This window comes from Urocampus carinirostris, chromosome 19 (assembly GCF_059441175.1).
Source record: "Urocampus carinirostris isolate Australia breed hairy pipefish chromosome 19, RoL_Ucar_1.0, whole genome shotgun sequence".
Classification (NCBI taxonomy): domain Eukaryota; kingdom Metazoa; phylum Chordata; class Actinopteri; order Syngnathiformes; family Syngnathidae; genus Urocampus; species Urocampus carinirostris.
Window position 1 is genome coordinate 22,345,341 of NC_142367.1, and position 64,486 is coordinate 22,409,826.

Consider the following 64,486-nt stretch of genomic DNA (forward strand, 5'->3'; position numbering starts at 1 on the left):
ACAAACTACGTACACTCACGATCAAAACGCACCATTTATCTTATTTTTAGAAACACATGGTGTCGGGTGAGACTACTATACTTTTTCTATTTATTTGAGCAGAAAATAAGCAGTTTTTATGACTACCGTATTACGGGATATTACATCCACACTTTGTTTTTGTTTTTTACTTTTAGCACCGCTGTTCCAGGACTCTCAACACATAAGAAAGAGGGGGGAGGGGGGAGAGTAATTTCATGCTCGTCCCCGCGGGTTTTTGTTAGTGTAGCCTGAAAATGGTAAAAGTAAGAAAATGCTTGTTTCGAAAACAGTCCAAAGGCCAACCCTAACCCCAAATAGATTAGTACTTGAGGAATGAGCTGACTGAGGATGCGATCATGATTAGAAACCAGGAGATGGCGGCAGAGTATAGCAAAATTTCCAGTTGCGGACACCATTTTTATTGTGTCACAAAAGCAAAGGATGTACTTTCAAGTCAAGTCATGTTTATTTGTGACGGCCTTAATCACAAGACTATTACAGACCATCCCCTGATCTTAAACCTACATGAGGGCAAGGAAAAACTCAAAAACCTCAAGTCAAGTCATGTTTATTTGTGATCATCTTAATCACAAGGAGTCTCAAAGGGCTGCACAGACCACAGATAATAGCAAACTACAGACTATTATTGCACCATTCCCTGATCTAAAACCTACATGAGGGCAAGGAAAAACTCAAAAACTTCAGTTGAAATGAAAAGTAGTCGTCCAGATCATTTCTCGAATAAAAGTTAAAAAGTACTAGGTGTAGAAAACTACTCAAGTACTGAGTAACTAAAACAATTTCTTATTTATTGATTTATTTAGTTTTTTAAACAACCATTCAATCAGATCATCAAATCGTGAAAGCTCAGAACAATAAACCAATAAATTATAACTATCTGTAATTTAAAGTCTGTGTACTCTGTGGCTTTTATCTATCCATCTATCTATCTATCGATCCATCTATCTCTCTTCTATCTATCTCTCTATCTCTCTATCTTTCTATCTCTCTATCTCCATCTCTATATCTATCTCTATATCTCTCTATCGATCGATCGATCGATCTTTCTCTATCTCTCTATCTCATCTCTCTATCTCATCTCTCTATCTCTATCTATCTATCTATCTATCCTAGCTCTATATCTATCGCTAGCTCTATCTCCATATCGATTTCTATCTCTATATCTATATCTATATCTCTCTAACTCTCTAATTGTCTTACTCTCTAACTCTCTTCTCTCTATCTCTTTATCTCTCTATCTTTCTATCTCTCTATCTCTCTATATTTCTATCTCTCTATCTCTATCTATCTATATCTCTATATCTATCTCTATATCTCTCTCTATCCCTCTATCTCTCTCTATTTCTCTCGATCGATCGATCTATCTTTCTCTATCTCTATCTATCTATCTATCTCTATATCTATCTGTCTATCTCTATCTATCTCTATCGATCTCTCTATCTATCTATCTATCTCTATCAATCTCTCTATCTATCTATCTCTATCTATCTCTATCTCTATATCTATATTTAGCTTTATATCTATCGCTATCTCTATCTCTAGCTCTATATCGATTTCTATCTCTGTATCTATATATCTATCTCTCTAACTCTCTAACTGTCTAACTCTCTGTCTTTGTCTCTCTCTGTCTCTGTCTGTCTCTCTCTCTCTATCTATCTATCTATTGTGTGTGTGTGTGTGTGAGGGGCTACAGCTATATGCACTGCACATACAGTACAGTAAAAAAAACGTTCCTAAACCGACTCATAAGTGCCACCTAGTGGTTGTTCGAGTCACCGATCAAATCGAAATCAAAGAAACGCTGTCTCTGACAAAATAAATGCGCCTTAGCAGAGACGCATACGTAATGTGTAGGGGATTTAAGTAACGGCTTCAACGTAGCCTAAGAGTACTATTCATCCTTCACAAATTCACCCAAGTAAAAGCGAATATAGTGATTTCAAAATACTCCTAGACATACATAATATCCTCAAACTTACTCTAGTAAACCTGACTGACTGATACGGCATGGGAATGATGAATTAGTCGCCGGTTTATCAATGGGGAGGGGAGAGGGAGGGCACGACATGATCAGATTTTATAAAGCCAGGCTGTAATCTTATTTTAAAGCTCTTAGCTCCATCCTGCTCGCAAAGCCCTTATCGGACGCCGGCTTCAATTTCGAGTGGGGGGTGCAGAGCAATATATACTAAATATATATATATATTGTGTCCAGTTCAAGGTTTAAATAATATGAAATTCTATAAAACGGTCATGGATGTGTTATGGCGTTGCGGTCAGCGCGCACGAAGGGCAGAATCCATTCCAATTGGCTGCACTTCTAATTAAAAGATTTTAAAAAAAACTGTGGTTTAATACTCACGTGAGTGGGGCTTTTCCACTCCTCGCCAGGATCCATCGCCTCTCGCTATTTTCCGCCGCCGTGGACGAAAGTTGCAGCGTGTTTTCCGCCACGGAGGTTCAAGGCTCGCCCGTTTAGTTTCCACGCAACCGAGGGAGGCGACATCCTTCCTGGCTGCAGGCGACTCTGCGCTCCGGCTGGGAGGCGCCCCCGGGGAGGGGGCCAAGTCCAATAGAGAAGGGGGGGGGGGGGCGTATTTTGATCGTGTGCTCCTCTCTCTGCAAAACCGAGATGCTTCTCGAGGGGGGGGGGACACTTTTGTCTCCGACTGGCTTGCATGCATCAGGTGGCTGCACAGTAAAAGCCGCGCCCCCCTGTGAAACAGGGGCGCTTTCAGTTTTCTTAAGGGGGTGGCCGGATGGGGCCACTCAAATTCTTGGGGTGACACACCAAAAATCAAGTCATCTTTATCTGTCTCGCCATTAATCACAAGGAGTCTCAAAGAGCTCTACAGACTATTATGACACCATCCCCTGATCTAAAACCTACATAAGGGCAAGGGAAAACCCAAAAACACCAAGTCATGTTTATTTATATAGCCCTTAATCACAAGGAGTGTCAAAGGGCTGCACAGACTATTATGACACCATCCCCTGATCTAAAACCTACATAAGGGCAAGGGAAAACTCAAAAACACCAAGTCAAGTCATCTTTATGCATATAGCCCTTAATCACAAGGCGTCTCAAAGGGCTGCAAAGACCACAGACTATTATGACACCATCCCCTGATCTAAAACCGACGTTATGGCAAGGGAAAACTCAAAAACACCAAGTCAAGTCATCTTTATGCATATAGCCCTTAATTACAAGGAGTCTCAAAGGGCTGCAAAGACCACAGACTATTATGACACCCTCCCCTGATCTAAAACCTACGTGAGGGCAAGGGAAAACTCAAAAACACCAAGTCATGTTTATTTTTATAGCCCTTAATCACAAGGAGTGTCAAAGGACTGCACAGACTACAGACTATTGCAAACTACAGACTATTATGACTCCATCCCCTCATCTAAAACCAACATGAGGGCAAGGAAAAACTCAAAAACCTCAACATGACGTAAATGAAAAAAACTATTACACCATCCCCTGATCTAAAACCAACATGAGGGCAAGAAAAAAATCCAAAACCTGAGCATGAGGAAAATGAAGAAACCTATTACACCATCCCCTGATCTAAAACCTACACGAGGGCAAGGAAAAACTCAAAAACCTCAACATGAGGTAAATGAAGAAACCTATAACACTATCCCCTGATCTAAAACCAACATGAGGGCAAGGAAAAACTCCAAAACCTGAGCATGAGGAAAATTATGAAACCTATCACACCATCCCCTGATCTAAAACCGACATGAGGGCAAGGAAAAACTCAAAAACCTCAACATGAGGTAAATGAAGAAACCTATTACACCACCCACTGATCTAAAACCAACATGAGGGCAATGAAAAACTCCAAAACCTGAGCATGAGGAAAATGAAGAAACCTATTACACCATCCCCTGATCTAAAACCTACATGAGGGCAAGGGAAAACTCAAAAACCTCAACATGTGGTAAATGAAGAAACCTATTACACCATCCCCTGATCTAAATCCAACATGAGGGCAAGGAAAAACTCCAAAACCTGAGCAGGAGAAAAATGAAGGAACCTATCACACCATCCCCTGATCTAAAACCTACATGAGGGCAAGGGAAAACTCAAAAACCTCAACATGAGGAAAATGAAGAATCCTTGAGAAGGGGCTGCACATGAGGTCCTCCCTCAGGATGACCAGGCCAAAATGGCGGTTGCACATGAACTATTATACCAATGTTAATTTTTATTCCTTTTATATATTGGAATCCCTACCTAGAGGTGGCTACACCTGGTAAGGTGCAATAAATATTACAAGGTTCTTTGGTAACTAATTACTTTTACTATAGAGTAATTCAGTTATTAACTCTGTTACTTTTTAGAAGGAGGAGTGAGTAACTTGTCAAGACCAGAACAGAAACAGGACCCAATCGTGTAACCTTTCTCACAAGTTTATTGAGATAGAGAGAGGAAGGGCAGCGCCCACGATCCGGTGTTTGCTGGGCGCGGGAAGCAACTCGCTCTCACACTCGGATTGTGATCCGAACAGGTAAGTGGATCTTTCGTAGCGAGCGTCAGGAACGATAAAACGGGTCGTAGCCAGTACAGGAGAGCAAATACTTGGTCAGAAGCGAGTCGTAAGCCAGGAACGGAGAGTAGACGTAGTCTGGATCAGAAATGGGTCGTAAGCCGGGACGGGAGAGCAGACGCAGTCAGGATCAAAACAGGTCGTAGCCAGTGACAAACGGGAGCAAAAACGGGACAGGCGGGAGTCAGGCTCGAAAAAGGCTTGCCTAGTGTTAACTGAGGTTTGCAGACGGACTGACAAAAGGGGACAGACAGGACTGGGTTGAAATAGTGACAGGGAGCCAATCAGAACCCGCGGCGGTTGGCGCCAAATGAGCGGGCACAGGTGATTCAAATTTGTAATCATGACATAACTCTAATTATTTACTTCATATTAAAGTTGATTAATCGTTGAAAGTGTTTGTGTTATGTTAACACAGAAACCATATTCCAAGAAAAACAATATTAAAAATTTGTCATAATTGCCCTATTTGGAACACCCGTGGCAGCTTGATTGGCGCCAACAGCCACAAAATGATTGGCGGCCACACCCTTCTTAAGCCCCCGACTTCAGTTCAAACTTTGTCAGATCGTTGCGAGCTGTTGTGTTTCACTCAGTGAGCGTTCCCGTCCGATTTCGTCCCTGTTAAAACCCATTTTCTGCCTGATTCACGTTTTTCGACCCGTTTCCGAACCTGACTACGCCTGTTTTGCCTGCCGCCAGCCTACTTTACATCTCCAGCCCTGGTCAAACGAATTGCCATTCCCGCCTGTCTTCTTCCGACACGGAAGTGTCACTCCCGCCTTGCTGCCTTGTCCTGTGTCCGTTCTGGTCTGTGACAAAATGTAACTATATTTGGAAAAGCACCAGGAGCCACGTGAGACTCCTGAGCCGCGGGTTGCCGACCCCTGGGCTAAACTAACAGCTTTATGTCTCTTCCAGCAGCCGACATTATGACGCCGCCCCTCCCGCCGTCTTCAGTTGGCGCCAAGGTAATAAAAGATGTCACCGTTAATATTTCGGTTGAATAACACTCCTCCTAAAACTATTGTTTCATTTCTTCATGAGTACAGTGGTACCTTACTTATGAATTGAATTGGTTTTGGGAGTAGCTTTGTAACCTGAAACATGTGTAAGTAGAGACGTCTTTTTTAATGTAAACGTGCTAATCCGTTCTATGTGTCTCGGTTGCCATGGCGCCCAATTGGCCCCGCCTGTGTGGCGCCAGCTGAAGCTCGTTGACGGATTGGCTTTCCTTCTATTTAAGTCAGGGTTGGGTAGGGTTACTTTTACTTGATTACTTTCAATTACTTTTGGATTACTCCAATACCAAATATGCTAATAAAAGACAAAACAAACTGAATATGAATAAAATGATGACTCACAACACGTGGTAAGCTTTCTCTCCTGGCTTTGATCTCTTTGATCTCCGGCAAAACGAACATAAAATGCGACAGAAACAAAATGAAAATCAATCCAAACAGCTTGCCAACATCATTTTTGCCGTTCCATGTATTCCGTTATTTCCCAAGCCTGCACAAAATTTAGTAATTTGATTCATATTTAGTTTCTTTTGTCTTTTATTAGCATATTTGGTATTGGAGTCATCCGAAAGTAATCCAGTTAAAGTAACTTTACTCAACCCTGGTTATAATTTCCCTCTTTCCTGTCATGAAACGGACCGGGAAGCAGGAAGTTGGAACTCATATGCGTAGACGCTCTGTCACTTTAATTAGGAAAGAAAAGTTGTCCAACACACAAACGGACCAAAAACAAAACAAAACAGGTTCAAAGGCAAAGCGTTTAAGTACTCCAAAAGCAATCAGTCCAATGCGTCTCAGCCGGTGTCAAGGGGCGGGGCCAGCTGGGCGCCATGACAACCGTGCAGGACATGACATTTCCGAATGAAAAATGTCTGGATGTTTTCTGGCACTATGTTCTTAAATAGCAGTTGTGCAGTGAAAATTTTTACTAAATCTAATTTCAGACATTTGTAAGTAGAGGTACCACGCTCGATGTTTATTTCAACTCATTTAATCCGATGACAAAAAAAAAAGTCCTCCTGTGAATAAATTACGAGCGTCCTAAACGTCTTGTTTCAAATAAATTTTCGAGGTTCTCGGGCCGGTTTTTGCACCTTTTACGAGGAAAAACCGGTCGAAGGCACTAAAACGGCTCTGCTGACCCAGGACTCTGACAAGTATCCTCTTATAAGGTCTTAATGGGATTAAAATCAATACCGTAGGTTCCTCCTGACTAACGTTTGATGAAGTGGGACTTCGGTGCACGGTGTACAATCATAAATGCCTATTTTTTGCAAGTTTTATCATCGGCTTAGGCATCAGTCCAACTATTGAAGATCGTTTGCGAGGAGTGCTGAGTAACAAAAACCTGAAAACAGGTTTTCGGGAGTTTTCACTTTTAATTGAGTCGCTCGTGGGTATTTCAATCAGGCTTAATTGTCACTACAAAAAAGGAAAACGATTAAGGATCGGGTCCATGAAGCGCTGAAAAAACAGACAGTGGAGTCGTTGCGGGGTCAAACTGCGCCAACCGAAACCCTTTTAGAAAAATACAATGAAGTAAATTGCTTGGAGTGAGAAACTATTGTTTCATTCCCTCATGAGTACAGTGGTGCCTTACTTATGAACTGAATCGGTTTTGGGTGTAGCTTTGCAACCTGAAACATTTGTAAGTAGAGACGCCTTTTTTTAAACGTAAACGTGCTAATCCTTTCTATATGTCACGGTTGCCATGGCGCCCAATTGGCCCCGCCCGCGTGGCGCCAGCTGCGGCTCGTTGACGGATTGGCTTTCCTTCTATTTAAATTCAGAGTTCACACTCTTCCTTTGTCAGTCCATCAACAAACCTCTGCCCCGCAAGACGTGGGTTCTGACTCGGTCCTGTTACCTGTGGTATTTCCTGTATGGTATTGTTCCCGTTTATTTTGTCCTGTTTAATATCAGTTTCCAGTTTCGTTCCTGTCTAATTTTGTACTGTTTATTATTCTCTCCAGTTTTTGTTCCCGTCTAGTTTGTCCTGTTTTATTTCGATATCCTGTTTCAATATCAATACTGTCTGTCCCGTCCTGTCCGGTATTGACCCCATCTGTCCGGTATCTGGTCGGACAATTGGTATCAAACTCGTCGTTCTCTGGCTTCCTGTCTTTCCACGCCAGACCGCTAAGGATCGGGTCCATGAAGCGTTGAAAAAACGGATGGTAAGACAGTGAAGTCCTTGCGGGGTCAAACTGCGCCAACCAAAACCCTTTTAGAAAAATACTATGGAGTAAATTGCTTGGAGTGAGAAACAGAGTACATCCTCCCTTGGTTGCCACACATGAAACAGACATTCAACATGGGCAATAGGATTGATTCTCTTAAAGGGACAGTGTATATTGTTTGATACTAGATGTGGCAGTATTGTGTAGTGCAGGGGCATCAGGGTGCCCCTTAAAGACAGCGGAATTGCCCGCGGACCTGTTCTAAAAATAGCTCACCAGTTCTGGGTCATTGTGATTTTTTTGGTAAAATTAGTCTATTTGAATCTATCATACCCTACTTCCAATAATTGACCTAGTAAATAACATAGTTCAACCATGGTAACAACATGTTAATAACATGATAAGTGGTTATTATGCATTATTCCAAACAAAATTGGCATAAAACAGCCAAACAATACAAATAAGACCAGTTGAGAACCACTGACCTCAGGTTGGAATTTCTTAATGCCACCATTAGGCAGGTAGGTGCCTTGCATGGCTGACGACGCTATCGGTGTGTGAGTGTGTGTGTGGATGGGTAAATATGAAGCACATTGTAAAACGCATTGGGAGGTCTTCAGTGACTTTAGAGCACTGTAGAAATGCAGACCATTTACCGTTTCTCAGAGGTTCGGGCTCCCCTTTGTCATGTCCTGCACGGTTGTCATGGCGCCCAGCTGGCCCCGCCCCTATGCCTTTTGGAACTGCCCTGGGCCAGATCAACTTTTCTTTCTCAAATTAAAGTGTGAGAACGTCTACGCAAATGAGTTCCTACTTCCTGCTTCCCGTTCCGTTTCATGACACCCTTCAAAATCCATCGCTGTCTTCTCTTCTTATTTCGAGTGTCTACTAAACTTCAGGATTTTTGCTATCTTGCAAACCAAGAGATTCGCTCTGCTTCTTCGAAGAGACTGCTGGGATTAAATCCATTTAATGACATCGTATAACCCAACCCTAAATCTGTGCAGGCTCACCCGTCACTCATTTCCAAGAAAGTCCCATTCCGACTTAGCTGAAATGAGTTAAACTCTGTTTGGGGGGGAGCTTATTCCAGGCAGGTCAATCATCCTCAGTTTGATCAGATTACCGTATGTTCCGCACTATAAGGCGCACCGGGTTATAGGGCGCACCCCCAAAAAATAGTTTTTGGTCCTATATTTTCCATACATAAGGCGCACCGGATTATAAGGCGCTAATGCATCGTTCCACATATCATTCGCAAGTTTAAAGTCTTGGGATTCAAGAAATGCCAAACATGTCTTAGTTTCCATTTTATTTTTTTGCTGGCGATTGTGTGGACAGCAAAGTAAGAGTTTTATTGTGCAGGGAAACGGGGTTCTTTACTGTGCATATGACAATAAACACAATTTAGTTTAAAAATAGACTCATCACAGAAACATCAAGATCGTTCTAAAACAAGATACCGGGACAATATAAAGCCGCATAGCTCACCTAAGTTCTCTTGCAGCCATCACGTTCAATAATGATACGTAACCACGGTTTTCTTACAACCGTGAGTGTCGTAAATTCAGGAGAGTAAAATATTTACAAATACAGAATATTAAAAAATGTTTTCTCTATGCCGTAGTGCAACCCAATGTGTGATTCATGTTTTTCGGCCAATTGCAGGCTTTGTTTCTCCCCTTTAGCCCATGCGAGCCTGTAAATGATAAAAAAGATCCGCCCCCTTTACCTCCGAATAACTTTAGCCAATAGTGACTGATTCAAATGATGATTGACACATTGGTTAGCCAATGAAACGCCGGTATATAAATCCCGGCATACACCGCGGACGACTTCGCCTTCGGGGGAAAATCGAGTCGGCGGCTGCTTGCTTTATTTGCAAGACTTTGCCACTTAATATTGATCCATATATAAGGCGCACTGTATTATAAGGCGCATGGTCAGCTTTTGAAAAAAATAAAGGCTTTTAGGTGCGCCTTATAGTGCGGAAAATACGGTACTTCGAAAGCTTCGCCGGTCGGCTCCCTCCTGCAAAAAATGGGATGTGCAGCCGTTGAAGCGAGCTCCATTATACCCCCCCCTGCCCCCCAGTTCTTGATGAAGGCCATCTACCTGTGAAATGACGGTAATCCTCGCAAGGGGGGGGATTTGCATAAAACAGTTCCTCGACTCTTGTCTGAGTGCCGCCGTAGAACCGGGAACTTATTATGAATTTCCCTCCCTCGTTCTCGTTTTTCATTCCATCAGTGCTCTCAGGCGCGCTTCTCATACACTGAAAGATCAAACGCTTGGGAATATATTAAACCTGCTTTGCTTTTTTTATTTTTATTTCTTGGTTGTAGCAATTCTTGACAAGAGGAAGATGCATGATAGGGATTTCTTTGGTAGAGTGTCATAATTAGGGGTGAAGGATTTTATACGTTTGACTATAAAAGATTTTATACGATTGAATACAAGTTACATTTATTGAATGCAATGAAGATTTTCACCGAGTAGGCCGCAGGTGTCAAACAGGCGGCCCGCGGGCCACATCAGGCCCGCTAAGGGATTGAAATCCGGCCCGCGAGACAACACTCAGAGAAGCGCAAGAGAAAAACAAGCTGCAGGTTGAAATATGTCAACTTGATGTTGCCAAAGCCAGGTGCCTCGAACAAAGACACTGTACTTGTATTTATTTCTCTCTCTCTCTCTCTCTCTCTCTCTCTCTCTCTCTCTCTCTCTCTCTCTCTCTCTCTCTCTCTCTCTGTTTCTATTTCTTTCCACCCCCTTTCTCCCACTCTGTCTGTGTCTCTTTCACTCTCTGTGTCTCTTTTTCTCTTCCTTTGTTGCTCTTTGTCTCTTTCTCTCTGTGTGTCTTTTTAACTTCTTTTGCTTTTTTCCTTTTCTCTCTTTTCTCTTTCTCTCTTCCTACCCTTCACCCTTTCTTTTCTCTTTTCTCTCCTTCTGTCTTTCTATTTCTCTTTGGATTTCTTTACTCCTCTCCCTTTCTTTTCCCCCTCTCTCACGACTTTTTATCTCTTTTGTTTCTCACGCTCTCTCCCTCTTTTTCTTTCTTTTTACCACCCTCTCCTCTTTTCCCTCCTTCTTTCTCTTATTTCTTTTTCTTTCTCTTAAATCAACTAGTCCGGCCCCCGACAGAATGTTTGTTCTATCGTGTGGCCCCCGAGTTAAAATCAGTTTGACACCCCTGGAGTAGGCTATAGTTCAATGACAGGTCACGCCGTTCCAAATGCAGAATATTTTGACTAGGAAATTTTGATAACAGGACTCTGACGGAGGACGGCAGGCGATGTTTTGAGAACAAGGCCCTGATGATGTAGAAACGCTCGGTGTTGTTTTAAGTTTTCCAGACATCGCGACGCCCAGGTTGGGCTTCATTGGCACGCCCATGGGAGGGGCCGGCACACCATCTTGCGGAGAGGCGTGGACCGAGAGGGGAAGGCTGGAGGATTTCAGAGAGGCTTCAAAGAGACCCGAACGACACTAATTCGACTAATTCGTCCGCTTTCGATGGAATACACTTAGTTAAATTAATAATGAAATTAAATCTGCCCCCGTGTGAAAATGTCGACTTTTCTTGTTCATCTATTCCATCAATAAATGAGCGCGCATTGTTGGGTGAATGTAGGTTGTGTTAGGTTAATGGAATCAGATAACTAATCCGAACAATTTGGTAAACGATACATTTTAATGTTTAAATTCCTAACAATGTGCGTGCTCTTTGTGTCTCCTTCCCGCTTTGTAAACAGTCTACTGTATGGTACCGCTGCCAAGAGCTTTCATTGACAATGGACCCCACGAAAGACATGAAGAAGAGTGAACAAGGAGAAAAAAAGAGGAAGAGACTTTTCCAATTTTTCCAGACATCGAGGCGAGGTGGTGGAGCTGTGGAGCCCACGTGGGGGCTTCCCTGGCACGCCCATGGGAGGAGCCGGCACACTAGCTTAAGGAAAGACGAGGGCCGAGAGAAGATATCGAAAAAACGAGAGAGGAGGCTTGGCAGAGACTCGAGCGACACTAATTAGGCTAATTTGGCCATATTCGATGGAGTTCACTTAGTTAAATTGTTTAAGAAATTAAACCTGCCCGCCAGAACACATACTTTAACTACTTTCTTTTTTTCCAAAATACGTGGTCACAAAAAAATTGCGACTGTAAGATCATTATTGCTCAATTTAAGTATTGTTTTCCTTTTTCTTTTACTTCTTTCTTTTCTTTCATTTATCTTTCCCATTTTTTCTTCTTTTTTATTGGCCTTTTTTCTCTTTATTTTTTGTTTCAATTTTTTCTTTTTTCCTCTTTTCCTTTTTCTTTTCTTTCCTTTTTTGTTTTTTTTCTTTTAATTTGTCACATTTTTCTTTCTTTTTCATGGTTTTTTTCCCTTTCCTTTTATCTTTTACTTTTTGTCCTTCCCCGCGAAAGGCTAGGCAAAAAAAGTGGGAGAAAATAATGTTGTGTTTTGGTCACTTTGAGTCTCCGTAGTTGTTAATCTTTCAGTTGCACAACCCCATACAGAGACATCTAGTGGTCAAATATCACCTGCGATACATTTAATTATTGAAAAGGTATTAGTAGATAAAATCAACATAGGATAGTAAGTACACAATTTGAAAATGTAATAAATATAATTTCAATAATTGTCATTAATAATTTATATTTATTTTTAGTCAAATGAGAAAATCTCATCTCATCTCATCTCATCAGCCGTACCGCTTATCCTCATCAGGGTCGCGGGGGGGCTGGAGCCCAAAATGAAAGGAATAAGTTGGCAAATGTATTTCTTCATTCTCAAATTTGGCTTTGTTATTGTTGGTAATCAAAAACATCCTAAAAATGATTTCAATCACAAAAATACATAAAAATAAGGAAAATGTCAGCCACATCAGACGATATTGCTTATTTCAAGTCTTACTTTTCGGAATCTTATTAGAAAAAAAACACATGGTGTCAGGACCAGAACAGAAACAGGACCCAATTGCGTAATGTTTACCACAAGTTGCCCACGATCCGTTGTTCGCTGGACGCGGGGAGGAAGTCGCTCTCAGACTGTGATCCGAACACGGAAGTGGATCTTCTAGCGAGCGATGGCGGTGTCAGGGACGGAAAAACTGGTCGGTAGCCGGGACAGGAGAGCAGACGTGGTCGGGATCAAAAACGGGTCGTAAGTCAGGATGGGAGAGCAAAATTGGTCAGGATCAAAAGGAATCGTAGCCGGAGACAAACGGGAGCAAAAACGGGACAGGCGGGAGTCAGGGTCGAAAAAGGCTTGCCTTGTAAAAACAGAGGTTCACAGACGGACTGACAACCGGGGACAGACCGGACTGGGTTCAAATAGTGACAGGGAGCCAATCAGAACCTGCGGCGGTTGGCGCCACATTGACACATGGGAAATCTAGTAAATAAACCCCCAGTTATTTTTCCAATAGTTTTTGTTGGCTATACTTTTAATGGCAGAATTATTTTCTAGTTAAAGCAGATTATTTATTTCTGATTTTAAAATATTTTTACTTGTTTTTTTCTTGTTTGCAAAGTCTTCTTTTTTTTTGCTTGATTTATTTCTTGTGTGGATTATTATAGTCTTTATTTCTACTTTTTTGCAGGATAGCAATAAGTAACCATGCAAAATTGATATCGTTCAATTTGATAACTAAAAGGAAAAATACATTCTCCTTGACTACTCCATTGTGTCTCTCAGGCATATTCACCGCATCGGCCTTGGGGAATCGTATTCGTCTTAAAGGTCAAGTGTGTAAGTAAGGACACATTTTCAACACTCCAGAAGAGAATAGTCTATCGGAAATGTCTTACCAGGGTTTTATTATTTTTGTTGAAATACTCGATTTTCGAGAAGCGATTTTTCCACTTGTTATTAAAATGTGTAAACATTATGGATTCAAGTTCACATGACTTAACTGCAGTTACGTAAAATGCATTTCATCATAACACATGTTATTTTTTTTCCAAATAAACGGACATTTGAGAGTGTTGATCTTGATGTCTATTGTCTTGTAGGCAAAAATATTCATAGGATATATTTTTTATATACTCATGTATGCATGTGTGCATGTATTTATATTCAAATCAAGTCAAGTTACATTTATTTGTAAAGCCCTTAATCACAAAAAGTCTCAAAGGGCTGGACGGGTAAGAATTACACCATCCCCTGATCTGAAACCTACATGAGGGAGAGGGAAAACTCAATACCTCAGTATGAAGGACAGGGTGGCACATGAGGTAATCCCCCCTTCCAGTATGACCAAAGGATATTGAAAGGGCATTAACAGTTTCGATTTGTTAGTTGTTCTATGTTTACCTTATTCTACCTAAACTGCCTCAAACTCCTCAATTGAATTGAGCGGAGATATTTTTTCAATTTTACAATAGAAAAAAAAACATAATTCAAAAACCACCTGTAAAGTAATTAAAAATGTCTTTATAGTTATAATAATATCCATCCATCCATCAATTATCTGCACTGCTTATCCTCAGTAGGGTCGCGGGGGTGCTGGAGCCCATCCCAGCTATCTTCAGGCAGTATGGAGGGGACATACTTAACTGGTTGCCAGACGATCACAGAGACAGACAATTTTGTTTCTTTACTTTATACTGGAAAATCCTTTTTAAATATCGTAAAATAACAAAAAATATGAATAAATTCCAGGACCTTGAAAAATAAAGACTACAGGTGAATAGATACATAGATAAATAGTAGATAAATACATAGGTAGATAGATAGATAGATACTGTAGAGATAGAAATATACTGGATAGATAGATACTGTAGAGCTAGATAGAAATATACTGGATAGATGGATAGATAGATAGATAGATAGATAGATAGATAGAGAGATACTGTAGAGATAGATAGATAGATACTGTAGAGATAGATACTGTAGCGATAGATAGATAGATGGATAGATAGATAGATACTGTAGAGATAGATACTGTAGAGATAGATAGATAGATAGATGGATAGATACTGTATAGATAGATACTGTAAAGATAGATAGAATTATAGTCGATAGATAGATATGGGGCGGCAGTGGCTCAGGAGGTAGAGCGCTCGTCTTGGGATCAAGGGATCCCAGTTCGAATCCCGCCTCGTCCGTGTTACATGTTGAAGTGTCCTTGGGTAAGACACTGAACCCCTAATACCCTCAATAAGCAGGTTAGCGCCTTACATGGCTGCAAGGCCGCTGTTGGGAAATGTGGAGCACATTGTAAAGCGCTTTGGGAAGTCATTGACTTGAAAAGCGCTATATAAATGCAGATCATTTCATTTCATTTCATTTCATAGATAGATAGATACTTTAGAGATAGATACTGTAGAGACAGATAGATATAGACTAGATAGTTAGATAGATAGATAGACTGACAGTCAGAGATAGATAGATAGATATTGAGAGCTTCTGTTATGCAAATCCCCCCTTGCGAGGATTACCGTCATTTCACAATTTTGCATTTTCCAGCCACTTCTATCTGACAGTAGTAAATTCCACGTAGGGGCTTGTCCCTCCAGGATATTTGCACCTCCTCCTCTACACTCTCTTCAGGGTTCTGCTTCTTGAGACATTCACTCAGCAGGTGATCTTTCGGGACCATTTGTTTGATGTACTCTTGGTTTTGCGATGGACCGTGGCATTGACGCTCGCCCGCCCTCGGCTCCCCTCTTTCTTCTCTCCGGTGCTTCCACCCTGGAGAAAAACACAGAGTCGTCAATAAATTAATGGTAAAACAGGTGGCGCCGAAAGCCCGGCTATCTATCTTCTTTACCCACGTCCGCCCCCAGTCAAGTATGTGCCTATTTTGGGTTCCGAAGTACTTTGTCTTTCCTTAATTTGCAATAACCACGACTTCGAAAGAAGACAGAATATACAAGCAAATCTAGATTCCGTGCCAGTTCATCTCAGGAGAGAAGGGCTCTCATAGCTTGAGGGTTCTGCAATCTTATTTATAACATGGCCGCCTTGACTTGGAAATTGAATTCATCATATAACATTCCCTTTGGAAAGTCCGCTATCTGAAAGGAACAGTATTATCTCATCTCATCTCAATAGCTTCACCGCTTATCCTCAGTAGGGTCGCGGGTGTGCTGGAGCCCATCCCAGCAATCATCGGGCAGTGGGCAGGGGACACCCTGAACTGGTTGCCAATCGCAGGGCACACGAGGACAGACAACTCACGCGCTCATTCACACCTAGGGACGAGTAGGACCAGCCAATTCACCTGAAATGCATGTTTTTTGGAATGTGGGAGGATACCGGAGTGCCCTGAGGAAACCCACGCAAGCACGGGGAGAACATACAAACTCCGCACAGGAAGTCTGAAGCTGGATTTGAACCAAGACATGAACTGTGCCGCACATGCGCTAACCACTGCGCCGCCGTGCTGCCCGGAACAGTATTATTTGACCACTATATGTCACCGTGTTGTGAAATGCAGCCAGAAATGAGTGCCGAAAAGGCGAAGAAAGAATACAAACTACGGAGACTCAAAGTGACCAGACTGCAACATTTTTCGTCTTTTTGGGGGTACGTGTAGCAGCAAGATGGCGAACGATTGTCACCTCCCTCTAGGGCAGGGGTGTCAAACTGATTTGAACTCGGGGGCCACACGCTGGAACAAACATTCGGGGGCCGGACTAGTAGATTAAAGAGAAAGAAAAAGAGATAAAGAAATAAGAGAAAGCGGGAGGGAAAAGGAGAAAGGGCGGGATGAAGAAAGAAAAAGAGAGGGAGAGAGCGTGAGAAACAAAAGATAAAAAGTCGTGAGAGAGGGGGAAGAGAAAGGGAGAGGAAGAAAGAAATCCAAATAAAAATAGAAAGACAGGAGGAGAGAAAAGAGAAAAGAAAGCGCAAAGGGTAGGAAGAGAGAATAAGAAAAGGAAAAAAGGAAGTTGGAGCAAAAGAAGTTAAAAAGACACAGAGAGTGAAAGAGACAGAAACAGACTGTGGGAGAAAGGGGTGGAAAAGAGAGAGAGAGAGAGAGAGAGAGAGAGAGAGAGAGAGAGAGAGAGAGAGAGAGAGAGAGAGAGAGAGAGAGAGAGAGAGAGAGAGAGAGAGAGAGAGAGAGAGAGAGAGAGAGAGAGAGAGAGAGAGAGAGAGAGAGAGAGAGAGAGAGAGAGAGATACAAAGTTGCGAGAGAGGGGGGAAAGAAAGCGAGAGGAAGAAAGAAATCCAAAGAGAAATAGAAAGACAGAAGGAGAGAAAAAGGAAAAGAAAGTGCAAAGGGTATGAAGAGAGAAAGAAAAAAGAGAGAAAAGGAAAAAAGGAAGCTAGAGAAAAAGAGGTTAAAAGACACAGAGAGAGAATGAGACAAAGAACAAAGGAAGAGAAAAAGAGAGACACAGAGAGAAATAAACACAAGTACAGTGTCTGTGTTCGAGGCAGCTGGCTTTGGCAACATGAAGTTGACATATTTCAACCTGCAGCTTGTTTTTCTCTTGCGCTTCTCTGAGTGTTGTCTCGCGGGCCGGATTTAATCCCTTAGCGGGCCTGATCTGGCCCGCGGGCTGCCTGTTTGACACCTGTGCTCTAGGGGAAGCTCATGTAGTGTAAAAAACATTTCTAGAGTATTTTCAGAAAATTAACATGTTGTTGTGTTTTAAAGATTGATTTTTTTTTTACTCCTGGGAGGTCCTAAATGTCTGTTTTTGCATTTGGTTGCCTTATACACTGGATAAAATTGTCCCCTGGAAAAAAAACAACAAATATAATTATTTCCGAATAAAAATTATCAAAACATTGTGCCTATTTCAACAACTTTCTCTTTTCATTTGACGAGGAAAATTTTGTCGTTTTATGAATTTGTGTGTTATTCGTTTTCTACTAAAATAAGGAGAAACTGTCATGATTACTGATGTGAGGCACCTGTGCCCGCTCATTCGGCGCCAACTGCCTCGGACTCTGATTGGCTCCCTGTCCCTATTTAAACCCACTCCTGTCTGTCGCCTTTTGTCAGTCCGTCTGCGAACCTCGGTTACTCTAGGCAAGCTCTTTTCGACCCTGACTCCCACCTGTTTTTGCTCCTGTCTGACCTCCGGCTTCGACCTGTTTTTGATCCTGACCACGCTCTCCTGTCCCGGCTACTGACCCGTTTTTTCCGTTCCCGACATCGCCGTCGCTCGCCATGGAACTCCCACTTCTGCGTTCAGAGCGACCTGCTTCCCACGTCCAACGATCACCGGATCGTGGGTGCAACCCTTTCCTTTCTTCTAATAAAACTGAAGAACATAACGCAAGTGGGTCCTGTCTCCGTTCTGACCGTGACAGAAACAATGTTTATTTCAAGGTATTTTCTCTGATTTTGCTTTCTACTTACTTTCAATTTCAAAATAAAATCCTCAATTTTATCTTAATGTAAAAATGTATTTGTTCATTAAATCAAATCAACTCAACTCAACTCTTCAAAAAGGGCATCAGTAGCTCAGGGGGTAAAAGCACTCGTCTAGGGATCAAGAGGTTGCAGGTTCAATTCCCGGCTCTTCTGTGTTAATTGTCACTGAATCCCTAATTCACCCGGTTAGCAGGCAGTTGGCTGCTATCAGTGTGTGTGTGTGAATGGGTAAGTGTGAAGCAAATTGTATAGCTCTTATGGAGGTGCTATATCAATAGGAAACCCAACCCGGGAGAACATGCAAACTCCACTCTTAATTTAAAGTTTTCATGTAAAATATTTACAAATTATTTTACTTATTTTACTACAAATGTACTAGTTTCAATATCCATCCATCCATTATCTGCACCGCTTATCCTCAGTAGGGCCGCGGGGCTGCTGGAGCCCATCTTAGCTATCTTCGGGCGGTGGGCAGGGGAAACCCTGAACTGGTTGCCAGCCAATCGCAGGGCACACAGGGACAGACAACTTGCTCGCTCATTCACACCTAGGGACAATTTGGACCGGCCAATTCAACTAACATGCATGTTTTTGGAATGTGGGAGGAAACCGGAGTGCCCGGAGGAACACCATGCAAGCACGGGGAGAACATGCAAACTCCACACAGGAGGTTCGATCTCATGACCTCAGAACTGTGCCGCACACGCGCTTGTTTTTGTTTGTTGGTGTTCAATGTCAAATTGAAGAACCCATTCCGAGCTTACCAATACTTGACAAAAAAAAAAAACAAATAAGTAATAAAAAAAAGAAAATCACAGATACGTGAATAAAAAAGGTGGGTCATCATAGTATTATATCAGTGTATTATACAGCTGTTTTTGTGCAAATATTTTGCTGTTTCCAAATAAAATCGCCACCAACAAATCTTTCTAAAACAACAACAGCGGTGCAACATAGAAAGCAAAACAATTCTGACAAGCACAATTCTCTTAAAAAAAAAAAAAGAAACCAATATTTAATACCTGACTTCCCATTTTGCACATCTGGTTAGCTGCTGCTCTTGCACTCTTTGCACTACTGTATAATACTATACATAGCTATAATTATTTAGTATATAATAATAATAATAATAATAATTTCCTTTGTATTGTCATTCTTTGTAACAATGTACACAGAACGAAATGTCGATACATCTGACCCGTTAGTACTTTAATACTCCAACTCAATACAACATTTTATTTATATCTGTACATTCAAGGAAACTGTGCGGGTCAGATGTATCGACATTTCGTTTTATATACACGTGTACAAGAATGACAATAAAGTATATCTGAATCTGAATAACAGATGAGTTTTGACAGTCTCAAGTTTTATCTACGTTTATACTATACTGCAGGCAGGCTGGGTGGATAGCCTGCAGCCCAATGGTGCGGATGTCCAAGCTTCAATTCAAGCTACTAAATTATTAAGAGTGGAGTTTGCATGTTCTCCCTGCTTGGGTGTCTTTCCACTTTCCAAAAACATGCATGTTGGTTAATTGTCCGGTGTCCAAATGGAGTTCTATGTCTCTGTGTGGCAACCAGTCCAGGGTGTCGCCTGAAGATTGCTGGGATGGGCTCCAGCTTCGCCGCGACCCTGGTGAGGATACGCGGCGCAGAACACTGATGGATGGGTAGTATACTGCCTCCTGGTGGCTGCTGCTCACAGCAGAAGAGGCGGCACAATATCTATTCAGAAAGCTTTTTTGGATTGAAAATGTTTTATTCAATTGGGGTATTTAGAATTCAATTATTTTTAGAATAATAATAATAATTATAATGAAAATGTTAAAATTAAAGCGCTATGAGAATCATTGTTTGCAGAGACCGAGGGACTATTACATCTGTGATTGGTTAGTAAATCACGAGTTCTCATTGGAGGTTCTGGTCACGTGTTCCACTGGCGCTCTGAGTTTAAATCTGATTTTTACTCTCTCGTATCGCTTTATTCTCCGCTGTCGTCGTCACTTTTACAATTATAAATTTGTCCATTTTGAAACCCAATAACCACATAAAGGTCCCCCGAGTCTGATAAAGAAGTAAAATGGCGGAACCACTTAAGGTAACGAAAAGTTAAATCGTCGAAGTTTGGCGGTTAACTGTCGGCTAATATAGCGAGTAGGCTAACGTTTGTAAGCAACGAAACGCGACGTGATAGAAACTCTTAATGTCGTCAACATTGTTGGAAAATGAACGTTATTATCACGAATTGTAGAGCTCTTTCCGCGAGAGACGCTAATAAAATGAGAAGTAGCTTGTTTTTTGGACACAGCGTTTGCAAGTCAAGTCACATTTATTATTTATTTTTATTTTTAACTCTCCACAAAATGGCGTCTCAAATCTATCAAAAGACCCTTTTCCAACGATCGAATGTGACTATCGTAAGAATGCTCGTAGTTACCTAGCAAGGATTAGAGCTGTCGCGATTTGGGAATTTCTGGAGGCGATTGTCACAAATCATCACGATTGGCGAATATACTGTACTGTATTGACCCTCCTGCATTATATGCTACTGTGAACATATGGGCTTAATCTTACATATATAGTACTTTCAAAGAGGAGCAATTTAATTGTCAAGAAATCATCATTATTAACTTAACATTCTGTTTCTTTACTAGTGTCAATAAAATTGTTCAAACAAAAAAAACAACTAGTACAAAATTATGATTAACAAAATTGTGAACATGCTTAATTGCTGTTAAGATTGTCGAGAAAATATGTTCAAACCTCACATTGTTTATTTGATGTTACTAGTGTCAATAAAATTGTTCAAACCAAACTGCAACAGTGCGGGTTTTCAACCTGTTCGGTTAAAATCCTTTGAGGTACATTGCAAAGGTGAGGTAACAGGTCTATGACTTTTGGTAATGTGGTGCACAACGAGAAAGAAATACTCTAACTTCAAAACACACACACAGAGTTAATGCAGCAGCAGAGCCGATACACGTCTCTGCTTCGAGTTTTTAGATTGCAACACGTTCAAAGTGTTAGAACATGATATAAGGAAAGTTGTGAATGTTAAAAGTGTCGATAATAACTCATATTGTTGGGGTATGATATAAAGAAATTTCTTAGTTGATGTTGAAAATGTCAGGAAAAATTGTTAAAACATCATATTGTAAGATATAACAAAATTGTGAATATGCTTGAATGCTGTTAAGATTGTCGAGAGGGGTTGTTCGAACCTCACATTGTTTGTTTGCTGCTGTTTGTGTCAATGGATTTGTTCAGACCAAAAAACAATCACGGGACTTTGGCCTGGACAGATCTTTTGACACTAACAAAGATGTTAAAAATGTCAGAAAAAAAATGTTAAAATGTCATATTGTCAGACATAACGAAATTGTGAATATGCTTGATTGCTGTTAAGATTGTCGAGAAGGGTTGTTCAAACCTCACATTGTTTGCTGTTATTAGTGTCAATAAATTATTTCGAACCAAAAAAGCAGAAGACAAACGTGTGGGGGTGGAGAGAGAGACAAAAAATGGCGATTAGACTAATATGTCCTATTCGCAACAGCCCTAGTAAGGATATTATATAAAAGATGTTTCCCGGGCCTTAACCAAACAGTTGTAACTGTGATGATTATTTGCATCCTTCACCGAAAATATAGCTTCATGGATTTGCTCAATACTGAAGACTGCATGCTTTCTGTCTACAGCAGGCTAATCTTTTTGAGAACCGGCCACTGGGTAAGACCAGCAAAGATCCCAAACGCATGTCGGTTGAGAGGATCTACCAGAAAAAGACTCAGCTGGAGCACATTTTGCTCAGGCCTGATTCTTACATCGGCTCAGTAGAGCCAGTCACCCAGGTAAGACTTGATTCTACTACAGCTAGATTTCAAGGATGCATACAGATAAATACCTTGTTTTCGCCCCCCTCAGCCAATGTGGGTGTATGATGAAGACATTGGGATGAACTGCCGGGATGTGACGTTTGTTCCCGGGCTTTACAAGATTTTCGATGAAATTCTTGGTCAGTTAATGGATCAAATTATTTTTAACCGTAAATTGAAAAAAAACAAATGTCATCCCATGTATGTTTTTTTTCCCCGCATTACAGTAAATGCTGCTGACAACAAGCAGAGGGATGAAAGCATGTCCTGTATTAAAATCAACATTGATGTGTGAGTATGAAAAGCTTGCATATTACCTTGACAAAGATAATTTATTAAGTGATACAATTAGTATAGTAGACACTCAAAACAAAAAGAGAAGACATCAATACATTTTAAGCTTACAATTAGGACCGCACAAAGTGTATGTACTGTACTAGAAACCCAACCAGTTCTAAAGCCCTCAAGCTTTTTTTTTTTTTTTTTTTTTTAATCAAATCTTGGTTAGAAAAACTGATCAGTCATAAAGGGTGTTGAAATCAAAGAACGGCATCATGATTGGCCAGTAGTGGCAATCATGTAACAGTGCACAGTACTCCAAATAAAGAACAATAGTGAGACAAATAGTGAATGACCGTCCAATAATCTAAATATTAAACAACCCTGGCTACTGCAGAAATCTCCTTTGCAGATTTTCCATAATTATAATAACTGTATCCTTCATTGTAAAAAAGCACAATAAAAACAAATACAAACATCAAAGTATCACTTATCGCTCACATTTATTTGTGTGCAAAGTTTTACATATCTTTTCTTACTTTTAGTGAAAACAACACCATCAGCATATGGAATAATGGCAAGGGCATCCCAGTGGTGGAGCACAAGGTGGAGAAGGTTTTTGTCCCTGCCCTCATCTTTGGGCAGCTCCTCACCTCCAGTAATTACGATGACGACGAGAAAAAAGTCACTGGTAAGACTGGTCATTGAATAATGTTTTACAATGGGTTGAGGCATGACCTTAAAATAAATCCACCAGTGTAAAATGTAATATGTGATGTCAACTAGGTGGACGTAATGGATATGGTGCCAAGCTGTGCAACATCTTTAGCACTAAGTTCACTGTCGAGACTGCCTGCAAAGAATCAAGAAAGACTTTCAAACAGGTGTGGAAAGAAATTATGGCGGCATTTTCTATATATTTTTTTCTTCTAAATATCTCTTTAGTAATGTGCCTTTCTTTCCACAGACCTGGTATGACAATATGGGCAAGACTGGAGACCCCACCATCAAATCTTTTGATGGAGACGATTTCACCTGCATCACTTTTCGTCCCGATCTGCCCAAATTTAAGATGACCATCCTGGATAAAGACACAGTGGCGCTAATGACCAGGAGGGCCTATGACATCGCTGGATGTTCCAAGGGCGTCCGCGTTTTCTTTAACAGCAAAAGACTGCCTGTGAGTTAACATACTTTTATTCATATATTTTAAAGTTTCCATTGTATTGGTGATCATTTTCCATTTCTCTGCATCCCAGGTGAAAGATTTCCGCAGTTATGTGAATTTGTACGTGAAGGACAAAGTGAGCGAGACGGGCAATGAGCTGACTGTGGTGCATGAGGTTGTCAACCAACGTTGGGAGGTCTGCCTCACTGTGAGCGAGAAGGGTTTCCAGCAAGTGAGCTTTGTCAACAGCATAGCCACAACCAAGGTACATTTTTACTTCGGTTGGGGTACCTTATTAATATGCATAGTCAGATCAATTACTTGTTAGCGGTTGGTTCTGAAATGTGTCCAGCCGGTTGATAAAACATCTGACATAATTGCTCTTTGTGTCAAGCACAAAGTTTTAATGATGTCCTCTAAATCTCAGGGTGGGAGGCACACCGATTATGTTGCCGATCAGGTCGTCACCAAGATAATTGACGTTGTAAAGAAGAAGAACAAAGCTGGTGTAGTTGTCAAACCGTTCCAGGTAAATATTTTCAAGAACACATTTTATCATAATGTTGTCAACCTATTGGAGAATTTATATGCCTGTTTTACAGTTCCTCATATTTGAGTGACAAAATCGGCAAACTGGACAATTAAATTATATATGAATAATATCTATCACAAAAACATAAATTGGCTAAACAGCACTGTATATCATTGATACATGACTTATTCCCTTCTCCTTTTAGGTGAAAAACCACATGTGGTTGTTTGTCAACTGTCTGATTGAGAACCCCACATTTGACTCTCAGACCAAAGAGAACATGACTCTGCAGAATAAGAAATTTGGCTCCACTTGCCCGCTTAGTGACAAGTTCATTAAACAGGTAACGAATAGCTGGCATCAGTCAATTAGTCATAGCCAAGTTTCAGTTTTCTAACTTTTCTATACATTAGGCCACTACCTGTGGAATTGTCGAAAATATCATGAACTGGGTCAAGTTCAAAGCTCAGTTGCAGCTCAACAAGAAGTGCTCGGCAGTCAAACACACAAAAATCAAAGGGGTACCCAAGCTGGATGACGCTAACGATGCAGGTAGCTGTTTGATTAATTTGGCACTGTGGTCTACCAACGGGACAGCCAGAAAACCTTCAGTAATTATTTTGTCATCTGATAGGTGGCAAGAACTCCATTGGTTGCACTCTGATTCTTACTGAGGGGGACTCGGCCAAGACTCTGGCTGTGTCTGGGTTGGGAGTCGTCGGCAGAGATCGCTATGGTGTTTTCCCACTGAGAGGGAAAATTCTCAACGTGCGAGAAGCCTCTCACAAGCAGGTCAGGCCTTGCCACAGTTGTGACCAGATTAATTATGCAGCTTTTTAATATTGAACACTCTGATCTGATGAGAAGATTCTCATTGTAATGTTCTTCATATTAATCGGTTTGAATATTGAGACGAGCTGTTTTTAGATTGCTTGGTGTGTCTTAAAAATTGGTCCTAATGAGTACATTACTTCTCACACAGATTATGGAAAATGCTGAGATCAACAACGTCATTAAAATTGTTGGTCTGCAGTACAAAAAAGATTATAATGACCCGGAGTCCCTCAAATCCCTGCGCTATGGGAAGATCATGATCATGACCGATCAGGTTTGTGTTTGGAGTCCTCCGCACTTTCCCCCACCATACGCGATTGAATGCATCCAAGCATCTCGATTCACGATTGTCACAGGATCAAGACGGCTCCCACATTAAAGGATTGTTGATCAACTTCCTCCACTACAACTGGCCTTCCTTACTGCATCACAACTTCCTCGAAGAGTTCATCACACCCATCATCAAAGTATGTCGTTTGAATTTGTGACGGTGCTTCCACGTGCTACTCAAACAACATATTTGTTGGCAACATGTTTACATTTCTAAAAATCACACATTTGTTGTAAATAACAATGTTTATGTTCTTCAGGCAACATACAAGAAATCCCAGCTGTCATTTTACAGTATCCCAGAGTTCAATGAATGGAAGGACAGCACGCCCAACTTCAAATCTTGGAGAGTCAAATACTACAAAGGTTTGTCACAAACCCCTGTGTGGTAGTAAACCAGACAAGTAAGCTTCCCTCTAAACCTGACAGTTGTCCCCGTCTTTGTTTTTTTGTTCCGCTGCTTTTCCTAATCGGACATGTCTTATCAGGTTTGGGAACTAGCACATCGCAAGAGGCCAAGGAGTATTTCTCTGACATGGAACGACACCGGATTCCATTTAAGTATTCCGGCCCTAAAGATGATGAAGCTATCACCCTTGTAAGTCATGTCTAATAATGCCACCACATAAACTTATTTTTTTAACGTGGTAAACAACGTTGTCTTCTTTGTGCAAGGCCTTTAGCAAGAAAAAAGTGGATGAACGCAAAGATTGGCTCACTAACTTCATGGTCGACAGACGCCGCCGGAAGGAGCATAACCTACCCGAGGTTTGCCATTACTTTATTCAAATTTCAGGGATGTGATTTTTCCGCTAATTCGCGGAATTCCGCTTTTTTTATCTCCAAAAATAAAATTTTAAAATTTCCGGTGTTTTAATTGGTAAAAAAAAACGATTTCGTCTCGACAGCATGCCATTTGAGTGTTTCCGTAACTGAAATGAAACGTACTTGCGATTGGTTGAAGTCTCGTGTTGACCAATAAACGCGCTTGTTATAGGAGTGTGCCATTGTTCATTTCTCACACGTTTTTGCCGGGTGTTTAAAGAAAGATGTCCGTGATCGAACGCAAAGATGCTCCGCGAGCTAAAGAAATTGATAAGATTGTAAAAAACAAGTTTCGATGGGACTGGTTGGAGAAGGAATTATCTACGAATGTTGGAAAGAAGACTGTGACGAATTTGTTCAATGACTTTATTCGGAAGATCGATCGTGCCGGGAAAGCACTTTGCATTTGGTGTCATGATACCATCGACTATGGTGGGAGAGGTTTCAAAGCTCTTGAAAGTCACGCAAAGAGCAAAAAACACGTGAAAGAACTCCAGTCAAGAACGACAAATTATTCCATCGCTGGAAGTTTCGGTGCCCAAACGAAAACTCCAAAACTTTACGGCCTCCATCCCTTATTGACATCACAATCGGAAGCGGTAATAAAGAGACGTGATCCACCCCAACAACCTGTACCAGTTGCTGATAGAGTCGTGAATTTTGAGGTAGGTGGTAAACTTTTCAAATTTATTTGACAGTTTTCCCATTTTTTTCGAAAATATTATAACGTAATAAAAATGGCCATAAATATTTAACAATTACAATAATAGATTTTCATGTGTACATTACACCAACACTTTACTGTAGGGCCTATACTTATTGTACTTTCATTTATCAAATACTTGGATACGCTGCTATTAAAGAAATAAATTATTACATTTAAAATATGATTTAGGAAATTTAAAAATATTATTAAGCCTAATAGTAATCAAAACTATTGTCAGTATTTATATTTTTTAAATTAAGTACTTGTATGATATTCTACCATTGATTTTCTTAATGGCCACGATATTATTATGGTACATAATTTACTTAATATTAATAACATGGTTAATCATTGACACAAACTCAAATGAATGCTGCATGTTTGCACTTTTTAGGTTTCAAGATGTTGAGTGTCTTGATGTATGCAGTTACAGAGATGATCTTAGTCGAATGCATGATTGTGTTTTTATCAGAGCTTGCTGCATGAGGTATTTTATGTTTTTGTTATCCATTATGTATTAAGAATGAACTTGCTGTGAAACAGGACACCCAAATGAGCAAGGCTGCCTCAAGAAGAACCATCAAAGCTGCACAGAAGCAGGCTAGAAAGACCCATTCCAAAGCAATGAAGTCTAGGAGGAAGTAGTGTTTGGGTCATGTGAATGGATTTAGCTGTGTCCCGACGGATCACCACCTTATCGTGGTGGGGCACTTTGCGCGTCTCCATGACCCCCAGAGCTATGTCGGCGGGAGTCTCGTACTCCTGGTAGGGTTACCCAAGCCGAACAGGTCGAAGGGTAGAGTCCAGACTAAGAGTGATCCCAAAAGCTGGTGGCGGCACGCTTTGAGGCGGTTTCCTACAGACCTGGATCCCGTTAGCCGCCTGCAGTTGTAGAAAGATGCCGGTCGTCTAGGGTCTCCCTTGCCACTGGAACCATCTTCTTTACAATTAAGATAGTGGCGTTGGGGAAATGTTTTTTAATGTGACTGATTTTGAGTTGACTTAAACTGTAATTTTATATGGGATAGTTCAATATACATTGAAAATTTATGCTGTTGTCTTGTCTATTTCTTTGTCATCTGAGTGCATTGAAAGTACTTAAAAAAACCCATGAGCTCCGGGGGGGGGCTTCGCCCCACTTTTCCCCCCACCAGGGCACTGCCCTGGTCCTACCTGGTTTCCCCCCACCCCCCAGCTAGCAATTTGCCCCCCCCCCCCCCCCCCCCCCCCCCCCCCCCCCCGCTAATTTTCAGATAATTTCACTTTGGTCAAATCACATCCCTGAAATTTAAATTAGCTGACTAATTGGGAAAAACTTGCTGACATTTGAGGTTTCTTCCATGCCCACAGGAGTATCTCTATGGCCAGTCCACCAAGCATCTCTCCTACAATGACTTTATCAACAAGGAGCTGGTACTCTTTTCCAACTCTGACAATGAAAGGTCCATTCCCTGTCTTGTAGATGGTAGGTCAATACAGCTTCCCATTCCCAAACACTGTTTTGAATTAACTCAGCTTTTGTTTTACTTTGATTTAGGTCTTAAGCCAGGCCAGAGGAAAGTACTATTTTGCTGTTTCAAAAGAAATGACAAACGGGAAGTGAAGGTAGCCCAATTGGCTGGTTCTGTAGCTGAGATGTCAGCATATCATCATGGGGAGGTAACTGTTACAGTCGACTGTATTGTTGTGGCAAGTTAGATTTGGTTATAACTGGAAATCTAGAAATGATTGCAAATAATTGGTCAATGTGTGTTTGTTGTAGTGCAAATAACTCGGGCCACTGCTAAACTTATTTTAGTAGTGTAATAATCAAGATTTTTGATAAACAAGTCTAGCTCTATTCTTTTGCAATACGTAAACCGTTATGTTCATTTCCAGGTTTCTCTGATGATGACCATCGTTGGATTAGCCCAGAATTTTGTGGGAAGCAACAACTTGAACTATCTGCAACCTCTCGGCCAGTTTGGAACAAGGCTGCACGGTGGCAAGGATTCTGCTAGCCCCCGTTACATTTTTACCATGCTCAGGTCAGTAGGCTGTATTGTATTAGTTTTAAAGATGTGTTTTGGATTTGGGATCCAAATGTCTCCCACTCTCCAGCCCCCTGGCCCGTCTTCTTTTCCCGGCAACGGATGACAACTTGCTGAAGAACAATTACGATGACAACCAGCGTGTGGAGCCTGAATGGTACATTCCCATCATACCGACCGTGTTGATCAATGGCTCTGACGGTATTGGCACTGGCTGGGCAAGCAAAATCCCCAACTATGACGTCCGTGAGATCGTCGCCAACATTACACGCTTGCTTGGCGGGGAGGAGCCACTACCCATGGTGAGGCACTTTGACATTTTTTAAGTGTTGATTTAAATACAATAAAATTGCGTATTTTTGTCCTAGCTCCCAAACTATAAAGGCTTCAAAGGTACCATTGACCAGCTCGTGGACAACCAGTACATCGTGTGTGGAGAGTTGGCCATTATTGATTCAACCACCATTGAGATCTCTGAGTTGCCTGTAAAAACGTGGACCCAGGTTAGTTTAAGTGAACTCATAGGAGCATATGAACTTTGAATTCTTTTTTTATCACATCGCCCCCATTTTCCCTTCTCCAGACTTACAAAGAGAGTGTCCTGGAGCCGATGCTGAATGGTACAGAGAAAGTTCCCCCGTTGATCACGGACTATAAGGAATACCACACAGACACCACTGTGCGTTTCGTGATCAAGTTGACAGCTGAGAAGCTGGTTGAGTTGGAGGCTGAAGGACTCCACAAAGTCTTTAAGCTGCAGACTCCTCTCACTTGTAATTCAATGGTAGTGCATCCATTTATTCTGCATCATCAGACTTCTGGGTATTTTAATGTAAGTAAAAAAAAAATTTCATTGCAGGTTCTCTTTGACCACGTGGGAAGTCTTAAAAAGTACGAATCCGCGCTGGATATTCTCAAAGACTTCTTCAAGTTGAGGTTGGAATACTACAACCTGAGAAAGGAGTGGTTGCTCGGTATGTTGGGGGCTGAGAGTGCTAAACTCACCAACCAGGCACGCTTCATTTTGGAAAAAATCCAGGGAACCTTGGTCATTGGTAAGTCGCTTTTGTGGTCACACGTGAATTGTTTCTAACTCCGTGTGTTTCCACTTAGAAAACAAACCAAAGAAGGAACTGATCCGCATGCTGGAGCAGATGGGTTATGACTCGGACCCGGTCAAAGCTTGGAAACAGGCTCAAGACAAGGTAAAATTATTCAGATCTGAGTTCCTCCAAAGTCTTAAGAACTGGGAAAAATCCAAAATTTGATAACCGCATATGAAGGCATTGAAAATTTCTTGAATTTTGTCTTGGTCCTAAATCCAACCCTCAAATGTCCTCTTTTTCCCCTGCCTTACCTGCATGCTAGAGCTAATTACTTTATAAGTAAACTAACAAAAGTATGGCACGTCTTAAAAGGTATTAAATTAATGAATTTAACAAAGGCCTTAATTGGCATTAAAATGTTTGAAATCCAGTTTTCAAAGTCTTAAAGGGGAACACATTAAAAAGATTTATATTAGTTGGATCTCAAAAGATTTACCATAAACCACGCGTTTACCCGCCTCCGTGCCCGTCCGTCAGATGGCGCCAAAGAGGACTGGGAGCGCATGAGCTCTAGGGGTCGGGGTGAGTGGTCGCCTCGACGTGCTGGTGTGGCTCATTGCCAGCGGGGTTCGATTCCCACAGCGTGGTCACCAGGTCCCCCTGGGTGCCTCTCATTCTGCGGCTAACAAGTCCCTTAGGCGCAGTCTTGCAGATTCAGTCCCTCCTTCATTGCTGGCCTGGTCGCATCCGGGTCGGGGGCCAGTCTACCCTCGGCGCAAGCGCGGTCCGGCTACCTTGCAAACTAGACCTTAGCTGCTGGGTACACAATACCTTCTCTGCTCCTTTGGGGAGGGGGTTTAATGTTGCGCCCAGGTGGTGCCGGGGTCGTTCATGACTCAGCTCCGAACTCCCGCGTCCGTATGCCAGAATAGGTGCGAAGTTGGTCCTAAATTGTCAAGTGGTCTTAAAAAGTCTTATGAACCGAAAATCCTGGGGGAACTCTGCCACGCCAGTTTTATCTCATTACACAGTTAAGTGTCTTTGGTTATCCTGTGTTATATTAGAACAAGGAGATGGTGGAAGAGGACCAGGAGGAGACCCCAGAGGAGGACACAAGTGGACCAGACTACAACTACCTGCTCAGCATGCCAATGTGGTTCCTCACCAAAGAGAAAAAGGAGGAGCTGTGCAAGCAAAGAGATGCTAAGGTGAGTTGCTCATTTTCCCACCTTCGCTTTCTTTTTTGATTTTTTTTTCTTCTTCCTCCTCAACAATTTCAGATGACAGAGTTGAACACACTGAAAAGGAAGTCTCCAGCTGACCTCTGGAAAGAAGATCTTTCTGTCTTCACTGAAGAACTTGAAGTAATTTCACATCTATTTTGAGTACATTGACCAGAAATACTGTCTGCTAGTTGCTTTGAAAGAATCATGTTCTCACAAAAGGCCTTTTTGTGTGCACAAGACAAAAGGCCAGTTAAATGAAAGCAGCCTAGCGGTAATGGTAAATCCTATAACAACTGTCAATTTGACAGTCAAAACATTTGTGTTTTCTCGGGTTTGCACTGAGCATAAAGTGGATGTTTGGCTTTGTCCTGATTTTTTCAATGCACTGTGGTTTTTCTTTTTTTTTTACTACAGCGTGTTGAAGCCAAAGAAAAGGAGGATGCAGCAATGCCAGTTTCAAAGCCTTCCAAGGGCAGAGCTACGAAGATGAAGGTAAAAACCGAAACGCTTCCCACGCCTCAGGGCTGCCGTGTCGTCCCACGCATAACAAGTGCAATGAAAGCCGGAGCCACCAAAAAGGCCGACCTCCTCAAAGGAGAGAATAAGAGAGGCAGAAAAGCCAAGGTCAGTTTTGCAGTTTTCACAAAGATCCTCTTTCAAGTTAATTTTAGAGATCAAATGATCAAATTTATGTTTGCAGACTGAGGATGTGGTCGTAAAACTGAAACTTGAGGACGACGAGAATGAGGAGAATGTCGATGAAGTAGGCCTAGCTGCTCGCGTGATGAAGAAGACAAAAGCAGCAACAAAGGACAAAGGTAGAAAATGATGCTGCCGCAGATTTGCAATGAAAGTCCTTTCAATTGAATCCCGTTTGGGAGCTGCAGCCCATTACCGATCTTAATCCTGTGCCTCAATTGTTTGCAGCATGCAAGGGTAAGCAGACCACACTTCAGTTCAAGCCAATTGCCAAAAAGTTCAAGAAGAGTCACACATCCGACGAGGAGGGGGACAGTCGGTCTGAGAGTGAAATGGAGGTTGAAGACGCCGGTGCCCCAAGAGAGAAGATTCAACGCAGAACCAAAGGTACCTTCATTTTTCAAACCATTACTTCCTGAGTGATTTGCTTTTTCCAAATACACTTCAACTCTTTCCATATGTTGTTCTGACGGTACAATTGCAAACTATATGGATACCTGATAAACAAAACTTGTTATTTTTAGTAACACGCTGTGTTTTATGGCAAGCACTTGGGGACAGTGATGTGGTAAACATACAATGAAGCCAGACGTTAGGAGGTTTAACAGTAGTCCTTATTTATAGAAACAGAAGATTTTATTACCTATCTTACAAATAGGTAGTTTGTGTCTGAATGTTTGTAATTTGAATGAATAATCTTTTGAAAGCTTGTACTATTTTCGTGTCAGTATCTGAATGCACTCCACTGTTAATTAAACAGGAAGTGAATCAAGTCCGCATTAACTTATCCCCCTACTGCATTTCATATTTCTTCAGCTGCTGTCAAGTACTCTATTTCTGATAGTGAAGATGAGTTTGACGATTATTTGAAGAGGGACGCTCCAAAACAAAAAGTTGTCATCAGCGATAGTGGCAGCGACGACAGCTTTTCACTCGAGTCCAGCACCATGAAGGACAGTGATCCGGACTCTCCCAAAGCCCCAGTGTGAGTATTAGACCATATGATTTGGTTGTAGGATGTACTGTACCTTTACCAACCACACTAAAATAAAATCTAACCTGTATATCCCACAGGAAGGTGGTTAAGCCTAAATTAATGGCCAAATCAAGTAAGAATCGTCCCCTGTGCAATTAGAATGAATCATGGACCTTAGCAAGTTCTAAAATTTCTACCGTTTTCTCGTTGAATTATCCATAGCTGCTCAGTCTGCCAAGCAGGAGGCTGTACCTAAGGTTCCCGTTCAGCAAAAGCCCAAACAGGCTGCACCCAGGAAACCGGCAGCTCCGAAGAAAGCGGCCGCAACCAAGAAAGTTGCAGGTTATGAGAGTGTCAACAAATGCATTTCGTACGCTTATTGGAGTGTTGTAGATACCAAGGGCTTCAATTATCGCTACAGGTGAGAAGCAGCCTTCCATCGTGGATGCTCTAACAAAACCCAAGCCGAAAGCAGCCCCGAAACGGAAACAAGTCAGCAGTGATGACTCTGACAGCGACTCGGGCGATTTAATGTCCCGCCTGATGTCCAAAACAACTGCCGGAGTTAAGGTTAGTTTTTTGGGTTTGTTTTTTCTATTCATTATTAGCGGGTTTGCTGACACTTCATTTCATTTTCCATAGAAAAGGGTGAAGCAGTTGAGTGATGATGAAAGCTTCCAGATTTCCGACCATGAATCGGCAACCCCAGAAACTGCAACTGCAAAAAACAAGCCTAGCAGAGCCAAGAAGCCAGTTTCTTACAAATTTGACTCTGATTCTGACTAGACACTCATGTAGCTAGCAAGTTTTATTGTTACTAATCAATTCAGTGTAAATATTTCAGTATTTTTCTTGTTCTGTCTTTTGAAAATAAAGTTGTGTTCGTATTTGACGTTTGTTTTTTTCCCTTTTGGTTAGAGATGGGCAAATTTTAGGACTCTGTGGGACCTGTCCCTCATGTTTTAGATGTTTACTTCCTCTGACGCAAGTGATTCAAACGACCATGATTTTTATCAAATTGTAACTGGAGCGTTTCTCTTTTGGGACCAACAACACATTCCTCCAGTGTGCAATCTAAACTGCTGCCTTCATTTAGGCAATTTTGATTTTAACATCATTGTTCCTCCTGCAAATATCCTATTGCTTTACTACATATTTTCATCACTACTCTGCCTTGCCTCCAAACAGGCTTTTTCCTGCCCTTCGGAATGCCTCATTAAGAAATGGCCGTGTCTTGTAAACATCTGCAGAATTGTGCTTGATAGGCACAGATTGAGCCCAAACAGGAATTGCACCCGCCTGCTCCATTATCAGATTGGCAATCTCAGGCCAGTGCAAAGCTCCGTAAAAATGTACGAAAATAGACCGGGTTCTTTTTCATTGATCGATTTTTTTCAGCGTAGCAAACAAGGTAGGCTTATCTCGCATTGTTCTGATGTATTGTTTTTTTTATATTAACGATATGTAACAGCTAATTGTTTTTTCATTTGATAAACCAGAAACTGGCTAGCTTTGACCAGCCCTTGATTAAATTGTTAACAAAATAATAAGCCTTGATGTTACTCATTCAAACGGTTTTCTTACAGGACTAATTTCTTGCAGTACAACCAAAACCTGCATAATTTTAAACAAACATTTTTAATGACGGTACATTTTCTTGGTGCAGTTCTCCCTAGCCACCGCAAGGCAGCAGCCGTGCAACAGATACTCGTGGACTAGTGAAATCATCCGATCGCCCAACGGGTAAGAATTAGGGATTGTTTGATTTTACATTTATATTTTTGGTGAAAAAAAATACGAATTTGATCATTACTGTACAATAAAGTAATATTCAATTTTTTGAACGTCGACATTTAATTATCCAAACACTTGTCTTTTGTCAAAAAAATAGTCAGATTTTTAAACTGGGTACTCATGCAGAATGGAAACTACCACACACTAATTTATATGATTGATTTGATGATTTAAGTCATATTGTTTTATACTTGTTTTCATGGGAAATTTTCTGTTTGACTTCATATCTATTATCAAGGTTTGTACACCTTTTATGGCCATATTCAAGCAATTTTTAAGGACTTAAAGCCAATTTCTCCAATACCATTAAAATAAGAAATCTGGTGTGAATCATGTATTTTGCAGATCCACAAACATATATGTGCATTTATCAAGCCATAAGATTTTTTAGATCATGAGAAAATTGCAAATATATTTGTGAATCTGATCAAAAGATGTGACAATATATTTGAGACAAATCTCTCCCCTTAAGGTCATTGAGGTAAGAATTACAGTAATATGTAGGTTATTGTTTGACACGATTCAGTTTATTTCTTCCGCTTCTTTCAGCATTTTGTCTCGCGGGCCAGCTCAGGTGATGTGTCGGACCACATTTGGCCTGCGGGCCATGATTTGGACACGCTTGGTTTACACAATCTCCAGCGGGTCCCTGTCCGCCTTGGACACAATCACCACAACATCCGCCGGCACTTTTTGGGCGAGCTTGTCCCGAAAAACCGAAAGATATCCGCGCTCGCTGTTGCTGTGGTCACTTAGGATGACGCTGGTTCCCTTGGCAACCGCATCCAGCACTTCATGGTGGGACATCTCTCCTGAGAAATAAATCCAAAGTTTTAAAACTCGTAAGAAGTAATGATGAAGTTTTGTTTTTTAACTCACCGGTGACGTAAAGGTCAGCTTGGACGCCGTTCAATACCGAGGCTCCGGATCCGGCGCAAGCAGCCACCGTACGCACAGAAGATTCTGAGAAGTAAAGAAAAACAAAAAGTGAGACGTTGCGTTCAGGGGTGCATTTGTAAAAGTAAACTTTCTGGGAATGTGTTTAGGGATAGTGTATTGTTTCTCTCAATTTTTAATGCAAATAAACAGCAGGAAAAACTCTAATCATGAGCCAGAGAACAAGCGTACTTGCCCCTTTAAAAATGTCTCCAAATAGCATTTAACGAATGGCGACAGTTAGAAAGTGTAAATAAAACAAAAGTACATTTTTGGCTTCAGCGTTTGACATTACACCAAAATCTACAAACATGAATTTACCATAGAAAACGACAACAGATTCGTTCTCGAGTTAAACAAACAACATGGTAGGATGAACGTCAATATCATTAACTACATATCGCCAAATACATAATCGAGATAAATAAACTTAGTCATCGCTTCAAACGATTAAAAAAAGATAATGATGCAACTTCTACTGAGACTAATTTACTTCCCGATTTTTTTTTTACTCCTTGGTGAAAGTCAACCAAACGGTCACGCTACCACCTAGCGCTCAAAACGTATATTACATCGACTATAAAGCATTACTGGGGGCAGAGAAAATAGTGTTGGCCGTTTTTGTCATTTACCCACATTTCAGGCTTCACCTGTCTCATATGTCTTTAAATTTCAGTTTAAATGCACCTACTCTGTGATTGGCTCGGAGGTCTTTGAAAGGAGACACTAGAGAACAGACAGCATAATGACCACCAGGCAAGTTCGGGATCATGTTGAGGAAAATTTCAAAGCAGAAATAGGATGCATAACTGTTTTGCCACATTTACACATATCCCAGGGCATTGTGTGAGCAACAATATTAAAATAGAGAAAGCAATCAGAGAGGCAACCAAAAGGCCCATGATCACATTGACAGACCTGCAGGTATACACACCTGTGAATGAGACAATCTGTGCCCAAGACAAGTATTAGCCATACAATCCCTAAAGCTGCCCTTTATGGAAGAGTGTCAAGAAGAAGGCTCTTTCTGAAAGAATACTATAAAAAGGCCCATTTGACAAACCACATGGGGGACAAGTAACACGTGGAACAAGGTGCTTTGGTTGGATGAGACAAAAATACTTTCTGGGCTGGATGCAATGCATTACATTTGGCATAAGAGTGCTACTGCACATTACCCTCAACACATTGTCCCCACTGTCAAACATGGTGGTGGCAGCATCAAGCTCTGAGGTTGATTTTCTTCAGCAGGGAATAGGAAGATTATTAGAGTTGATGAGAACAAAAAAAGGGGCAAATAGTAGGTGATACTGACAGAAAATCAGTTGGTTTGCAAGAAACGGGAAACAAATATTTGTAAGGCGCTGTATATTCCATTTCGTGGGGATGGTGTCGTCATTTGTGTCAGGCTTGTCTGGGCACTGTACTCACCTAGCGTGCGACCGCATCCGAGCGCTAAACGAAGATGCGGCAAGCACAAGTGGGACTTCATTTTCTGGACTGCCGTCGCCACGGTGACCGGCTGCGCTAAAACACTCAGTCGCCCCTGACCATGGCCCAGGTGAGGGGGCTAGGAAGAAAACAAAAAAAGCTCCATCAATTAGTTTTTTTGCAGCATACTTTACCTCACTGGTTATGGGTCATTGTGATTTTCTGGGAAATTTTATTTTAAAGGCCTCCAAATTGCTGCCTTTGTAGTAATACACATTTCATAGTGCCCTGTTTAGGTTTAGCATGCAAATGTCTTGTAAGGGGTGATGACGCTTCAAAGGACAATGCCATACAAACTAATGTCGGCTGCAGTTAATCACAAGGGAAGAAATGCCTGAAAGCAGTGTCGGTGTCTTTTTTTTTTTTAAGCAATTTTTAAAGAAATATGTAATATTTGACCACTAAATAGCACCATAGTGTCTGATGCGAACAAAAAACAGTGCCAATGAGCACAGTGTAGCAGCAAGATGCCAGACAAACATGTATGGAAAAGAATATTGATTTTTTTTTTATATGATTTTTTAAAAATAAATTTTAACATTGGTCTTATAGTTCTTGTAATTTTGCCTAGTATTTAAACCAATGTTTTTCTTTTCTGAATGGAAAGTCTTTGTGCCACTCGGAGGAACTACACACCGTCACTTTAGACTGACGTGTGGAGAAACCATGGCAACAATTTCAAGTGTTAAGGTTTTTAACCAAAATCCAAGCACTTTTCAATCCTTGAAAACAAACCATTAAAATACAAGTAATTTTAAAAATTTTAAGCACCCGTACAAACTCTGCAAATGAGATAAGTGAAAGAATATTTCGCTCACCTTTTCTGCTTTAAGAATGCGGAAGGAGCTGTCCAGTGCAACGATGTATCGCGTCACTTTGTCAAAAACGGAAGCTAGCGCTGAATTACTGCAGTACAGGCTGACTTGAGTCTTAGGGGTGTCACATCTGTACCAAAAAAATAAATAAACGTGATATATTTAGTGTTAAGTAATCCCTCGTTGTACTTTATGGTGTACAGTTTCGCTGCTTTGTGGATTTTCATAGTGCATTTTGTTCTGCATTCTGATTGGTTAAACCAGGGGTCGGTAATCTGTGGCTCATAAATCATACATGGGTCTTTTGATGAGTACATGTGGCTTGGAGATAAAACTATACTCATGAAAATCGCACCCGTAGTGTCCCAACTCTCGAGTCGAGTCTATTGCGCGTATAGTTGACATGGGGCAAGTATTTGAAATGGTTCGGTCCACGATATAGAGAACATACTTCCCATTGGTTTACAGTCAAGGTCTCACTTCAACAAATGCCTTTTTGGACATATGTAGCTAAGGAATCCTTTAAATCAATGGTTCCCAAACTTTTGCAGACTGGTGCCCCCTTGGCTCCCTGGTGAATTCCTAGAGCAGGGGTGGCTAATCCAGTCCTGGAGAGCCACACGTCCTGCATGTTTTGGAGGTTTCTCTGCTCCGACACAGGTGACGCCAATTTTTAGCCTGTTAGCAAGCTTGGTGAAAGCTTGATACAAATCCAGGTGATTGGAATCACCTGGATTGGACCAGAGAAACCTCCAAAACTTGTAGGACATGCGGCTCTCCAGGACCGGGTTAGCCACCCCTGTCAGAGAGCTTCGTTTCCTTCTCGTTTGTTGACTCCAGGACTATGTTTACGGAGTCTGCCATGACACTCAATGAGCTCACACGGTGTGTGGGGCTTGCAAACTTTGAATCGCGTTTATTGGCTTGTGCCATTATTAAAACTTCTGATTGGTCGGCGCTTTACTGTATTGTAAATATGGTTGGTTCTTTGGCTTCAATGTATAATAGAGTCTTTAATAAATACACAAAGGTTTCTACTTAGCGGGTTTTGATGATCGTGAGTTCTTTTTGGAAGAAAACCAAGGATTACTGTCAACGCGCATGGATGAATTAGCAATAATAGCAGACCTGACTACATCTTGGACGTGCACTCGATCCAGAGCCTTCAGTTCCTCCACAAGAACATCCAAGATGTCATTTTTGCATTGGAACTCAACAATGTGGCTGAAAGGGAAGTCCACAAAGGCCTGGTTCAGCATCGACACCTGACCGTCACCTGAAACCCAACAAAAAGCAAAGATTGCATATTTTTGGGCTGTTGAACGATAAATTTTGACCTCATTCAATGCCAGATGTTCGTCTCAAGTGGGGAGAGCCGGGTACCAGGCAATTTTTGCCATTTGGACTCACTTTTGAAGGCCTAAAGAAAATGTAGTTCTGTAACTATATAGGCATAGGACATATCAGAAGAAAGCTTTTACCATTGTTTAGCAAACAACAGTTGAAGATTGATGCTCGTTTCCAAATAATTTACCGTGAATTCCGGACTAGCCGCTACTTTTTTCCCCAAACGTTCAACCCTGCGGCTTATTAAGTGATGCGGCCAATTAATGTAATTTTTCTAACAGCCGCCAGCGGCGCTCGAGTTCAAGGCACATGACGCAGCTTACAAGCTAAACGTAATCGAGCAGTCCGATAAAGAACGAAACAGAGCTACTGCTCGCAAACTTTACCTTGCGAGCGTGTTGCTAGCGTGTTTTTGAATAAGGGAGCGTGGGACGAAGTCTGTATGATAAAGTCTCTTTCCCATACTAAAGGAGGACAACTTTGATGACGTCAGTTACAGGGAGGAAGACGAGAACGGTTCACAGCGATTTCTGCATGAACGGTATGATTTTCTTAATAGAGCTATTAACTGTATTGCGAGCGTGTTAGTAGCATTTTGCTACCCTTCACAGGCACGGTTTGGGATGAAAGTTATAATATTGTTATTAAAGCTTTAAAAACTCTTTCGGTGCACCGTCTTTCTTTGTAAATATGTGTAACCATGTATAATATGTATTTGCAACTGTATATTTTTGTAATGTATTTATTTGTATTTATTTTGGACACTTATTCTGATAAATCTTGCACTGACCAATTGGAAAGAGGGGGGGTAACAGACGCGGGGGATGATGGGAAGTGGGGACCGGTAAAGGTGAGTGTTTGTGGACACGGCAGACAATAGTGGATATATATTTTTCCCACCCTTACCTTTGGAAATATACACTTTTTTTTCCCTTGGATTACTTTTAACGAGACCTGGACTCTGCAGGTGTGCATCAAATGTTAAGTACCGGTATCATTTTCCGTTCATTTTGCCGGCTGTGGTTTTTGAACTGTAAACTTTATGTTCAGTTAAAATCGAGGGACTCAAAGCAGGGTTGGGATTAATATTGTGATTGTGTCACATATTTTACTGTGGGTGCATGCAGCTTATATACAGGGGCGGCTCGTGTAAGTACAAAAGTGGTTATCCTCTTAAAATGTGGTGGGTGCGGCTTATAATCGGGTGCGCTCTATCGTCCGGAATTTACGGTAGGTGCTTTTTTTGCATTTGTGATACCTTCAATATCTAAACGTTGCTTTCCATAAACAGGCTCTATTCCTTACCGAGTCCTCCCACCAGCCAGTCATTAACTCCCCCTTTAACGCTGTCCCAGGACGTGTGAGGCGAGAAGATGGCGATTCCCGATTCCAGAGCTCGGATCGCCAACCGCTGCTTCCAGTCCTTCTGGACCAAACGTTTGATCGGTCGAAAAAGCAGAGGATGGTAGGACACGATGAGGTCACAACCTTTGCCCCGTGCTTCCTCCATGACTTGGTCCGTGAGGTCATTGGTCAGCAGGACGCTTTTGACGGGTCGAGGAGCGCCCGGCTCCACCAGCAGGCCCACGTTGTCCCAAGGTTCTGCCAGGGAAAGCGGCGCTAGATCCTCCAAAACCTTCAGAACGTCCTTCAGCTCCATTGGGCCGGGGGGCAGAGAGGAACGATGGCGATGGAGGATGGGGCAAAGGATCGAGATGGTCCGATTCCTTTTAGAGCTTTGCAATAGAGTCGGAATTATCTTGGATCCTGTTGATATCAAGAGAGACCTGTGAGGACCAAGATGAGAAAAACAGTCATTGTATGTAACATCATATTCTTGATGTAGTTTGAGGTGTCGTCATGTTCATCTTTGCAGGTTTTTTTACATTTCCATTTGTGAGTGCATCATGAAAATGGGGAAAGTAAGAAATGGACTGATTTCAAATACAATCCCAACACGAACCCAAACCTCAAGGAAAAAAAAACGAGTTTAGCCGAGCGCGTCTAAGAAATGCACTTGCTAGCACGAGCATCACAGCTGCATTGATGACACTAGGCAGGAGATGGCGGCAGAGAGTAACAAAGTTCCTGATTTTATTTACCGGTAGCTTTTTAAAACGATAAAAACTCCAACTCTAACACAAACCATCTCATCATTAAGCAGGAGCCTAATTATGATCTCGATTGTTCAAAAGGTGAGGAGTAATGAGTTACATTTACTTCGTGACATTTTGTATCCTGGGAGTATTTTTAAATCGCTATACCCTTTACTTTGACTTGAGTAGATTTGTGAAGAAGAAACAGTACTCTTACTCCACCACATTAGACTACACTGAAGCTGTTACTAAGTAACTTAAATCCCCTCCACGTAAATACAAACATTACTCAGAGTCCTGCGGCTGTTTTAAAGCAAACCTGCGGGTGTGTGATCGGCCATGGAGCCCAAAAGTAAAGAGAGGAAAATAACGCTACAGAAATCAAAACTCAACTGTAAAAATGTGATTTTATTTACTTTTTCAAACGGTTGCGATTTAATTTCATAAATGCATGCTGTGTTTTAATGCACTGTTTTTGTTGGCCATGTAAGGGGCACATCCTGCACATTGGTGGTTGTTTTTTTCTAATCCTCAAAAAAAATTACCTCAAAAATTGGATTTCTTAATTGCATTTCATCAAAACAATTAAACATTCCGTAATTCATGAATCAACTCTAGGCAGAATCATACAACAGAATAGTCACATCATTCTCTACAGCACGGGTGTCAAACAGGCGGCCCGCGGGCCAAATCAGGCCCGCTAAGGGATTGAATCCGGCCTGGGGGACAACACTCAGAGAAGCGCAAGAGAAAAACAAGTTGCAAGTTGAAATATGTCAACTTGATGTTGCCAAAACAAGGTGCCTCTCACAAAGACACTGTACTTGTATGTATTTCACTCTCTCTCTCTATTTTCCACCCCTTTTCTCCCACTCTGTCTCTGTCTTTTTTTCTCTTCCTTTGTTGCTCTTTGTCTCTCTGTGTCTTTTAACTTCTTTTGCTCTAACTTCATTTTTTCCTTTTCTCTTTCTCTCTTCATACCCTTTGCGCTTTCTTTTCTCTTTTCTCTCCTTTGGCTTTCTATTTCTCTTTGGATTTCTTTCTTCCTCTCCTTTCTTTTCCCCCTCTCTCACAACTTTTTATTTTTTGTTTCTCACGTTCTCTCCCTCTCTCTCTTTTTCTATCTTTGCCCCCCCCCCCCCTCTCCTCTTCCCTCCCTCTTTCTCTTATTTCTTTATCTCTCTTTTTCTTCTCTACTTTAATCTACAGAATGTTTGTTCTATCGTGTGGCCCCCGAGTAAAAATGAGTTGGACACCCCTGCTCTACAGGATGTGCTGTGTCCAACTTAGTCATTTTGACAATAGGCTGATATTGAAACTTACAGCATGTGTTGCGTTTATTATAAGGCTTTTATAAGCCTTTTATTTTTTGTAGCTCCTGACAAGTTTTTTTTTTTTTTTTTGGTGCAATATGGCTCTTTTAACATTTTGGGCTTGATTTATACTATAATTTTATTGTTTGTTAAAGTACTTAAATTCACCTTGAATAATTAAATCTATTTCCTAATTAAATGCAATCTATTGTTGATTGGGTGGATTTTGATGATTTAATGATTTGATTAAACGGTTGTTTAAAAAATTATAAATAAACAAGACGTCGCTACAGTACTTGTAGTTTTTTTCTCCAAATATTCTTACTCAAGTAATTATTTGAATGACTAATTTTTACTTTTACTTGAGTCCTATTATTCTGAAGTAACAGTACTTTTACTTGAGTAATTTATTGGCCACCCTTCTGCGATTGTTTGAATGAGAAGTGCCATTGGAGGGAGATTTTGAGAACTGAAAATCCTTCACGGAGTTCCTTTTAGGAGAAATATTTTCTTAAAATTAAAATGATTTCTTTCATCATAGCTATATTTTTGCAGAAACGTATGTACTCAGGGTGTCGTTATGGAGTATCGTTATCAATGACAACTCAGGATTTGGTTATCAGAACATTTGTTTAGGGCTTATTTATGAGCATGACAGGGCAGCACAACGGCGTAGCAGTTAGTGCGTGTGCGGAAGAGTTCTGAGGTCATGAGATCGAATCTTCCTGTGTGGAGTTTGCATGTTCTCCCTGTGCTTGCGTGGGTTTCCTCTGGGGAATCGGGTTTCCTCCCACATTGCAAAAACATGCATGTCAGGTTAATTGGCGGGTCCAAATTGTCTCTAGGTGGGAATGAGCAAGCATATTGTCTGTCCCTGTGTGACCTGCGACTGACTGGGAACCAGTTCAGGGTGTCCCCTGCCCACTGCCCGAAGATAGCTGGGATGGGCTCCAGCACCCCCGCGACCCTACAGAGGATAAGCGGTGCAGATAATGGATGGATATGAGCGTGAGTATTACAATTGTTTTTCTTTGGTGCCATTTTTTATTCCCAGGTCGATATAAGTACAATTAGATCGTTTGTTTGCTTTTGTTTTGCACTAGAATACATAAAAACAAGAGAATTTTACTACGGAGGTACCAAAATAAGTCATCGCTACCGATTACCTATACCGGTACACACAATTCCCTCTAATTGAATCCAGCAGGAGCCAAATCATGATCCCGATTGTTTGAATGAGCTGTGTCGGAGGAGGAAAACATACATGATTGCGACTATTCAGGACCACATTCGTCAAAAGTAAGATCGAATGATTTCTTATTATGATTTCTCCATTAAATTGTGATAAGAATTTGAGCAGAATAGCCCATGCGTGTATGTTTACTTACATGAGGAGATCTGAGCGACATATTTCCGGTTCCCGGTGACGTCACCACACACACGATCTTTTGAGTGATCCGTTAAACTGTTTTAACAAAGACAGTTATTCGATTTCTTTTTTTACATAGAAATATTCTGTTGTAAACTCTAAAATAATAATAATAAAAATGAAAAAAATATTTATTTATACATAAATGACAACCACGCGTGTTTAATTCACTTGGGCTTTGACGGAAAACTTATCAAGAAAGCAACATGTCAGTGTCTATTTGTTTGTCATAATTGCAAAATCTATCTATCGATACTGGATACACGAGCAAGATACCGGACAGGACAAGACAGACGGGATTGATACCAGAGACTGGAGCAAAATACCGGACAGGTCGAGACAGGCGGGATTGATACCTGATACTGAATACACGAGCAAGATACCGGACAGACGGGATTGATACCGGATACTGGAGCAAGATACTGGCTAGGACGGGACAGATACTGGATACTGTCTACAACAGTAGGATACCGGAAAGAACGGGACAGACTGAATCGATGCGGATACTGGATACACGAGCAAGATACTGGACAGGACGGGACAGACGGAATAGATACTGGAAAATGGAGTGAGATACCGGACAGGACGAGACAGGAGGGATGAATACCGGATACAGGATACACGAGCAGGATACCGGACAGAGTCAAAATACAATTCTTGCAAGTGCAGATGTTCGTTGCTGGACTGACAAGGAGTGAATGAAAGCACTGAGTTTAAACAGGAGGGAAGCCAATTAGGCAACGAGCAGCAGCTGGTGCCAAACGGGCGGGCCCAAGTGAGGGCAATGGGCAACCGTAACAGAACTCAATTTTGAGTGGCAGCTATAGAATTTGCAGACTCATAACACCGTTTTCCAAATAAAGTATTTTTTATATCAACCGAAAATCACCAAAACAGGGCTAGATCCGAGGACATTTGTATGATGGCGTGATCTGCAGGGTTGGGTAGGGTTACTTTAACTGGATTACTTTCAATGACTTTTGGATGACTCCAATACCAAATATGCTAATAAAAGACAAAAGAAACTAAATATGAATAAAATGATGACTCACAACACGTGGTAAGCTTTCTCTCCTGGCTTTGATCTCTTTGATCTCTGGCAAAACGAACATCAAATGCGACAGAAACAAAATGAAAATCCATCCAAACAGCTTGCCGACATCATTTTTTGCCGTTCCATGTATTCCGTTACTCCCCAAGCCTGCACAGAATGGAGTCATTTGATTCATATTTAGTTTCTTTTGTCTTTTATTAGCATATTTGGTATTGGAGTAATCCAAAAGTAATTGAAAGTAATCAAGTTAAAGTAATCCCACCCAACCCTGCTGATCCGCCAATGCATTACCGAGAACGTGGGATTAACGCATCCGAATCGGCGTTCGTAAACAAAAACAAAACGGGGGTTTCAAAGCGCTACTCCCGTCAGATGCCGGGTGGCCAGAGTAGCCGCATCAGCACCGAAACCCAAACCGAGAGATTATTCGGGATTAGCGTGATAAAGGCTGATGTCGACGGGGTCGGGGGGGAAAGGTCCCGGTGTTACGTCAGGATGTTTTGCCGGTCACTCATCAGTCTCTTCTCGCTGTCATAAAATATGTTCCCTTTTTCCCCTTGAGGGGATTTATACCACATTATCCCAAATAATCACGAGCGTGCGATAAACAAAGTGAGGGTGACAGATGTGCTGGAAAGTGAATGGCTTCATTTGGAATCCTCGGCGTTAGAAGGTCATCCCGTCGGTTAGCAATGCGAGAATTGCGCACGCTAACGGAGAAGTTGACCCTTGAAGTGGGTCCGTGTCACGGGAGAACTTTTTTTAAAAAAAAATACATTTGAGACAACTCTGTTTTGCCTCCGGTAGAATCATAAATTTGGAATTCCTGGATATGCTACGTTGTAGCATCCATGAGCACTTCCGCAAACAAGGCATTGGTGTGAAGTCATGATGGCAATTAAACAAGACGCTTAAAAGTCACAGGAGACGCATAGTAGACGCACTAAAGTACCACTACAGAATTATTTACTACAAAAAGACAACTACAGTAATAAAAATACGAGAGAAATATGACAAAAATACGATTATGGAAATACTACAAAAAAAATCTACAAAATACTACTAAACTACTGCATCAATTATACTTCTACTGAAATACTAAACAATAGAAATGCATTATACTATAAAAAACTACTAGAGAAATATTACTACAAAAATACAACTACAAGAGGTTTACAGCAGAAATAGCTAAAATTACACCTATAGTGATACTACAAAAAATTACTATGGAAATGTCACAAAAATACTAAAAAAATAAAACTGCAGTAACACTGTGCTACAGAAATACTACAGATATTCAAAATTTTTATATGGAAATACAACAAAAATACTAAAAAAAAATAATACTAGAGTAATACTAAAAAAAAATCCTATAATCATAAAACCACTGAAATAATACAAAAATACTACAGATATACATTGAAAATCTACTTTCAAAATACAACAAAAGTACAACAGAAATACGACATACATACAACAAACATTCTAATGTAGAAATACTACAAAATACGACAGAGATACTACAAAAATACTAAAAAAAAGAATACTATAGTAATACTACAAAAAAATCCTATAATCATAAAACTACAGTAATAATACAAAAATACTACAGATATACATTAAAAATCTACTTTAAAAATACAACAAAAGTACTACAGAAATACTACATATATACAACAAAAATTCTAATATGGAAATACCACAAAATACAACAGAGATACTACAAAAATACTACAAAAAAATAATACTACAGTAATACTACAAAAAATCCTATAATCATAAAACTACTGTAATAATACAAAAATACTACAGATATACATTGAAAATCTACTTTCAAAATACAACAAAAGTACAACAGAAATACTACATATATACAACAAACATTCTAATGTAGAAATACTACAAAATACGACAGAGATACTACAAAAATACTAAAGAAAAGAATACTATAGTAATACTACAAAAAAATCCTATAATCATAAAACTACAGTAATAATACAAAAATACTACAGATATACATTAAAAATCTACTTTCAAAATACAACAAAAGTACTACAGAAATACTACATATATACAACAAAAATTCTAATATGGAAATACTACAAAATACAACAGAGATACTACAAAAATACTACAAAAAAATAATACTACAGTAATACTACAAAAAATCCTATAATCATAAAACTACTGTAATAATACAAAAATACTACAGATACACATTGAAAATCTACTTTCAAAATACAACAAAAGTACTACAGAAATACTACATATATACAACAAACATTCAAAAATGGAAACACTACAAAGTACTACAAAAATACTAAAAAAATATACTACAGGAATAGCACAAAAATCCTATAATTATAAAATTACTTTATAGTACTCGTAAAATACTGCAGATATACATAAAAAAATCTACTTTCGAAATACAACAAAATTACTACAGAAATACTAAAAAAATACCACTATGGAAATACAACATAATGATGCCTTCAGAAATACTAAGAGCGATAGCACCAAAATAAAACTACAGTAACAATACAAAAAAACTACAGAACTTCAATACAAATCCGACTTCATAAATACTAAAAATGCCGTCACGTGACTTTTCTAAAAATGTCTCTTTTTAACTCCCAATCTCTTTATCCTGACGCTCCTCCAAATCCAAGGCAGACGTGTTTCCCTAATCCCAAAACATTTCATCCAGCGCTAGGTTTTTATTTTATTTTGCAAATCCCTGCTCGGGAACATCCATAAATCATCCCAATGTTTTATTATACAACCGGCGAGTCGGATGTTACGCAAGTGGCTCGCTGTTTGGGCGGAAAGCCTATTCGATCGGGATTCTTTCAATTCTGATTCCAGATGCTTAGCGGAAGGAATTAGCTTAATACCTATACCTGACTTTTTAAGGTATTGGTATTCATGGGAGTTGTAGATACCAGTCATTTGACTTTTACTGGTTACTCATTTGTGCCCAGAATATTCTGTAATAAAAACCTTCATTGGACTGCTTAAGTACAGCACTTGTGTTGCCTGGCCTGTCCTCTAATAACCTGGATATAAACACCCGCGTTGTTACGATTACCCATTGCCCTCACCTGTGCCCAGCTGCTGCTCGTTGCCTGATTGGTTCCCCTCCTATTTAAACTCAAGGCTTCCATTCACTCCTGGACAGGCCGTCAGGGAACCTCCGCACTTGCAAGGCAAGCACTTTTTGACTCTGGCTCCTGTCCTGTGTCCGGTATCGATCCCGTCTGTCCCGCATCCTGTATCCTGTCTTGCTCCCTGATCCAAGCCCCGTTATTCTGTATCCCGTATCCGGTATCGATCCCGTCTGTCCCGTATCCTGTATCCTGTCTTGCTCCCTGATCCAAGCCCCGTTATTCTGTATCCTGTATCTGGTATCGATCCCGTCTGTCCCAAATCCTGTATCCTGTCTTGTTCCCTGATCCAAGCCCCGTTATTCTGTATCCTGTATCCGGTAATCGATCCCTTCTGTCCCGTATCCTGTATCCTGTCTTGCTCCCTGATCCAAGCCCCGTTAAATCTGTATCCTGTATCCGGTATCGATCCTGTCTGTCCCGTATCCTGTATCCTGTCTTGTTCCCTGATCCAAGCCCCGTTATTCTGTATCCTGTATCCGGTAATCGATCCCGTCTGTCCCGTATCCTGTATCCTGTCTTGCTCCCTGATCCAAGCCCCGTTAAATCTGTATCCTGTATCCGGTATCGATCCTGTCTGTCCCGTATCCTGTATCCTGTCTTGTTCCTTGATCCAAGCCCGGTTATTCTGAATCCTGTATCAGGTAATCAATCCCGTCTGTCTCGTATCCTGTATCCTGTCTTGCTCCCTGATCAAAGCCCCGTTGCTCTGTATCCTGTATCTGGTATCGATCCCGTCTGTCCCGTATCCTGTATCCTGTCTTGCTCCCTGATCCAAGCCCCATTATTCTGTATCCTGTATTCGGTAATCAATCCCGTCCGTCCCGTATCCCGTATCCTGTCTTGTTCCCTGATCCAAGCCTCGTTATTCTGTATCCTGTATCCGGTAATCGATCTTGTCTGTCCCGTATCCTGTATCCTGTCTTGTTCCCTGAGCCAAGCCCCGTTATTCTGTATCCTGTATCCGGTAATCGATCCTGTCTGTCCTGACCTGTCCGGTATCCTGTTTGTTATCTAACCCGCCTGCCCCGTATCCTGTATCCGGTACCAATCCCTGATCCTAGCCCCGCTATCCCGTATCCTGTATCCGGTATTGATCCTGTCTGTCCTGTCCTGTCCGGTGTCCTGTTCGTTATCTAACCCGCCTGCCCCATATCCTCTATCCGGTACCAATCTCTGATCCTAGCCCCGCTATCCCATATATGGTATCGATCCCATCTGTCCCGTCTAGTCCGGTATCATGTTTGTCATCCAACCCGCCTGCCCCGTATCCTGTATCCAGTACCAATCCCTGATCCTAGCCCCGCTATCCCGTATCCTGTATCCGGTATTGATCCTGTCTGTCCCGTCCTCTCCGGTATCCTGTTCGTTATCCAACCCGCCTGCCTCGTATCCTGTATCCGGTACCAATCTCTGATCCTAGCCCAGCTATCCTGTATCCGGTATCGATCCCGTCTGTCCCGTCCAGTCCGGTATCCTGCTCGTCTGCCCAAGGCTTCCTGTTTTCCCACGCCTGACTTCTCTGCCCCGCTTCTTCTGTCCAGCGATCACCCAATCGCTGGCGTTTGTGTTCCTGCTTATGACTGCTCCACTTCCGTAAATAAAGCTTGGTGTGAAAACGTTACGCGTTTGGGTCTACCTTCCATTTGGGTCCTGACACACGTAGAGGAGGAAAACACATTCTTTTTTCACTATTTCTCTACAAATTTCTATTTGTTTTGATACTGTACATTATTTACCCAAAAAAATACATTATAAGAATTAAGAAAAAAATACTACCACTAAGTATAGTACTCAGGGACAAAAACTGGTTGACTTAAGATACAGGGAGTGCAGAATTATTAGGCAAATGAGTATTTTGACCACATCATCCTCTTTATGCATGTTGTCTTACTCCAAGCTGTATAGGCTCGAAAGCCTACTACCAATTAAGCATATCAGGTGATGTGCATCTCTGTAATGAGAAGGGGTGTGGTCTAATGACATCAACACCCTATATCAGGTGTGCATAATTATTAGGCAACTTCCTTTCCTTTGGCAAAATGGGTCAGAAGAGGGACTTGACAGGCTCTGAAAAGTCAAAAATAGTGAGATATCTTGCAGAGGGATGCAGCACTCTTAAAATTGCCAAGCTTCTGAAGCGTGATCATCGAACAATCAAGCGTTACATTCAAAATAGTCAACAGGGTCGCAAGAAGCGTGTAGAAAAACCAAGGCGCAAAATAACTGCCCGTGAACTGAGAAAAGTCAAGCGTACAGCTGCCAAGATGCCACTTGCCACCAGTTTTGCCATATTTCAGAGCTGCAACATCACTGGAGTGCCCAAAAGCACAAGGTGTGCAATACTCAGAGACATGGCCAAGGTAAGAAAGGCTGAAAAACGACCACCACTGAACAAGACACACAAGCTGAAACGTCAAGACTGGGTCAAGAAAAATCTCAAGACGGATTTTTCTAAGGTTTTATGGACTGATGAAATGAGAGTGAGTCTTGATGGGCCAGATGGATGGGCCCGTGGCTGGATCGGTAAAGGGCAGAGAGCTCCAGTCCGCCTCAGACGCCAGCAAGGTGGAGGTGGGGTACTGGTATGGGCTGGTATCATCAAAGATGAGCTTGTGGGGCCTTTTCCGGTTGAGGATGGACTCAAGCTCAACTCCCAGTCCTACTGCCAGTTTCTGGAAGACACCTTCTTCAAGCAGTGGTACAGGAAGAAGTCCGCATCCTTCAAGAAAAACATGATTTTCATGCAGGACAACGCTCCATCACACGCATCCAAGTACTCCACAGCGTGGCTGGCAAGAAAGGGTCTAAAAGAAGAAAAACTAATGACATGGCCTCCTTGTTCACCTGATCTGAACCCCATAGAGAACCTGTGGTCCCTCATCAAATGTGAGATTTACAAGGAGGGAAAACAGTACACCTCTCTGAACAGTGTCTGGGAGGCTGTGGTTGCTGCTGTACGCAATGTTGATCGTGAACAGATCAAAGCACTGGCAGAATCCATGGATGGCAGGCTTTTGAGTGTCCTTGCAAAGAAAGGTGGCTATATTGGTCACTGATTTGCTTTTGTTTTGTTTTTGAATGTCAGAAATGTATATTTGTGAATGTTGAGCTGTTATATTGGTTTCCCTGATGAAAATAAATAATTGAAATGGGTATACATTTGTTTTTTGTTAAGTTGCCTAATAATTATGCACAGTAATAGTCACCTGCACACACAGATATCCTCCTAAAATAGCTAAAACTAAAAAAGCCCCACTCCAACTTCCAAAATATTCAGCTTTGATATTAATGAGACTTTTGGGTTCATTAAGAACATGGTTGTTGTTCAATAATAAAATTAATCCTCAAAAATTCAACTTGCCTAATAATTCTGCACTCCCTGTATGTAATCTTGGTTCAGTTCAGGTTTTGCGCTTAGTACTCGTTACCATCAAAATACTTTCCTCAGCCCTTTAAGGGTATGTCAAGACGACTCACATTTATTTGTATAGCCTTTATTTACAAAATGTCTCAGAGGACTGTACAGATTACAGCATCCCCTGATCTTAAACCAACATGCGGGCAAGGGAAAACTCAAAAAACTGAACATGAAACCTTGAGAAGGGGCTCACAAGTGGTAATCCCCTTCCAGGATGACTAAGGGACATTGTGTATTATTTAGCTCCTCTTGTGGTGAAAAAACAATTTTTATTGAATGTACAAAAACACATGAACTATCTTATAAACGTGCATTTTTAAATATTTTAGGTGGGAAAATTTGCATTTATTTCACATAACATGACTCACCATCTTGCTAATACTGGTACCGTAAAACCCAAAATCTCACAAAATCTTGGGCAAATAAAAAACCCCAAGAAAAATGGTACAGTTTGGGCACTCTGATTCTGTATTCTTTCTTGTGCTTTGTAACACTCTTTTCGGTTGCACTACACCAGGGGTGTCAAACCCATTTTAACTCGGGGGCCACACGATAGAACAAACATTTTCTTGAGGCCGGACTAGTAGAAATAAGAGAAAGAGAGGGAGAGACAAAGAGAGTTTGGAACAAGGAAAGAGAGAAAGAAAGGGAAGGAAAAAAATGAGAGAAAATGTAAGAAACAAAAGGGGTGGAAAGAGAAATAGTAAGAGAAGGGGAAAGCAAGAGAGAGAAAGAAAGAAATCCAAAGAGAAATAGAAAAGAGAAAGAGAGAAGGAGAGAGATAAGGATAGAGAGAGAGATAAGGAGAGAGAGAGAAGGGGACTGGAAGAGAGAGGGAGAGAGAGTGACAAGAGAGAGAAAATGAAAAAAGGAAGAAAGAGCAAAAGAAGGTAAAAAGACACAGAGAGAGAAACAGACAAAGAAGAACAAAGAAAAACAAAAAGAGACACAGAGAGATTGAAAGAGAGATAGAGAGTGGGAGAAAAGGGAGGAAGAGAGAGAGAGAAACAGAAATAAAACTACAGCATCTTTGTGAGCGGCAACATAAAGTAAACATATTTCAACCTGCAGCTCGTTTTTCTCCTGCGCTTCTCTCAGCGTTGTCTACAATCCCTCAGCCGGCCTGATTCGGCCCGCGGGCCGCCCGTTTGACACCCCTGCACTACACAATACAGTGACATCTTGTGGTCAGATATTACACTCTTTCCCTGTAATTGGTGTGATGATGAGATGAAACCGAATGCCTTTCCTATGTCATCTAGATGCATAGTGGTCTAGGGATCAAGAGGTCGCAGGTTCGATTCCCGGCTCCTCCGTGTTCTATGTCGAAGTGTCCTCGGGCAAGACACTGAATCCCTAATGTGCCCGATAAGCAGGTAGCTGCCTTGCGTGGCTGACGCCGCTACCGGTGTGTGAGTGTGTGTGTGAATGGGTAAGTGTGAAGCAGATTGTAAAGCGCTTTGGGAGGTCTCCATTGACCTGAAAAGCGCTATAGAAATGCGGAACATTGACTTTTACATTTGAAATGCACACAAAAGAAACAGTTTTGGAAGGGGAATGGACCAATATGGCGGCAATTGCATGGAGGAATGGTCCATGTCATCCTGACATCATCCTGACAAACTCTGTAGAGGAGAATAAGAATGAGATATTTCAATTCGTTTGTTAAAATATCGAAAAAAAAAAGCGATGGTACCTTCAAAGTCTACCGTGCCGTCGCCGTTGTCGTCGGCTTCTTTGACGATGGCGTCGATCTCCCGCCGGCTCATGTGCTCGCCCATGAGCTTGATCATGGCCGACCGCAACTCTTCCGTGGTGATTTCTCCGTCGCCGTCTGCGTCAAACTGTAAAAAAGTAGTACTCATAAGGCTGATTAACTCTAGGGGGTGAAGGATTTTATACATTTGACTATAAAGGATATTATAAAATTAGCTACAAAGTAATTACGTGTACTCAGTTTGATGCAGTAGACAGATTCACTGACTGTTTTTCTTCAAGGTACATTAGAAAATAAGGCTGTCTGGAATGCATCAGACGTATTTTGATAACAGAATTGCTGTGAGTGCTGACGGGAGAAGGCCAGACGCACAAGGACAAACATCGCGACGCCCTTTGGCGGGGAGGTGGTGAAGCTGGCACCTGGCGCCCCCATGGGAGGAGTCGGCACGCCCATGGGAGGAGCCGGCACGCCAGCTTGTGAAAAGACGTGGGAAGATAGGAGAAGAACAGAGAAGATCGAGGGACAATCGACCGTCACTAATTCGGCTAATTCGATAGAGATCACTTAGCTAAATACTTTAAGAAAATAAATCTGCCCCCGTGTGGAAATGCTGTCTCTTGTCTTTTCACAAAAAGAAACGAGCATGCTTTGTTAGGTGATTGAAGGCTATGTTTGGTTAATGGAGTCAGATAACTAATTTGAACAATTTAGTAAACGATACATTCTAATAGTTTATTTCCTAACAGGGGGAATGCATTTTTTTAATCCATTCGCTGCCATCGACTGTATTGTTGACCCTGAACTGGAGTAGAACCACGAGTTTGAATAGAGCGAGGGAAGATTTGTATGTTGACTTGCATTTTTAGAGTCGCAATTTACAAAAACTACCCAGCTGTTGTGTGTTTATCACGGGTCCCTTGACGCTAATCACGCCCAACCTCGTTTTATGTCATTTGTAAAAGTTGTGTTTGCAATGGTTCTGAGTTTCAGTAATGCTGGTTTTACCCGTTTATTAGGAAAACAAAATTGCCGTCATATCAGAGAAGGCTGTTTCGGCAGAACACCAGCCCGTCGTAAATTCAAGTGTTTAAAAAAAAAAACGGGTCTCCAGGTCATTTCTATCAAAAGTTTTAAAAACAAATGCTCTCTCTGACCGCTAGAGGGCTTGTTCACATTGTATAGTGTGGTGTGTTGGTTCAGGTGTAAAATAAACCACTTAACACATTCAATGCAAAACTTGAACATTGTTTTCCTATTGCTTATGAATAATTTTGTTGAGGTTTTTTTAAAAGGATCCCTTGCCATCAGGAGTGGTTCAAGCCTTCTTGGGGCCCTGAGCAAAATTAGATTTGGGGCCCCCTATTACTTGCATAACTTTGGAGATTCGGGGGCCGCATGTGAAATCGATTTCTTTCATCAAATTGGTTTTGAAACGACCACAATTACGGCAAAATAGTATATTAGCTCCCTGTTTTAAGCACTTCATTTCTTATTTAGTTTTGAAGTATTACTGTAGTCGGATTTGTATCGAAGTTCTGTCGTTTTTTGTATTGTTACTGTAGTTTTCTACTATTTTGTTAGTATTTCTGAAGTCATTTTTACATAGTATTTCAAAAGTAGTTTTTTTTGTATATCTGTAGTATTTCCATGGTATTTTTTTTAGTAATTCTATGGTATCTTTGTATTTCAAAAATAGATTTTTTTTTGTATATCTGTAGTATTTTTGTAGTATTTTTGTAATATTACAGTGCTTTTACGATTATAGTATTTTTGTCGAATTACTGTAGTATTTTTTTAAATTATTATTTTTGTAATATTTCCATATAAGAATGTTTCTTTATCCGTAGTATTTTTGTAGTATAATTTTACTGTAGTTTCATTTTGTAGTATTTTTGTGATTATCACTACAGGTGTAATTTGTGGTATTTTTGTTGCAAACCTCTTGTAGTAATATTTCTTTTGTCATTTTTTATATTGTAGTTTTATGTATTGGTATTGTTTTGGTATTTCAGTAGAAGTATAATGCATGTATTTTCAAAGCAGTACTTGCGTAGTATTTTTGTAATATTGCTGTAGTTGTATTTTTGGAGCAATTCATTTTGTATTAGTATTTTGTAATATGGTATCACTGTAGTGGTATTTTTGTTGTAATAGTTCTCTAGTGTTTTTTTTATATCATAGTATTTTTTTAGTATTTCAGTAGAAGTATAATTGATGTATTTTGCAAGCAGTATTTTTGTAGTATTTCCATCGTGGAATTTTTGTCATATTTCTTTTGTATTTTTGTAATCTTATTGTAGTTGTCTTTTATAGTATTTTTGGAGTAATTCTGTAGTAGTATTTTGTAAAATGGTATCACTGTAGTAGTATTTTTGTTGTAATATTTCTCTAGTAGTTTTTTTTATATCAAAGTATTTTTTAGTATTTCAGTAGAAGTATAATTGATGTATTTTGCAAGCATTATTTTTGTAGTATTTCCATCGTGGAATTTTTGTCATATTTCTTTTGTATTTTTGTAATCTTATTGTAGTTGTCTTTTATAGTATTTTTGGAGTAATTCTGTAGTAGTATATTGTAATATTGTATTACTGTAGTAGTATATTTGTAGTAATTCTGTATTCTTTTTCTATTTTAAGAATGAAAGCAAAATAATATGAGGTCCCTGTTTTTAGCACGATATTGGATACATAGTTTCGTAGTTCTTGTGTAGTATTTTTGTTGTGTTTTCATAGACCTCACTAGTATTTTTCTCAATATATTTTACGACTCTTTGATGATTCATTTGTAATGAAATCCGACCTCTTTGAATGCGTTCTTCAGCTCCCTGACGCCGATCATCCCAGCTGTTTCTGCCAGAAGTTTGGGGGCCATAAGATCCACAAAATCGTCAAAGTCCACTCGCCCACCCACTGGAAGACAGGAAACGTTTGCTGTGTGATTTGTTTTCTGCAGCAGTTGGTCAAATTCGTTTTAGTTTGGGGGCCACACAGTAGAAATGAACAGTCACAGCGAGGGCGAGAGCGAGAGCGAGCGAGAGAGCGAGAGAGAGAGTGAGAGAGAGAGAGAGAGAGAGAGAGAGAGAGAGAGAGAGAGAGAAAATAAAGAGACATGAGAGAGAGGGAGAGAGAGGAAAGAAAGAGACATGAGAGAGAGGGAGAGAGAGACATGAGAGAGAGGGAGAGAGAGGAAAGAAAGAGACATGAGACAGAGGGAGAGAGAGGAAAGAAAGAGACATGAGGGACAGGGAGAGAGAGACATGAGAGAGAGGAAGAGAGAGAGAGAGAGAGGAAAGAAAGAGACATGAGAGAGAGGGAGAGAGAGAGAGAGAGAGGAAAGAAAGAGACATGAGAGAGAGGGAGAGAGAGATAAGAAAGAAAGAGACATGAGAGAGAGGGAGAGAGAGATAAGAAAGAAAGAGACATGAGAGAGAGGGAGAGAGAGATAAGAAAGAAAGAGACATGAGAAAGAGGGAGAGAGAGATAAGAAAGAAAGAGACATGAGAGAGAGAGAGAGAAACGGTCAAAGAAATAAAGAAAGAAATCATTACGGAAGAAAGAGAAAGAGAGAGACATCAGAAAGAAAGAGAATTGAGAGAGAGAGAAAAAGAAATAAAGAACTTGATAAGGAACAAAGAAAGACAGATAAATAGAGAAAGAGGGAGGGAAAAAAATTAACAAGGATAAGGAGGAAATAGAAAGACAGAAATAAAAAGAGAATGAGAAAGAGAAACAAGAGAGAGAGAGAAATAAAGAGAGAGCAAAAGAGAAAATGACAAAGAAAGAGAAAGGGAAGCCTGTGGGCCACACGGTAAAAGAAAACATTCACACGGGGCACAGGCGAGTCGATGAGAGAGACAGAAATAAGACAGAAAGAGAATTGAGAGAGAGACATAAATGAGACAGAAAGAGAAATAGAGAGAGATGAGACAGTAAGAGAAATAAGAGAGGGAGAGGGATAGAGAGAGAGAGAGAGAGAGAGAGAGAGAGAGAGAGAGAGAGGGAGACAGAAGACAGAAAGAGAAATAAGAGAGAGAGAGAGATAAGACAGAAAGAGAAATAAGAGAGAGAGAGAGAGAGAGAAAACAGAAAGAGAAATAAGAGAGAGAGAGAGAGAGAGAGAGAGAGAAAGAAAGAGAATATGACCAAGAAAGGGAAAGGAAAAAAGCAAGAAAGAGAAAAGAAGAAAGAATGAGTGAAAATGAGAGAGTGAGTAAGAGAGAGGGGGGAAAGGGAGAGGGACAAAGAAAGTGTGAAAGAAAAAAAGAGAAATCAAGAGGAAGAGAGATGAAGAAGATAGAAAGAAAAAATAAATGGATAAGAAAGAAAGAAAGAAAGAAAGAAAGAAAGAAAGACAGAAAGAAAGAGCGTGAGAGAAAGTATGGAGTATAAATGAAATAAGAAAATTCATATACAGCAGGGGTGTTAAACATGCGGCCTGCGGGCCGAATAAGTCTGTCGGCCTTTCGTTCTCTCCCCTTGTTCTCTCATTCTCTCTGGTCTACTAGTCACCATGGAGTTTGAGACTCACACATCTTTCAAGGTCCTCCTTCCCCCTTTTTTCATGCAAACATCAGATCCATTTGGTTTTGAGGGTGAGACTCACGATTCATGTTGATGTTCTGGCCCAGCTCGATGAGCTCCATCTCGGTGGGCATGTAACCCATGGTCCTCATCAGGTTGCCCAGATCTTTGCAGCTTATCAGCCCGTCCTTGTCCTTGTCAAACTCGTTGAAAGCCTCACGTAACTCTGCACGGACGCAGAAAAATGTCTCCGTCGGGCACTCGGCCATCGCGTTTCGCCGAAACTCCCCCAAAAAACGGCTTACCGTCAATTTCGTCTTCTGCCAGATCCCTTGACTGGGCAGGACGGACGGCGAAGAAGGATTCCGAAAGAAAAGGACGAGGATGATTTTACAGATGGACCGGAGAAAATAACACAGCGCGTATCACAAAGATATACAAACGAGATGACAGCTTCCTATAATTGTATACAAACGGTGGAGCAACACAAGTTGACAAATAATGTCACAGCAACATGGGAAATAATTTAACCAATTAGAACAATTCTACCAATTTAAGAGTCTGTTTTTTTATGTTGCAATATAGGTTTAACTTATCAGAAATAAAATAGAACAAGACGGGATGGGGTGGGATGGGACAGGACGGGATGGGGTGGGATGGGACAGGACAGGACGGAATATAAAAAAATAGAACAGGACAGGACAGAAGAGAATACCATTCAGTAGAAGAGAATACAATAGAACAAGACAGAACAGGATGGGATGGGATGGGATGGGACAGAATAGAATACCATTCTCTCACTCACTCTCTCATTTTTACTCTTGGTTTAAGATCAGGTAATGGTGTAATTGTAATCCTGTGCAGTCCCCTGAGACATTTTTGTGATTATGGGCTATATAAATAAATGTGACTTGACTTGACTTGACTTGAATACACTAGAAAAGAATATAACAGGACAGGACAGAATAGAATAGAATACCATTCAATATAATACATTCGAATAGAATGGAACCGGATGGGATGGGAAAGGACAGGACTGGACAGAACGGGATGGGATGGGACAGGACAGGACAAAATAGAATACCATTTAATGCAATACACTAGCATAGAATAGAACAAGACAGGACAGGATGGGATGAGGTGGGACAAGACAAAATACAATACCATTCAATAGAAAAGAATAGAATAGAACAAGACATGACAGGACCGGAAGTGATGGGACAGGACAGGACAGAACAGAATACCATTCAATACAATACACTAGAATAAAATAGAATAGAACAGGAAGGGATGGAAAAGGACAGGACTGGACAGAATAGAATAGAATAGAACGGGATGGGATGGAACAGGACAGGAAAAAATAGAATACCATTCAATACAATACACTAGAATAGAATAGAACAAGACAGGACAGGATGGGATGGGACAGGACAGAATAGAATACCATTCAATAAAATAGAATAGAATAGAATAGAATAGAATAGAATAGAACAAGATGGGAAAGCACCGGAAGTGATGGGACTGGACAGGACAGGACAGGACAGGAAAGAATATAATACCATTCAATACAATGCACTAGAATAGAATAGGACAGGACGGGATGGGAAGGGACGGGACGGGACAGGACAGCACAAAATAGAATACCATTCAATAGAATAGAACAAGACAAGACAGGACGGGACGGGACAGGATGTAAATGTGAATGGTCTGCATTTCTATATACTGTAACTTTTCAAGACAATGAAAACCTCCCAAAGCGCTTTACAATGTCCCTCACACTTTTCCCTTTTCAATACAATACACTAGAATAGAATATTATAGAATAGAATAGAAAAGAAAAGAACATCACAGGACAGAACAGAATACCATTCAATAGAATAAAATTTAAAATTTTACATTCAAAATTCACATTTAAAATTTAAATAAATGAATTGATTCATTCCTGTAAAAGGGTTACTTAAAAGAAGCCAAAAATATCTGTTAATTATTTATTCACTTTAAGTATTATTCTATTTTGATTCAACATAAAAGTCAAATCTTGTAGAATTACAAGAACATGGGTTATAAAAAGTAGAAGAAAGAGTATTAAAATTATTCAAAATTTGATCAGAATATTTCAACAACACATTTACGAACGGCACTACCAAAACGTAAAAATAGATACTGTACTGCTTGCACGATACAATAATTGGAAAAGGCAGATGAAATATACATGTATTCATTTTAAAGTATTTAATTTACATTTGAATTATTTGGGTTTTAGATTTTTTTCTCATGTTTTTCTTTTTATTTTGGATTTTATAATTTACCCATCATTTCTATATTTAAAGTTTAGAGAATATTTATCTTATTCTGTGCTATATTTCAAATATGTATTACTGAAAAGAATACTCATTAAACATACATCATAAATAATTATTATTATTTAAATTTCCACATATGCAGATAAAATCATACTCACAATATTTTTCCCGCCTCGCAAAAAAATGCACGCTTCTCCCAGGCTCATGATTGTAAACGCAAACAATCCGATGTGATCTAAGAACTGTGTTTATTGTTTTTTTTTTTTTTTTTCAGCCAATCACGCGACATGCAACCTCGGCCGGTCCTCTGCCTCCAGGGATGGGAGCCGCCAGATGCTGAGTCCCAATTCTGTGATGATGAAGAGCGCGTTGTCCAATCTCTCACATGCGGGGGGAGGAGTCAGCCGAGGGGCGGGTTAAAACACTTTATGTTTAGGGTTGTTGTCTTATTGGTGGGTGATCCTGTGCCCCATTTTCAGGTTTCCAACCGATTTTCTGCCAGAATGGCCCTGGAGTTGGCTCCATCCATCTTCCTGTTAACGATCTTCCCAGTCACTGCTGAAGAAAAGCAACCCTGGAATGTGATGCTGCCACCACCATGTTTGACAGTAGGGATAGCGTTTTCAGGGTGATGGTCATTGTTACTTTTACAACAAATATAAAGGTTTGCCTTTAGTCCAAAATGTTAAATTTTGTCTTATCTGACCAGAGGACCTTGTTCCACGTGTTATTCGTGTGGATTTTATATGGTCTTCTTTCTTCTTGCCACACTTCCATGAAGGACAGATTTATGCAAAGTATGACCGATAGTTGTCTTATGCTCAGGTTGTCCTACCTCAGCAGTGCATGCCTGCAGTTCATCCATTGTGATTATGTGTCAGGAATCAGAACAGAAAACAGGACCCACTCGCGTAACGTTACTCACAGTTTATTGGGGAGAAGAGAAAGGAGCGCACACTCGATCCGGAGATCGTTGGTCCCGGGGAGTATGTTGCTATGTGGGACATCCGTGGCTCACGATGACCGTGTCGGAAACGGAAAAAGTCAAAATCAAACAGATCGTGGCGGGAGCAAAACAGGAGCAAAAACACAGGAAAAACGGAGATTCTCAGACGCACCGACCCAAGGCTAATGACAGGACAGCATTCAAATATTGACAGGGAGCCAATCTGTCAATGAGTTTCAGCTGGTTTCCATGGGCAGGGCCAATTGGGCGCCATGGCAACCGTGACAGAAGCTGGCGCCACACGGAGGGGGCCAATTGGGCGCCATGGCAACCGTGACATCATGGGCCTATTGGTTGCTTCTCTGATTAGTTTTTTCCTTGTTTGGACAAAAATTAAATTATAAAATCCCAAAATTCTGCATAACATCTAGTTTGAAAAATGAAAAAAATATTTGGGAAAAACAATAAAAATAGTACGGTATGGTATAGTAAGATATTGTGTTTTTGTTTAGTAGCCAGATATTTGTAAATAATGTTTACATTAGTTTTGTATAATTGATTTCTTTTTTTTAAATACATATTTGAGTCCCTTTTTTACTAAAGTTTTATTTAATTTTAATTTTTTAGGTGAAGAATTGTTAATTATATATACCTTTAGAAATATTTTATCAGTTCTCTCTAATAAACTCACTAATAAAACAACTAAAATACATACTGTGAAAACAGAAGCAATTATTTGTGTCATGATTACCCGCTCCTTTGACGCCAACTGCCTTGGACTCTGATTGGCTCTCTGTCCCTATTCAAACCCACTCCTATCTGTTCCCTTTTGTCAGTCCGTCTGTGAACCTCAGTTTACTCTAGGCAAGCCATTTTCGACCCTGACTCCCACCTGTTTTTGCTCCGTCTGTTCCCCGGCTTCGACCCGTTTTTTGACCCTGACCACGTCTACTCTCCTCTCCTGGCTTTCAACTCGTTTCCCACCACATTTTTGCTCTCCTGTCCTGGCTACTGACCCATTTTCCGTTCCCGACACCGCCATCGCTCGCCACGGAAATTCCACTCCCGCGTTCAGAGCGACCTGCTTCCCACGCCCAGTGATCATTGGATCGTGGGTGCAACCCTTTCCTTTTTCCAATAAAACTGAGAGAAACGTAACGCAAGTGGGTCCTGTCTCCGTTCTGGTCTTGACAATTTGATTTAGGGGATTTGCAATATTGAATAACCCCTCACTTGTGGTAAGACGCATTGTAACACTACAAAAAAACAGGAAAATGTGTGTTTCTTTGATGGTAAAACATAACATTATTAAGATCGTATTGTCCTCTATCTTGACAAATTGTAATCAATTGTATGACTTTTTGTTTTTTATGGAATGTCGTGTATGTGTAGTAGTTATACACAGGGTTGGGTAGGGCTACTTTAACTGGATTACTTTCAATGACTTTTGGATTACTCCAATACCAAATATGCTAATAAAAGACAAAAGAAACTAAATATGAATAAAATGACTCAATTTTGTGCAGGTTTGGGAAGTAACGGAATACATGGAACGGCAAAAATGATGTTGGCAAGCTGTTTGGATTTATTTTCATTTTCTTTCTGTGGCATTTGATGTTCGTTTTGCCGGAGATCAAAGAGATCAAAGCCAGGAGAGAAAGCTTACCACGTGTTGTGAGTCATCATTTGATTCATATTTAGTTTCTTTTGTCTTTTATTAGCATATTTGGTATTGGAGTCATCCAAAAGTCATTGAAAGTAACCCTACCCAACCCTGGAACTTATACATAAATACATAGCATTTAAAGCCATTCATTGCATACGAATTCTCCATAGACCGAAAAATTCTTGACCTTGGAAAAAAGACAACAATAAACGAATAAAAAGGATTATTGCATCCTTGAAGCGTCCACTTGACCTTCATCAGTCCGTATAAACATGTTGGTTTTGATTAACTGGCTGAGCTCACTGATATTTTCACCATTGCCCGCCACTCTTATGTAAAAGAAAAACAAGAATAATCTGTTGCATAAGCGGCATAATCCACTAGGATATTCGCCGATTTTTGGCTTCACTCGCAAAACAGTTGGGCAGCTGAAAGGTTGTCCCAGGTCAATGGAATAGAAGCATCCAGATGTTATTTTCAGTTCTTATATTTAAGGCGAGGGTGGTGATAATTTTGGGATCTGAGTATGTATGTCCACCTTAGAGAAGGGGGAAGGAGGTTAGATATGACCACTATTTTTCAAAGACAATTAGCTAGGTTACTCTAGATGTGAAAAATGCCAAAAAAGCTGACTCTGCCCTTTTGGTTTCTGTTGATTAAGCATTTTTCCCCAGAAGGACCTTTCACTCTCTCAGGCCAGAACGACAATGAGAATCAACACATCCTTTACAGGCAGTCACATAGGTTTCCCCAGATGAGAAATCCGCCAAAATAGCTGACTCTATATTTTGATTTACCAGAAAGACATTCTCCTCTCCCAGATCGGAACAAATTTGAGATCACTATCTTTCACAAGTAACCAGGTTGGTTACTGTAGGTGAAAATACATTTTAAAAAAATGACTAAGCACTTTTGGTTTTGCTGATTCAGCTGTTTTTTTCAGAAAGACATTCCCCTCTTCCAGTCTAGAACAACAGTCAATTTCAACACATTGTTTTGCAGGCAGTTAGAAGGGTTGACATATATGTGAATACATGCATAATTCAAGTCAAGTCTCATTCATTTGTGAAGCCCTTGATCATAAAATGTCTCAAAGGACAGGCCTCAATTATACCCTGATCTGAAAACAACATGCAGGAAAGGAAAAACTCAAATACCTCAGCATAATATCAACACCATCAGTTAGGTAGATTACCCCAGATCTGAAAACTGCCCAAATAAGCTGACTTGGTGTAATTGGTAGACTGTAGTCTGTACAGCCCTTTGAGACTTAGGGGCTATACTAATAAAGATTAACTCACTTGACTTGGAATTTTTGGTTTTGCTGAGCAGCTTTCACAAAAAACATTCTATTCTCTCAGGATTTCTCTTAAAACTTTGGCCAGGATCACAATCTTTCACAAGTAATTGGGAAGTTCGCTCTAGAGGTGAAAACGCCCCCCTAAAAACAGCTCAGCACTTTTAATTTTGCTGACTCCTAATTTTTTTCTTTCCTGTATAGAAAGACATTTCCCACTTCCAGGACAGAACAACATTCTATTTCAATGTATTGTCTTCAAGACAGTTAAATGAGTTGACCTATATGAGAAACAAATCCCCAGAAAAAAGTTAACCGAGCAATTTTCGTTTTGCTGACTCGACAGCTTTCCCAGAAAGACGTTCTACTCTCGTAAGTCAAAACAGATTTGGCCAGGATCATAATATTTTACAAGCAACTAGGTAGATCACTCTAGAGGTGAAAATACCAGAAAACAACCCAACCTAACCCATAGTTTGGCGCCCCCTATTCAAGGGGACAAAATAAAC

General features: G+C 40.7%; 4 protein-coding genes across 5 annotated transcripts in view; 1 reads left to right on the forward strand and 3 right to left on the reverse strand.

The window, feature by feature from the left end:
• Window positions 1–2,577, reverse strand: part of lrrc3ca (leucine rich repeat containing 3Ca) — a 9,910-nt gene extending 7,333 nt beyond the window's left edge. Inside the window, exon 1 of the mRNA XM_088323759.1 lies at window positions 2,405–2,577. The gene's annotated coding sequence lies outside the window, so the exon portion shown is untranslated. The remainder of the gene's footprint in view (window positions 1–2,404) is intronic.
• A 17,498-nt stretch (window positions 2,578–20,075) lies between these two features.
• On the forward strand, window positions 20,076–33,551 carry top2a (DNA topoisomerase II alpha). 2 transcript variants are annotated; one of them, XM_088323143.1, is made up of 35 exons: window positions 20,076–20,237; window positions 21,841–21,990; window positions 22,064–22,154; window positions 22,242–22,305; window positions 22,839–22,984; window positions 23,080–23,177; window positions 23,261–23,473; window positions 23,553–23,726; window positions 23,889–23,990; window positions 24,199–24,336; window positions 24,407–24,545; window positions 24,628–24,785; window positions 24,976–25,101; window positions 25,184–25,294; window positions 25,418–25,523; window positions 25,646–25,755; window positions 25,833–25,925; window positions 28,039–28,153; window positions 28,226–28,347; window positions 28,567–28,715; window positions 28,789–29,020; window positions 29,087–29,221; window positions 29,302–29,502; window positions 29,578–29,773; window positions 29,832–29,923; window positions 30,829–30,972; window positions 31,045–31,128; window positions 31,405–31,614; window positions 31,691–31,808; window positions 31,918–32,076; window positions 32,506–32,674; window positions 32,764–32,798; window positions 32,888–33,007; window positions 33,087–33,235; window positions 33,308–33,551. In XM_088323143.1, the coding sequence occupies exons 1-35, from the start codon at window positions 20,220–20,222 to the stop codon at window positions 33,449–33,451; spliced, it is 4,611 nt and encodes a 1,536-aa protein (XP_088179269.1). In that variant the 5' UTR covers window positions 20,076–20,219; the 3' UTR covers window positions 33,452–33,551. The 2 variants fall into 2 exon arrangements, with proteins under 2 accessions (XP_088179269.1, XP_088179268.1); XM_088323142.1 differs by lacking the exon at window positions 20,076–20,237 and adding an exon at window positions 20,429–20,556 and having other exon boundaries at window positions 21,838–21,990.
• A 1,413-nt stretch (window positions 33,552–34,964) lies between these two features.
• Window positions 34,965–44,535, reverse strand: nif3l1 (NIF3 NGG1 interacting factor 3-like 1 (S. cerevisiae)). Its single transcript, XM_088323144.1, has 8 exons — window positions 44,464–44,535; window positions 43,846–43,922; window positions 40,354–40,835; window positions 38,830–38,977; window positions 37,705–37,831; window positions 36,827–36,965; window positions 35,339–35,422; window positions 34,965–35,271 (listed from the first exon to the last, which is right to left on the reverse strand). Coding segments are annotated over exons 2-8 (1,167 nt in total). The 5' UTR covers window positions 43,848–43,922; window positions 44,464–44,535; the 3' UTR covers window positions 34,965–35,086.
• A 7,050-nt stretch (window positions 44,536–51,585) lies between these two features.
• Window positions 51,586–60,415, reverse strand: cabp5a (calcium binding protein 5a). Its single transcript, XM_088323572.1, has 6 exons — window positions 60,227–60,415; window positions 58,071–58,101; window positions 57,848–57,991; window positions 56,045–56,154; window positions 53,222–53,369; window positions 51,586–53,150 (listed from the first exon to the last, which is right to left on the reverse strand). Exons 1-6 carry the CDS (start codon window positions 60,272–60,274, stop codon window positions 53,125–53,127), a joined length of 507 nt encoding a protein of 168 aa, XP_088179698.1. The 5' UTR covers window positions 60,275–60,415; the 3' UTR covers window positions 51,586–53,124.
• Between the last annotated feature and the right edge of the window lie 4,071 nt (window positions 60,416–64,486).

Excerpts from the sequence above, each read along its gene's own strand:
- cabp5a (XM_088323572.1), bottom strand. The coding sequence starts at position 60,274 with ATGAGCCTGGGAGAAGCGTGCATTTTTTTGCGAGGCGGGAAAAATATT. Across the intron at positions 58,102-60,226 it reads TGCGAGGCGGGAAAAATATT|TCAAGGGATCTGGCAGAAGA; the intron begins GTGAGTATGATT and ends CGTCCTGCCCAG. Across the intron at positions 57,992-58,070 it reads GGCAGAAGACGAAATTGACG|AGTTACGTGAGGCTTTCAAC; the intron begins GTAAGCCGTTTT and ends GCGTCCGTGCAG.
- nif3l1 (XM_088323144.1), bottom strand. Across the intron at positions 36,966-37,704 it reads GCATTCTTAAAGCAGAAAAG|CCCCCTCACCTGGGCCATGG; the intron begins GTGAGCGAAATA and ends TTTTCTTCCTAG. Across the intron at positions 35,423-36,826 it reads CGGATGCGGTCGCACGCTAG|AATCTTCTGTGCGTACGGTG; the intron begins GTGAGTACAGTG and ends TTTACTTCTCAG.
- top2a (XM_088323142.1), top strand. The coding sequence starts at position 20,503 with ATGGCGTCTCAAATCTATCAAAAGACCCTTTTCCAACGATCGAATGTG. Across the intron at positions 22,306-22,838 it reads ATTAAAATCAACATTGATGT|TGAAAACAACACCATCAGCA; the intron begins GTGAGTATGAAA and ends TCTTACTTTTAG. Across the intron at positions 32,077-32,505 it reads GATTCAACGCAGAACCAAAG|CTGCTGTCAAGTACTCTATT; the intron begins GTACCTTCATTT and ends ATATTTCTTCAG.